Raw genomic sequence first — 72,089 nt, 5'->3', positions numbered from 1 at the left:
TTTAACCCTATCGATGAAGTGAGTATTAAGGTGATTTGGAAGTTATAAATGGTACAAGAAAATTGAGGTTGGTAGTTGACTCGGTGCATAAAAAAAAAAAAGAAAAGAAAAGAGAGAAGAGGGGAAACCAGTATAGGTGGGACTTTGAGGATGATTCGGTGACACAAGACGGCCAGTGAGATATTGGAAAATGATGATATGGAATGTCTCATGATGTTGAGTAATATCATGAGACTCGCGTGCATGTCTTGAGGAGATGGATTATGCGTGAATTTCGAGGACGAAATTCTATTAAAGAGGAAAGAATTGTAATATCTCGAAATTTGAAAATAAATAATAATTATCAATTTCGGTATTTGAGAAATTAGGGAAAAATAATAATTTATGTAGTTTTGAGGAAATAGGAAATTAAGGGTAATTAATTAAATTACTTGGTTAATCATTATTAATTATCGTATTTGTGGTGATAATTAAATAATTGTGGGTTAAAAGGAAATATTAATTCATTTGGGTATTTGGAGATTTAAGAAAATGTTTATTGATGTTATTTTGAGAAAATAATTAAGTTAATTGGGAGTATTTATGAAAATAGCAAAATAAATTAATTTAGTGGATTTTTTGAAAATTTGGGGTGAAAGTGAAATAGGTGGAAAATGGAGTTTGGGGTGTATGTGGCATTTTCGGAAGAACTGGGGTTTATATGCAAATTCTGGAACCTGTTTTGGGTTCCCTATAAAATTAATGGGCCGCGTATAATAGGCGAAGGAAACGGCCAGCCCAGTGGTCGCATGCGCGCAAGTGCAAGCGTGAGGCGTGGGATCGAGCCAAGGGGCAGGCGTGCGTTGGGGGAAGAAATAATTTATTTTGGCAGTAGGAGGCGCCCAAAACGATGCCGTTTTGGGGTGCCAGTGCTGGCCCATTTGCGCGGCCACGTGGCGCGCGTTGGGGCGCCTATACGGCTGCTCTCCCACACCTCTGATTTCACGAATTTTAAGGCCAATTTAGCCATGTATTTTGGCCGATTTTTCTCATGGGATTAGCTTGTTGTTTAAGGCTTTAATTGAAGCTAAAAGGAAGCCAAAACAGAGAGTAAATCAGGAGAAGAATAGGTGCGAAGCAGCGTGAAGAAAGGAGAAAATAGAGAGAAAATTCAAGAAATTGATTTTTATCCTGTGCAATCGAATATCTGAAGGGTAAGGTAGGTTAATCAGCTTATATTAAATATTTTTTACGGATTAAATCGTATTTTTAGGCTGTATTCTAATTTATTTTAGTGTTAATATTACCTACAGTGCATGGTTATTTAAGGCCAAAACTCTGCGAAATAAGACAAAACTCTCTTCACTTTCTAATTTTTAATGACCTCTTATACCCGTAATAGTCTCGATTTTATACGGTTGGATTGTTTATATTTCATGGTTAAATCTAATTAATATGAGCCACAGTTTTTGTTTCGCAGCAGGAGTGCAAGAACATCAAGAAACGGTCGTGTAAAGGCAAGCTCTTAACCCTATCCTCCTATTCTTTATTTCCCGTGAAAGTCTTCATAGTTTCTCGTATTTTATACCCTCTCTCACCGTGATTCGGTTCCACGCATTAATAAAAATAATTCGCGTGGCAACCACCCTATGACTTATATTTTATTAATGAGGTTATTGTTAATGGAATGAGTTAAGCAGTGATGTCTTAGTGTCTTTCATTTCGATTGTCACGGGATTTTGTATTGTCCTGCTTTTCTTAGGAATGATTCCGAACCTGATGGGCTAGGTTCTTAGAAGAGTCGGTATGGATTATGGGTTATGTTAAAGGGTTTAATGAGAAAAGCAAATGGTTCGTTAACACGATAAGAGATGAGAATGAGAACGATATTATTATGTTTATGTGATTGTGTACGTGAAGAGTTACACAGAAATGTTATGTAAGGTTAAGTCTAAAAGATATAAATTAAATGTTGATCGTGTGTGTCCTAAGGGTATGGAGTACAAAGCCACTGACTGTCGATCGTGGGTCGTGGCAGTTGATGGCTGGATGTATGGGCGCCAGTCATCGGCTGTTATGATAAGCGCTAGACGGGCCAGAAGAGCTAGTACTACCAGATTCCCGCATTTGCTTGTGCATATCATGATGTGTGCTATAGGAGGCTGAGTTGCATTCATTTGGGGAAACATGTTTTGTGTGTGATGGGATGTGTGAGCATTTGCATGATCCGGTTGGTCTGAGAGCTAATTTGGGTACCCTAGGTGAAGATATGCATTGAGAGCATGGCGCATGTGTGTATTCCTATGTGGGCGTAGCATGGCCTGATGCTTGGTTTATGGGGGCCTTGCCATCACGTTTATGCTGCAGAAGCCATTGCATTTTTTATGTGTTGTATTGCATGGTTCTATTATTACTGTTATTCTGAGCAGGAGATTAGCTCGGGGAAGGCCGAGGGTAGACCTTTAGAGCTTCGGCTCAGCTTAAAAATTAGCTCGGGGTAAGCCCGAGGGAAGGCCCGGTAGATTAGCCGGGAAGTGCAAGGCTATGTTGTGGGTGGAATACGAGGCACGAACCCGGTAGATTAGCTGGGGAGTGCGAGTTTTGAACTTAAGATTGATTGGTTTGACGTTAACACATGTTATGAATGTCAGGAAAAGCCGACCAAGGTCAGGAAAATGCGGGTCTTTATGGATAATGATATGGTAGCCTATGTTAGGCTGCAATAGGTTTGTACGTGGGGCTTGGGCGCCAATTTGTGTCTTATATGGGTCCCGAGAACTGCTTATGTGCAAAGTTACTTTATGTTATGCATTCACGGTGTAAGCGTATGGTTTATGGCATGGTGTGTTGTTGCATTGACATGATTTGCATGTGGTGTCATGGGAAGAGTCCTATTTTTAATTGACAACCTTCCTTTCATAAGTTTGTTGAGTCTTGCGACTGACATTTGCTTTCTATCATTCCAGATAAGAGAAACATCTGTGACAGCAGGTACGTTCATCGGGATTTGGGTCTAGACCATCGTGTCATAATAGCAAATGCAGAGCTCTCCCGAAATTAGATTTTGGGTGTCATTGTACTTGTAATAAGGTTAATGTTTTATGTTTGAGATATATGTGTATTATGTAAGTCAAATGAGCTCACGGTGATCAGCTATGTAATGACGATTATGAGAAGTTATAAAAAAAAAAAAGATTATGATTTAAATAAGGGTTGTGTGTGAGTTGTAGTTGTGTTATTGTTTGGTATTTTTTTAGTAATGACTCTCACGGATCCTCTATTCGCGGTAGGGGCTCTGAGAGACGGGACGTAATAAAATTCAAAATAACAAAAAATTATTTTGGATGTTTTTGGTCAAAACAATCTCTAATTCCAAAATATGGAAAATACAATCAATTTTTCATGTTGTGACGCTAGAAATAAAATTATATATTTATTTTAAATTTAAAAAATATAATATATCTATATTATAATTAATAATATATGATGACATACAGAATATTATTAAGTATATTACACATTATGTATAATAATATATAATCTAAATTATTACTTCTATGTTAATAATTTATTAATTAAATTTTTTATTTTATTTTAATAGTAAAATTGTATTAAAAATAGTTAGTTTTATCATTTAATAATCAAATTTATTAAATAAAATATCACAAAATATTTTTTCTCAAAATTCTAAAGTAAATGTGTTTTTTAATTTTTTGTTTTAAAAAATAATTTTTAAAATGATAAAAAAACACGTTTTTAATTTTTTGAAAACAGATTATAAAAACTGAAAATTGAAAATTTAAAATTAAAAATTGAAAACAGTAAGAGAACGTAGCGTTAAGTTTTCTAGATTTCTTTTCCTCCTTCCTCGTTTTCTTCTTCTAACGTTCTTCTTCCAGTTCTGCATCATCATCATTCATCGTACAAACATAAAGCGATCAAAAAGATTCTATTTTGGAAGACGGATTAGATTTGTAAGCATCTTCTCTCTCTCTCTCTCTCTTTGATTTATTTATACACAATTCTCTTCGAAAATAATACATTAAAGGGATTCTGATTTCTGAGTTTCACTATTCTATTCTTAGTGAGTTTATATTTCCATTACAACAATTGATTCGGATTCTATTTTGTTAGTAGAAGTGGTGGTTGTTTTTAGAAGTTTAATTATTCTGTAATTCTATATTAATAAATCTGTGTTAATGTAATAATAAACATGTAGATAGAATTAGAAATTAAGTTTATTTTTTATTTTATTTGTTTTTAAATATTTGACAACTCAACTTTAGTAAGATTAGGTTTTTTTTTTTACTTAATTCCTAAAAGGTTTATGTTTTTGTTTATTTTGTATAAATAAATAGAACAACTTAAGTTTTCTCTTTAGATTTCTTTTCGTCCTTCCTCGTTTTCTTCTTCTAACGTTTGTCCTCTAGTTCTGTATCATCATCATCATCATCATATCATCATTCATCACACAAGTATAAAGTGATCAAGAAAATTCTATCCTGGAAGACGGATTAGCTTTGTAAGCGACTTTCTCTCTCTCTCTCTCTCTCTCTCTCTCTTTCTGATTTATTTATGCCCAATCCTCTCTGGAAAGAATTCATTAAAGGGATTCTGATTTCTGAGTTTCACTATTCTATTCTTAGTGAGTTTATATTTTCATCACAACAATTGATTCAAATTCTATTTTGTTAGTAGAAGTGGGTTTTTTTTATAAGTCTAATTATTCTGTAGTTCTATATTAATTAATAAATCTATGGTAATGTTGTAGTAATAAACATGTAGATAGAATTAGAAATTAAGTTTATTTTTTATTTTATTTGTTTTTAAATATTTGATAGCTCAACTTTAGTAAGGTTAGTTTTTTTTTTTTTTACTTAATTCCTAAAAGGTTTATGTTTATTTTGTATAAATAAATAGAACAACTTAAGTTTTCGCTTCTTCCTTTCTCATATTCTTCTTCTAATGTTCGTCCTCCTCCCCTTATGCATCATCATCATTCATCACACAAACATAAAGTGATCAAGAAAATTCTATCTTGGAGGACGGATTAGATTTGTAAGCAACTCTCTCTCTCTCTCTCTCTCTCGGATTTTTCCCTTGAAGGTATAGTGTAAAATATTTATTTTTGTAAGTTATTTATGTTTTTATATACGAGCTCGATACTGTATATAAAAACTTACTGAATTGACTTATAAGCATAGAGGATATTATGTTAAAACTTGAAGATCAACACAAACTAAGATTAAGATTAGCATTAGGGGAAGGGGAGAGGGCTGGAAATTGATGCGGATATTACCTATAGAATAAAAGTAGGAGGATGGTTAAAATAAAGGTGTACAAGTTTAATGTGATTATAAAATTCATTAAAGTTAAAAGACAAATTTTACAAGACAATTGTATCGTCATTTTTGTTATATAATAGCGAATGTTGTGCAGTAAAACATTACCATATGAAACACATGAACACAATTAAGATGATGATTTTAAGATTAAAATGTAGTCATATAAAGAAAGATAACATTAGAATTAAAATTATTTTTTGATAAGTTTTTGGTAACTTTTATTGTAGATACAATTAATGAGACGTAATTAATATTGTTTGATTATAGAAGAAAAAGATAGAAATTTTTGTGAGACATGAGTAAAATTGTTTTATTATACAAGAAGAAAGGCACAAACATCTTGACTTATTAGAAATAATAGGGATCTTCTTTAATTTTATATACTTTGCATCACTCTTTCCCTATCTTGAGAAAACGACCATTAAATTTTAAAAAATACACGAAATGCCCATTGCCCTTTAGTTTTCTATAATTTAACCAAAAAAAAAAAAAAAAATACTGAGAATGAGTTGTCGCCATTGTTAAGCTCCACCATGCTTCATTTTAAATTTTAATAGGTTTATCATGCTTCATTATTTATTTATTTTTACTTACTAAATATTAAGATCAAAGGTTCAAACACCTAGATTAGACTAACTCGACCCAACTTGTGACCCCACTAATAGCCAAGTATGATGCAATTAGCAATCATATTTTAAGATTTATATGGTTAGTCACACCTAATGTGCCATCTATGTAAGCCTATAAATTTGAGATTCGCACTAATAAGTAGTGGGTTTGATTCCTTGTCCCACGCAGTTAGGCAAAGCCTGTACCTGCGATTTATTTTCTCTGCTAAAATCGAGGGCATGAGCAGCGGGAGATCGCGAAAGGACAATAATCCTAAAGAAACCTCTAAATCGACTGAGTTTACCTTGAAATCAATCCAATCCTAATCTATTTATTTAAGGTCCAATACTATATGTTGTTTTACTCTTAACTTGATTTTATATTTAATTATTCTCTTCTTTTTTGAATAAAAAAATCTTAAAAATAAATTTTTTTTGTCACATTAAATGTTTTTTTTAGTACAAGCAACAATATTTAAACCGTATTTAACAATTGGATTTGGATGAATATTTACAAAATCAAAAAGGTATTTTAATTTCTAAATTAAAAATAATGTGTAAGCAAATTATAAAATTATGGCAAAAAGGTTTAGTAGATCCAATTTGAGAGAGGCCCACTAACCTGATTATCCATAGTATCCCAAAGAGTAGAACTCGACCCACCAGCGAGGCTTCTCAACTTCTCATTCCCAAATCAATTATTAATAAATCATCCGTGCATGTGGCTAGGGCTCAAAAGTTGAAAATATAGGCACCAAGTTCTTGATCACCATCATCTAGTTCTTGAAATTGAAGCTGATTACAAATTAGGCCTTCTTGTTTATTCGAATTGCTGCGTGTGCTGCTATGGTTGTACTGTGTCAGTTCCCTTATTCTCCGTCTCTCTTTCTAGGGCTTCTTTGAATCGTTATTTCCATTCTCTGATTGTATTTTGTTCGTCCCCTGCTCTCGTGCCGGCTATATTTCTTTCTCTATTCGTGTGCTTGCAATAGAGTTTAGACACTTCTTAGGATCGAATTTGTCACGGTCGAAGGTCCAAGAAGGTTTTCGTTAGCTCATCTTCTTGTTATTTGCTTACATGCAGATTTTTCAATTATTGTTGTAAAGATTTTGTTTATGATTATTGTAACCTAAAAGCAAGTTTTATTTATTATTGTTGCAAGAAGTTGCATTATGAATTGTTTTGTTATTATTGGGTTGGGAGTCAGGGGTCGAGGCAAGTTCGGGATTCCCATTCCTTCCCCGTCGGGAGCTGGGATGGGATTTTAGATTTGTGATTTGTACTCTTACCTGGGGGCTTAGGGCGGGTGGTGGGGTATTGGGGTCAAGGATGAGGAGCAAAACCCGGCCTCGCCCTATTCTTGGTCCTATTTCTCGGTGCCTTATGAAAGATCCTAAACCTTCTCAAGTCTCATCCCTCTACGATTAGAACATAATTTCCAATATCTACTACCCAGTTCTATCTATTCCAAAGAACTTCACATGTCTTTGATATGGCATTGTTCCTTTACTCTTCTTCTCAATTTCCACAGGGTTTCCATTCATCGCAGTGACACTAGTGAACTCAAGATCATGGGGCGGAAGAGAGTGGAAATCAAGAAAATAGGTGACAAGGCCAGAAGACAGACAACCTTCACAAAGCGCAGGGACGGGTTGTTCAAGAAGATGGCAGACCTGTGCAAGATGTGCGAAGTCGAGGGAGCTATTATTACTTTCACGGAGGTGGGCAACATCTTTGCCTTTGGCAATCCTTCAGTAGACCATGTCATTCAGCAATATGTGGATAAAACATCGGACTCTAATGGTGCACAAATTGATGATAACAATGAAAAAAGAGAGGAGGAAGAAGAAGAAGAAAAAGAAAAAGAAAAAGAAGCCAGAGGAGAGTTGGGGGATAAGCATGTGGAGATTCTGGCGCGCCTGGAAGCAGTGAAAAATACTGGAGAGATGGTGGATGAGGCATTACCAATGGTTGAATCATTTCTATTACAAGAAAGAGTGAATGGTTTTACAGAAAGCTCTTGATCTCTCGTCACAGTCATAACAATCAAGATCTATTTGTTCTGTTGTTCTTTATGATATTTTACTCTTGTGTTTAGTTTTGATGAAAAACAAAATTAATTTATACCCTAAGTCATAAGTCAAGTATATGATTTTCAAACAAAAATCAATTTCAAATGCGTTGTTGAATTAAATCAAATGAACTATACATACATATATATATATATATAAATGGTGGTTTATAACAGCTTATATTTTGATTTAAACAAATCTTCTAAATTATTTTTAAATCGTTGGTTAAATTGGAACAAAATTTTTCAAAGGCAAGAAATTAGTTGTCGATTGGTTCTAGAGACTTTGTTGATTGTCTTGGCTATTTTGCTTTTGGCTACTGACCATTCATCTTATGGCTATCGACCAACAGAGTGTATGTTGATAATAGATTGATATTTTGCATTTGTTATGATTTTGATAATAAAAATTAATTACATTTTAATGATGAAATTATTTTATTAATGATTATTAACTTGATGCTATTGGTCTCTTGACACACAATGACCACTCAAGAGGGCGGTGAATTGAGAGATAAAAACTTATTAAAACAAATTCTTTCATTTTTAAACTGTTGAGCTTTTCTTATACAAATAAAATACTTGTTATAAATATATATGTTGCTTGGGAGTGACAATAATATAAATACTCAAACAACCACAATAATAACATAAGATATATAGTGGTTCGGTGTCTCCAACATCTACGATCACTCTCTCAAGGTCAACCCGACACTTGAGGTTCCGCTATAACCACACCTAAGTTTTTCAACAAATTCACTTAGAAAATTTTTACACCACATTGAGGTTTTCCCCTTAGCTCATTTTGAAAACTATTACAACAATACACCTAGATTACTTGGGCTTTAGGAGGTCACTCATAATCCACAATTAATACAAATAAACAATCCTATGTCCAATAAACTTGGACTAATATGGATATGAATATTAGACCAAATATTACAAGGCAAATAAATAAATGATACAAGAATTACCAACAAGAAGAAAACTTCTTTGCCTTGGGCTCCAAATGATGTATCTTTAATACTTGGGCTTTGGATTACTTTTCTTGAGTGCTCTAAAGCTTGGATGTGCTTTAGAATGATAGATCTTGATAGTGCATTAGCCTTCTCTAAAAATTTCTTGAAGATATATATACTTGAGTTTCTAATGGATCTGTAATGATTAGAAAAATTCGACTGTTGGAGTTTGGTAGTCAACTGTTCTAACCGACAGTCGACTCCACGACACCCATAGTTGACTCTTAAAATCGACAACTGACTCTCATTGGCCTACAGTCGACTCCCAGTTGACTTGCTAAAACTTGCACTCAACTACCTCGACTTTGCATAAACCACAATCGACTGTACTTTACTAGGAGTCGACTCTCAATCTAGATTTTCAAAAAAATTAGATTTGTTTTGATGATAGAATCTATAGCAGAATCTATACCATACGACTTATTCCTCAGGATTTGATCTTTTCGATCCAAAATTTTAATTGGCCTTTCGAAGTAGGAAAGATTCTCTCGTACTTCGGTAGCTTTTGTTAGCATTACTTGAGATGGATCTGACTCATGCTTATAGAGTTGCGATACATGAAATACATCGTGGAGGTTGGAGAGAGTCATGGGCAAAGCTAGCCGGTAAGCAACTGGCCTGATTCTTTCTATAACGTCATTTGACCCAATATATCTGGGACTCAACTTGCCTTGTGGCTTCGAGTTGCCATTCTTAGAGGGGATATCTTCAGGTACCCTTTGTCGCCAACTTGAAATTTCAAATTTCTGCACCTAGTGTTAGTGTAAGACTTTTGACGACTCTGAGCTTATTTGATTCTTTCTTGAATAGTCTTTATCTTTTTTGTAGTTACTTGAACTATCTCGAGACCCAACATTTTTCGATCTCCAACTTTGGTCCACAACACCGGAGATTTACATTTCTGTCCATATAACGCTTCATGGGGGCCATATGAATATTGCTATGATGATTGTTATTATAAGCGAATTGTACCAACGGTAGATGTTCCTCCCAGCTTCCCAAAAAATCTATAGCATAGGCTCTTAACATATCTTCTAAAGTCTGAATAGTCTTTTCTGACTGTCCATCAGTTTGGGGATGATAGGTCACGTACTTAGCTTGAGCTGAGTGTCTAAGCACTTTGGCATACTTCCCCAAAATCTTGATGTGAACCTTGGATCACAGCCAGAAAAAATACTTATCGATACCCCATAAAGCCTGACAATTTCGTTGAGGTACTGCTGGGCATGCTTATTGATAGGCTGGCCTACCTTCATAGCTAGAAAGTGAGCAGACTTAGTTAATCTATCAACAATCACCCAAATAACATCGTTTCCCTTAGAGCTTATTGGTTAACCAGTTACGAAATCCATTGTGATGTGTTCCCACTTATTCTCTGGCATGTATTATATTGACTAACATATCTTGCAATACTTTTCTTCATTCCAGGCCACCAATGCACGGATTTCAAATCTCTGTACATCTTGGTGCTTCTTGGGTGAATTGAATACTTAGATTGATGAGCTTCCTTCAAGATTGCTTGCCTTAACTCCTTTACCCGAGGCACATATACTCTTCCCTAGAATTGAAGTTTGCCCTCTCTTAACTCAAATTTTGGTTTTTGCACCTAACCTTGTTCATCAACCCATAATTTCATTCCGTGATCTTCAGGAAGGGCTTGTTGTATTTGCTCCATCAAGTACATAGGCAGAGTTTCCTTTAGGGGTAACTTCTATCGTCATTAGACTAAAAGCCTCAACTAACTTCCACTCGGATATCAACATCCCTGCCATACAATTAGATTCCTTTTTACTCAGGACATCGGCCACAACATTGGCTTTGCCGCGATGGTACTAGATGACATAATCATAATCTTTCAAGAGCTCCATCCTTCGACGCTACCTCATGTTTAGATCCTTCTGGGGAATACATACTGTAAGCTCTTGTGATCGGTGAAGATTTCAAACCTTTCACAATACAAGTAGTGTCTCCAAACTTTTAAGGCGAACACTACTGCAACTAACTCCAAGTCGTAGGTCGGGTAATTTTGTTCGTCTTTTTAAGTTGTCTGGATCCATAGGCAATTACCTTGCCATGCTGCATAAACACACATCCCAACCCATTCTTCGCAGCATCCGTATACACTTTATAGCCTTTGGACCCATTTAGCATAGCTAAAATTGGAGCGGTTGTGAGTCTTTCCTTAAACGTCTGAAAGCTTCTTTCACATTGATCATCCCAACCAAACTTCACTCCTTTTTGAGTTAACTTTGTAAAGGTGAAGCAATCTTAGAGAATCCTTCTATGAAGCCAACCTTAGAAAACTTTTGATTTCCGTGATTGTTCTAGGTTGGTTCCAACTTCTTACGACCGCTACCTTTGCTAGGTCAACCGATATTCCTTCTGCTGATATAACATGCCCTAAGAATGCCTCCAGACTTGGCCAAAATTCACACTTGGAAAATTTAACATACAACTTATGTTCCCTCAACGTTTGTAGTACGGTCTTCAAATGATATTCATGTTCTTCTTCAGAAGGTGTGTATACTAATATGTCGTCTATGAACACAATCACAAATTGGTCTAGGAATGGCTTAAAGATTCAGTTCATTAAATCCACAAATGTTGTTGGGGCATTGGTTAATCCAAATGGCATAAGCAAGAATTCATAATGACCGTATCAAGATTGAAAAGCTGTTTTGGGCACATCATTTGCTTTGATTCTTATTTGATAGTACTACGATCTTAGGTCAATCTTTGAAAAAATCTTGGCCCCTTGCAACTGATCGAATAATTCCTTAATTTGGGAAACGGATATCTATTCTTGATGGTTACTTTATTCAGTTGCCGGTAGTCTATTCACATTCTTAAACTCCCATAATTCTTCTTAACAAAGAGAATCGATGCTCCCCAGGGTGACATACATACTTGGTTTGATGAATCCCTTGTCCAATAGATATTGAAGTTGAATATTTAATTCCCTTAATTTCGCGAGAGTCATTTTATAAGGTGATATGGAAATTGGACTTGCCCCTGGCACAATCTCTATTGAAAACTCAATTTCCTGTTGCAGGGGTAATCCTGGTAATTCTTCGGGAAACACATCCCCAAATTCTTTAACTACTAACACATCTTTCATTTTTACGGGGTCTTGTATCTTTTCTTGAACGTGTGCTAGGTACCCATAAGCTTCTTTTTGCAACATCTTATCTGCTTTTAAAGTAGAGATCCATTTCCTTTTGTTTGCCCTACCTTGCCCTTGAAATTTAATAATCGAGTCTCCATTCCTGAGACTGACTATTTTGGCTTTGCAATCCATCGTGGCATTGTATTTTGTTAGGAAGTCCATTCCTAGGATCACATCGAAATCTTGGTTTCTCCTATTTGAATTTTCTTACTCTAGTACCCTGATGAGGTTTTTAGAGATTTTCCCATAAGGGTTGCTATAATCATACGATAATCGAAATCTTCAAGTTCTTCCCCTAGCACTTTGGCTAATGCATGAGAAATGAATGAATGACTAGCTTTTGAGTCTATCAAGACATGCATAGGAAAACTAGAAGCAAACATGATACCTTGAATGACGGTCTGGTCATCTGCCGTGTCTTATCGTGTCAGGTTGAATACTCTTCCCTGCTGGACTCTCGGATTTCTCGTCGTCCCCAGAGGCTGTCCTACCTGCTTTGGCTTTGAACAATCTCTTAACAAATGTCCTAACTGATTGCAGTTGTAGCAAATGGGTCCTTTCTTGGGACAATTCCAGTTAAGATGTCATTCTTCCCTGCAGTTATAGCAGCTTCTCATTCCTTGCCTGCATGGCTTCCCAGGGTGCTGCTTGTCGCATTTCGAGCAAGGTTTACTGGGCTTCAACTGGGATTTCTTGGGATCCTACTTCTTCCTTGCATTCGGCTTAGAGTTAGAGGCTTGCTATCTTGCTCCTTGGATAGCCTTAATCTGATTTAAATTAGCTTATGTGGTCATCGTCTGCAGCACTAATTCAGCATAGGACTGAGTACTCACATTACTAAGGGCCTTCTGGATCATTAGTTTCAACCCTCCTAAAAATTTCTTTGCCTTTATCCTTTCATTCATCTCGTATATCGGATGTACTTGATTAGTCGGGTGAAGGCATCTTCATATTGCGCCACAGTCATATCCCTAGTTTGTTTCAAGTCCATGAATTCCCTTTCTTTTTCCATCCTTAGCCTAAGAGGAAAATACTTGTCGTTGAATAGCTCAATGAATCGTTCCCAACTGATGTACGGTCTCCCAGCTTGCGCTTGAGTGGCCATTATTCTTTTTGTTCCTTTCCACCATCTATCTGCCTCATCTTGCAACATGAAGGTGGCATAGTTAACTTTCTTGTCTTCACCACAGTGAATGTGGTTGAGCAATTTCTCGGTTTGCTCGACCCAAAACTCACCTTCACTAGGGTTAGCTCCAAGCTTTCCCTAGAAAGTGGGTGAGTTCTGTCGGCGGTATAAGTCCGACATACTAGATGTACGCCCTCCTTGAGATTGAATTCCTTGCATGACTCCAACCATGCTTCCCACAATTCTTCCAATCTAGTTCAATCGGCTACCATTCACTCGTTCTTCTTCTTGACTTGAGCTACTTCCAAGAATGTCACTATCATGTCCTTTAGTATCATCTCTTTGATGGTTTGGAGTCATGGGTTCTAAGGTAGAAGTTCGACGAGTGTTTACAATTTGAAAACATAGTTCCCTAATCACGAAAATTTCGCATCCACCAAACATTCAACTTAATTAGCTCATCATGAATTCAAATAGTGAATCATATTTCTTATAGATTCTCAAAATCTAAGAGTACAACACTATTTGATACAACATTTAACAAAAGCTAATACAAACTACTAAGTGTCCTTTCACTTAGGACTAGTGGACTTCCAAATCCATGCATTAGCTTCATCTTCGGACTCTAAGGTAGGTCCCTCAGGGTCATTTTGTGATTCCTCTGAGTCCATCTCATCATCAAAACTGATATACTTGAACTTAGGGGGATCATTTTCAATCTCAATTTCCATTACATTTTCTTCTTCTTCTTCGTCTTCACTGGGATCTTCCTCTTCTGATTCTTTCATGGGTTCTTCTTCTATTTATTCTTCATATAATTCGTCTAACAGATGGCGAATTCTATTGCAAAAATAGAAAAATAGGTTGAAGTTTTCGTTCTACCAAACCCATTCGATAAAGGTTTTCAGCTCTCCTTTTAGGACGCTAATCAGAAAATCTATTTGAAAATGGGCTAGGTTGGGCCATTGGCGATAGCTAGGTGGTATATCTTTGATGATATCTTCCATTTTTTCCAAGAACTCATAAATATTCTCATTGGGATCTAGCTCCCTCGAGTTAATTCAGTTAGCCCAATGGTTTATTAGCACTTGTTCAAAAAAATTTCCAGCCATCCTGACATTTAATCATAAAATCTCATTAGCAATTCTATCTATGAAAACCTCAATTTCGTGATCCTAATCGCCTAAAGTCATCATCAGGTCACTAGTGTTCAATGAATCATCCCTCACTAGGTTTTCTGCTTAGTTTGCTCTACTACAAACTGTAACACCCCATTTTCAAGCGTGTTATAACTTAAGAAATTCTGAGCTAATTTTTCTTTTTATTTTACAATCTCAATATAACGCGAACTCTCAAAATTTCCATCTTACCTATCTAGCATGAGATTCATAATACGTTATATACGCTAGGCTAGGTATTTCATTAATAGCGGAAGCAAAGAATCAAACATAAACATAACATTGAATCGTAACGGTATTACATGATCGTTTCCCAAACATAGGTTACAATACAAGATTATTCATTAATGGGACATAAGTTCCTCAACATGATTAAAACATATCCAAATCTTCATGAAGAAGTAAAATGTAAGGACAACTTGTCGAACCCACAACATCTTGTGTCGTTACATCTCATTTACTTCCACGCCTTTGCTGCAAGCTCTAACTAGAACGTTTGAATATTCTACGGGCATAACCCAAGTTTGATGCTGAATCATCTAAGTAAGGGTGCAAAATTCACATTTCGTGCATGTATGAAAAATGCAAAATGTCCTTATTCCTTTTGTTTAAGCCGACGAGGTATTAACCACACTTTATTGCTATTCTCTATTTTTATAGCATCCTTACGAGGCCGAGGTGTATGGGGACACTCGTGGTAGAGCAACGATGTCTGTCCGTACTCTCAAACATATGTGATGCATGATCAACAATATCATTGTGAACATATGCATATTTCATCATCATAACATGTGTATGAAATCTACATGATGCATAGTAGAACAAGGCATGTCAACATGATAAAAACATTTACATAAGACCAAGTTTTGGGTCGAGCCACTTACCTTGAACAACGATTGGACTTATCCTTGAAATGCATGTTGGCCTCGAATGATGCAAAATCCTTATGACTTATGATCAATTCTCTTAATTTATTCAAGAATATCAATATTTTATTTTCCTCATAATTTCCTATATTTTCCCATAATTTTTCCTATTTTCCATAAACCATTTTTCTTCAAAATTCCACAATAAATATTACTCAAACATTTTTCTAAATTTTTTTCCATAGAAAATCATAAAATAATTTTCTAAATTTCTTAAATTTTTTTTTAGAAAATACCTATGCTCCACGCGTCTTCACACGCCTTACGTGTGTACTGCGAGTGAAGGCTGGTGCATGCTCCTCATGCGCCGGTCGTCTTTAACCTTTTTTCGATCACCGGTGATGCTCCAATGGTCTGTTTCTTCCCTCAACCTTGGCCTTCTTCTTTTTCCGATCATGGTGGTACCCTTTATCAATCGAAAGACTAATCGAAAGCGCCCCAATTTAACCAATTTCAATTTGGCTTTGGCGACCCTTCACTTTTTCAGCCAGCCTTTGAACACTACTTAAACGAACTCCAAAGCCTCTCAAATTCTCTAGAAATGATCCTCACTTACTCAAGAACAATAGCTCATCCAAGACCTTTGAATCATTCTCAAACATGAACAAATTTGAAGCTTAATTTTTTATGAAACCCTCGGCTATCAACCCCCTATTTATACTCGATTTCCTACCAAAACAAGCCATTCCTTGTCAAATCTGAGCCTTTAATGCTCTGATACGTCCTTAGATCACCCTATCTCTTCATGATTTGGCCTCGAACACCCTTTCCTGATTTTTCGATAACTCACGGCCATACCTCGCCATACCCCATCAAATCAGGCCATTCTCGGCCATGCCTGACCCTTTATTGATCTACCATGCCTTGGGGCCTACTTTGAGCCCTAGGATGACCCTTAGGACAGTGGCAGGAGGCTTGCCAGTAGTGGCAGTGGCAGTGGCGGGTTGGCAATGGCGTGGCTGCTTTTTAAAGAAAATTGCACTTTGATCCCTACTATTTGCCAAATTTCATTTTGGTCCTTATTTGATGTCCTTCAGCTTTGATATTTTACCACTTGAACCCCTAAGTTCCATGTTCTTCGTTTAACCCAACAAATTTGAAAAAATATCAATTTGGACCAATTTTCAAGTAGAATTAAAAATTACACCGAGGCGCCAAAACTTGCAAGAATCACATTTTGATCGTGAATCCCTTTGTTAAAATTAAATCTTCTTAGGGTTCCAGTGCCTTTTTGGAAAGTCACTTATGATGATTTGGTTTTTCAGGCTGCATCACAGTTGTACCAAAAATAGTCTTCGATTTGATTTTTTTAAACATCGTAAATCTTTTCTCTAGACGCTTATCAATGATATACCTTTCTCTTTAGACATTTACGTCTCGGGGTATTCCCTTCCATTGTTTTGGCTATTTCAGATCATTATATTGTCTTCTAGACTTTTCTAACATCATGAAATATAATATTTCACATATTAATGATATATTTATTTATTTTGAATTGGGTATTACAGTAACGTAGTATGTTTTTCTAATGATTAGTCCGAAAGTGATTCAAGATCTCTTGATAAGATATGATTATGGAACTTGGCAGAAAATTGTAGTGATATCGAGTGATATTGATCATTTTGGGATATGTGAGCTACAATGGAAAATTATGTGAATGACACGACATGCCTTGCAAGCATTGATCGTGCAATAATGTGAATTAGAATATTTGCTAAAGATTAGGAATAATATATGGTTGAGGTATTAAGGTCAGTATAACTGCGAGTTGTTTTCCAATATCAATGATTTGATTAGTCAAGTGCAAAATTTTGAGGACGAAATTTGTTTAAGGGGGGAGAATGTAATACCCGAAAATTTTGTGAATAAATATTTTGGTGGAAATATGAAATTTCATGGAAATTGATATCAAAATACCCCGAATAACAATCGAATTAACTACAGGGAGTACTCTGGAGCTTAGATATCTAAGAAAAAGGTTATATGGTCGACGAGCATCTCGAGACAAGATTTATGACATAGAAAAAAATTGGATCAGAGATAGTTTTTGGTACAGCTATGATCCAGGCTGAAAAATCGAATGATCATAAGAGACTTTCGGGAAGTCAATGAAACCCTGAGAAGGTTCATATTTTTCATAAGGAACAACCCTTAAGTGGTTTCAGGATGAAACAAAAGGGTTTGTGATCAAAACATGTATTTGGCCCTACGTGTAATTTTTAATTCTTGTTAAAAAGGGGTTGAAAATGAGATTTTTCTAAATTTGTTGGGCCAATTGAGAAGCATGGTACTTAGGGGTTCACATGGTAAAATATCAAAGTCTAAGGACTTGAAATGAGGCCTAAAATGCAAAACGAATTTTCAGAGGGGCAAAGTGCAATTTTCCAAACTTGCTGCAAATGGCCGTCGACCTGCCACCGCACGTGTAGCCAAATTTGGTGATGGAGTGACCAAATCTTTCCAAGGTATGACCAGTATTGGCCTAGGAAGCTTAGGGGCGAAGCAAAGGCCAATGATTGGTCGAGGAATGACCGAATTTTGCCTATAAAATTGCAAGGGTTTTGGCCAAGATTTAGCACACAAATCGCTTGAGTTTGGGAGGTGTTTGAGGGATTGGATAGAGGGCTTTCATTCCTTGTGTCAAGAGGATCCATTCTGGAAAATTTGGAGTGTTTATTGTTTAAGTGGGTTTTGAAGGTCGTTTGTAAATCGGGGAGGGTCATCGGAGGCCAGCATTCAAGCCTACTTTTGGAGCATCTCTAGCCGTGTTTTAGGCAAAAAAATTGGTCTATTGATGTCGACTTGAGGAGTAGGTTCAAAAGGTAAGGGAAAAACCACCGTTGGAAGTTTTTCGATCGCCAGCCGATTAGAAGCTCGTCGGAGAAGATGACCCACGTGCAGTACACGCACAGATTCCACGTGCATCACACTCGCCCAGCACGTGAGGGCTCGCGAAACTCTGGGTTCGTTTGAATTTTTTTTTAATATTTTGAGAAAAATATTTTGGAAAATTTGATAAAATATTTGAGAAGTTATTTATTTTGGAATTATCGAGGAAAAAATAGGAAGAAAATAGAGAAAAATTATGGGTAAATTATGAAAAAATAGATGTTGTTATTCTTTTGAATAAATATGATGTCCAGGGATTATTAAGGCTCGAAATTGAGCAATAATATGATTATTGAGCTTTGATACGAAAATCGAGGTATTCTGGGTTACATTTAAGGTGAGAGTTTCTACTTCAAATTTGGTTTATTGTGAGTTGTTTCTCGAAACTTGATTTAGTTTCATGCAAATGGTTTTGGTATGTGAGTGTTTCTACCTAAAACTTGATTTATTTGTGGGTGGTTCGACCCTATACTTGATTTTGTTTTATACAAATGGTTTGACCTGTGATAGGTTTGATTTTATGTGGATGGTTCATCCAAAATGTCTAATTGCATTGAAATACGTGCATTGAAATGTCATTTTATTTAATGCATCATTGCATGTTATGTGTTGCGGCATTGACATGTTTATGTGTTGTCCATGTGGGAGGTGGAATGTCAATTTGGGATGTAGCCTTTGAGTGATAGCACTTGGGATGCGTGCCAAAGAGTAATGCTCACTTGTGGCGGGGGCTGAAAGTGGACACCACCCCAATGGGTCCACAAGTGGCGGGGCTGAGAGTGGACACCACCCCTAATTTGGCTCAAGTGGCAGGGTTGAGAGTGGACACCACCCCAGGTTCCTTTGAGCAATGACATTACTTCTGAGGTGGACGTTGATTCCGGGGATAGTGCTGATGTGATCCTCTTGTGGCTAAGGTTGTGTTGAGATTCAGAATGCTTTTGAGTGGGAACGTAATGCCCTACATGACAGTGGGGTGATACCCGGGTTCATGCATTGATGTTGCCCCTCTTAAACATGATTGTGTTATGCTAATGTATCGATGTGATTATGTTGCCTTTAGAGAGATTGCTCTTTCCCAGGGGTATGGGTTAAGTGTTGTATGAGATTCTCTTGAGATGGGACATGACGTGATATGTTAGTTGTTCATGGTTTTGCATATATTCATGAAAATATTTTGAACTCTTAGATGATTCAACATCTAATTTAGACTATGTCCCTAGAATATTCAAACGTTCTAGATGAAAGCAATGACGCCAAGGGAAAAAAGGTCACTGAGATGTAACCGTTGATTTTATAGGTGATCCTTAGCATATCTTTTGACTATGTTTGAGGTGTTTAGATGTTGTTGAGAGATGAGTCTCTATGTATTTTGTTTAGAAGATGTCATGTCAAATAATGGTACACTTTCTATATTATGAATAAAGGAATTACAGTTATGTATCATTTGAGATTTCAATCTTGCTTCCGCATTTATGATAATATTACCTGTCTTACCTTATTGATTATTAAGTTTGATATGCTGAGAAGGTAGAATGGGATGGTTGAGAATGATTATGTTGAGTGTATGTTGAAAAAAAAAATATTATCAAAATCCTGAGTTAATGCCACTCTTGGGAAAAGTGAGGTGTTACAAGTTAGGTCTAGCTCAAGAGTGTACCACCAGACTCAACTAAGGGATCCAGGTGAGCCTGCGGGCGTGGGTGTCGGAACATCTGGTGATCCCAGTCTGCTCCGAGGTCATTGGCATCAGATTATAACTAGGTGATTGAACCCTTCGAGGGTGGAATCATATTCTGAATTGTCGCATTGTTGTTTCATCCACCACTATTCCTTTTGAGGATTAGCCTACCTTAGGGGAATCTAGGTTTAGCTAGAGGCCCAGCGCTAGATTCTTATTGGGCGTCCGAGTTTGCCAGGAGGCCTAGGGGCCAGATCAACCAGGGGGTCGAGTCTAGATCAGGGGTGTAGCACTGGACTTAACCGAGTGGTCCAGGTAAGCTTGTGGGCATATGTGTTGGAGCATTCTATGATCCTGAATTGGTCTGAGGTCATCGACACTAGATTTCAATTAGGAAACTTAATCCTTGATTAGTAGAATCATTCTTTAGGTTGTTGCATTGCTGCTTCATCTTTTACTGCGTCTTCCAAGGGTTAGCCTTGGGGAATCTAGGTTTGGCCAAAGATTAGGGGCAAGATTCCTATTGGGCGTCTGAGTTTTCTGGGAGACCTAGGCACCAGGTTTAACATAGGGGCGTAGCATTGGAATCAACCGAGGGATCCAGGTTAGCTTGTAAGCATAGGGGTCGGAACATCCAGTGATCCCGATCTGATCTGAGGCCATTGACACTGTAACATCCCGTTCGAGCGATAGGAAGATTCGGAACAACTTATCCTAATGGGCCTACACGAACTTCCCAGGGGGGTCACCCATCCCTGGATTACCCCAGGTCAAGCACGCTTAATTTGGGAGTTCTTTGCCAACATTCAGCCCAAAAGGTATCCAGCTGGTGTTGTTTCCTTTCTTACACTATTCTCGATATATACTAACTTCTCTGGGCTCTCGGGGTATTACATTCCCCCCCCTTAAGCACATGACGTCCCCGTCATGCGACCTTACAATTGGTCGCAGATCTCTCCCCCCTTGCATGGCCGATGTGGGATTCGCCTAAGGTGCCTACACGCACCCCCCATAGGGGCCTCACGCCCCCCTCGGGACTCAGCCCCCTCGGGACTCAGCCTCCTCGCTGAGGTTTGCCCCACCACCGCACTCAGAGGCTCGGGGGTCGGCTCTGTAACATCCCGTTCGAGCGATAGGAAGGACCGGAACAACTTACCCTAATGGGCCTACACGAACTTCCCAGGGGGGTCACCCATCCCTGGATTACCCCAGGTCAAGCACGCTTAACTTGGGAGTTCTTTGCCAACATTCAGCCCAAAAGGTATCCAGCTGGTGTTGTTTCCTTTCTTACACTATCCTCGATATATACTAACTTCTCTGGGCTCTCGGGGTATTACATTCTCCCCCCCTTAAGCACATGGCGTCCTCGTCATGCGACCTTACAACCGGTCCCAGACCTTCTCCTCTTGGGGGCTGCCATCCTAGAAGCCTGTCAGAAGCCGCTCCTTGTACAGGCCCTCAAGCCCCGGCGCCACTCCCCGCCCTCATCGAACCGCCTTCGCCAAGGGTCGGCTCTGATACCACCTGTAACATCCCGTTCGAGCGATAGGAAGGACCGGAACAACTTACCCTGATGGGCCTACACGAACTTCCCAGGGGGGTCACCCATCCCTGGATTACCCCAGGTCAAGCACGCTTAACTTGGGAGTTCTTTGCCAACATTCAGCCCAAAAGGTATCCAGCTGGTGTTGTTTCCTTTCTTACACTATCCTCGATATATACTAACTTCTCTGGGCTCTCGAGGTATTACAGACACCATATTACAGCTAGGCGACTTGATCCCCAGAAGTGGGGTCGCTCTCCAAGCTATCATACCTGCTGTCGCATCCTATGTTACATACATACATTTAGTGCGCATGGAAGTTTTACGTGGTTCGGCTTATAATTTTGCCTACGTCCACAAGAATACAAGGGCATGTACTCTCTTATTCATGGGGGGTATCATTACGTGGAAATATTAAATTAGACTTTCTGTTCGCAGCGGAGCTGGGTAGTACCGCATGCCACGAGCACATCTCCATGTCTCGTACTTCATTTCTTCCATCGGCGTTCACGACTGACAGGGTTGGGAAGTATCTTTTAAGATGCATAATATTCCAAGTCTTACTCATAATCTCACATTGCACTATCTGTAACACACAAGTATTTGGCCCTAACATTTTTCGAATCCGATAGGGTTTTTTCCCAATTTGGTTGAAGTTTTCCTTCTTCCTTGAGTGTATTGGTAATGGCCATCTTTTTAAGTACCAAATCCCCTTCTTCAAATGTCTTGGGGTGAATTCTCTTATTGTAATAATTGGATATCCTATTCTAATATGTTGCCAACTGAATAGCCACTTTATCCCATAGCTTGTCTATCATATCTAGGCTCTCCCTGAGTTATTCCAAGTTTCTTTCTTCTTGGAAGGTCATTTCCCAGGGCAATCTAAGATCTACCTCTACGGGAATTAGAGCCTCCGTTCCATACACCAGGCTGAACGACGTCTCTCCTGTCGGTACACGGTTGGTCGTGCGATAGGCCCACAAGATACTGGAAAGCTCGTTTGCCCATTTTCCCTTCGCTTAGTTTAGCTGGGTCTTCAACCCATGTAGGATGGTTTTGTTGCTTGCTTTTACTAGGCCATTTGCTTGTGGATATGCGACCAACGCCATTCTTAGGCTAATCCCCCACCTTTTGCAGAAAGCTCTGAACGCCTTCGAGTCGAATTTGGTTCCATGATCAGTATTAAGGATACGGGGGATTTTGAAATGATAGATGATGTATTTGCATACCATCCCTTTTACTTTCCTTTCGGTTATCGTAGCCATGGGTTCGGTTTCCACCTTCTTTGTAAAATAATCCATGGCGACTAATAGGAACTTTCTGTTAGTATAGGTGCTCTATACCCAATCAGATTGGACATGTTATACACTGACAATTGCAATCATATTTATTATTGAATAATGAGTTATTCAATTTCACAAAAAGTCATTATATTAGTTTCTTGTTATCATTGTAATGACCAGATGAAACTAGATAGAAATCTATATGATATATACTGTGATTAATCTATAAAGATGTGAAATGATGCATCACAATTTGTAGACATCATTAAATGTTCCAAATTATAGCAATGTCAAGAATGAACATTGACAATTGCGGTAAGACTTGTATGTGCTATCTGATAGCATTGGGGGTCTCACACCCATAGGCATGAGGATGCTTAGATAAGTATATAGGTGACCAATATGGGAGAATGTGTCATTTGACATGATTGACCATTAGTATCTATTTTTGTTATATGTTGATGGAATTCTCATACGAGATGGGTGTAACTAATCCTTGGACCTAAGGTTGTCACGACCATCTCATAAGAAGACCAGTATGCTTTTGACATTGTTTCGATAGGCCTAGACAAAGGTTACACGTGGGCTATCGTTGGGCATACCGTGAGGCTTATGGAGATGGGTGCATAACCAAGATGGGACTCGTCTATCCCTTGATAGAGGATGATATATCTAAGGCGCCTTTGGTGGATATTCATTTTAAATCCATGGCCATGGTGAAAGAGATCAATAAGAAGTTAATGATTCACTTTCTATTAAGTGAAGATATCTAGAGAACCGAAGAAAATTTATGCGATCGTAATCAAACAACACATCGCCAGATTTGAGATCCTAGAAGATACATTGACAAGAGGATCAAATTACAAGATAACTATGCTCGTGAAAAGTTGTTTGCGGATTATGAATTCTTCTGAATAATTGGGTAGGTATGACGCCTTGCTAAAGGCCAATCTTGTCTTATGTATTCATATCTACACATTACCAACATATTTGGAAGCCTAATAAGTCATACGCTGTAACGCCCCACTTTTCCTAAGCGTGCATTGACTCAAGATTTCGGGAATATATATTTTTTTTTCAACATCATACACACAACATAAGTCTCTCGATATACATACCCATATCATAATCATTTCCCGACAATCCCGATTATACCTTCTCAGTATATCAAATTTAATAATTAATAGACTAAGACAGGTAATATCAATCACATCAGCGAAAGCAAGATTGAAACCTCAATGATATATAATCGACAAATTCCTTTTACAATCAAATAACCAAATCGATGTTTCACATGAAAATACTAAAATATAACATAACCTCTGAACATCGTAATGATAGACAAAGACCTATGAAGACTAAACATAGCAGCTACATCTCGATCACGTCTTTTCCTTTATCGCCCTTGCTTTCACCTGGAACGTTTGAATATTTTAGGGACATAGTCTAAATTAGATGCTGGATCATCTAAGTGAGAGTTTAAAAATATTTTCATGATATATGTAAGACTATGAACAAAACCGACATATCTCGACACACCCCAGCCCAAGAGAATCCCAAACAGCGCTTAACCCATACCACGGGGAAAGAACAAATCTCTCGAGAGGCAACCAGACCACACCGACATATAACCCTAGCTTAAGAGGGGCAACATCAATGCATGAACTCGGGAATCACCCCGTCATCATTATGTTTCCATTGAAAGGCATTCCGGGTCTCATCAACACAAACCATGGTCACTAAATGATCAACATTATCCCTGAGAATCCACGTTCACCTTGGAAACAATGTTGTCGCTCAAAGGAACTTGAGGTGGTGTCCACTCTCAGTCCTGCCACTTGAGCCGACCCAGGGTGGTGTACACTTTCAGCCTCGCCACTTTTGACTTGCAAGGATGGTGTTCACTCTCAGGCCCCGTTATAGGTGGGCATTGATCCTTGGCATGTTTCCCTAGTGCTATCACTTAAGTGCCGTAACACAGGTTGACATCCCGACATCCCACATGAATATCACAAAAGATATGCTAATACCATAACCACAACATATATCAATGAATTATGGACAACAACATTTCAATGCACATACAAAAACATTTTGGATGAACCTTCCACAGGAAATCAACCTATCACGGGTAAACCATTTGTATGCAACAAAATCGAGTATAGGGTCGTACCACCCACAATAAATCAAGACTGATCAAAAGTAACAAGAATATGCATAAGAATTGGATTGAACAACTCACATTGGGTTAAATTCAAGATTCCTCAAAATGCGTGCCCGACCTCGATTCTCGCACCAGGCAGGCGCACTATAGTTCAACCTCAAGCCTCAACGATAACCTAGACATCATATGCATTCAAAGGAAAATCAATATCTATTTTCTCAATTTTCTCATAATTTTTCTCTAATTTCTTCCTATTTTTCTCTCGATGATTCCAAATAAATACAACTTCAAGAATTTTTTCAAATTTTTCTCCACAAAAATTCATAAAACAATATTTATAAGTGTTGAAATTTTTTGGAAAATTTTCAGATTTTTCTCCTATTTTCTCCAATTTCCATAATTATTTCTCCTTGATTTCCTTCGAATTTCCTCCATAAAAATCACCAAAACTCATAAAATAAATTCCTTATCCTTCTGGAAATTTCTCAGAATTTTCTAAAAATCCCTCATATTTATTTTCCATTTAATTTTCCTTTCAAAAATCCAAAATAATTATCTCCTCTAGAAATTTCCAAGATAAAAATTCATCAAAATAAACTATTCATTTTTCCTAAATTTCTAACATTTTTCTAGAATTTTATTACCTTTAATTCTATTTTTCTAGAATTTCCTTTATTTTTAGCATTTAAAAAAAATACAAAAATTACCTTCGGTCATCTTGTTGGAAAATACCACCGGAAGCCCTCCGATTTGGCTGAAAACAGTTCGCCCAAGCCGCCCGCCACCGAACTTCGGCGAATCAAATTGGCCTCTGATTCGAACTCTGATTGACACGAAACTTTGCAGACTAGTTGCCCATAGCCTCGCGACCAAAAACTCCTTATTAGATCCTTCGATCGTTCACTCTACAAACCGATTTAAACCCTCACTCAATATGTATATATATATATAGGCAACTGACTATATAACTGCAAAAACACCCCCTATACCACTCCTAAAACTCTCAAAATCTCCAGAATTGCTTATCACAACTTAGGGAACAAAAGCCCCTTATCAAAACGCTGCAATTCCTTCCCAAACTCTTGATCTAAGGCTATGAATTTGGATGGAAACCCTCGACCAAAACTGGCTATTTTTAGCCAAATCCGAGCCTCTCTCAACCAATCACAAGGGGTAACGTGAGCTAGAGATCACCCCCACGTCCATGCCAGGCTCGGCCATGCCCTGGTCGTTGATTTGACGGCGACGGTGGCAGGTGTGGCAGCCATGCCTCACGTTGCAAATTCTGATTTTTTTTTTTTAACATGATAAAACATAATATCTTTTATTAAAAACAACTACAACCTATACCAGACATTCTTGGGACGCTCGTCAATAATATATCCTTTCTTTTAAACATCTAAGTTCCGAGGCGCTCCTTGTCGACAATTCAGTTTTTCAGCCTAAATCGAAGCTGTATCGAAAACTAACTCTGATCTGATTTCTTTCGATACTAAAAATCCTATCTCGGGATGTTTAATGACGACATATTATTTTCCTTTGAAATCTCAGCCTCGGGACATTCCCTGTAGTTGATTTGGTAACTTATTGCATTTTCTAGCCACTTTTTCGGTATCCCAATCTCCTCGAAATTACGTGGCAACCTTATGCCAATACAGGGTATTACATATGCAATAAGTATGGTCCCTGGCTTAAACTAGGAGAGCAGATGTATGGTTAAGTGGGATATTTTGACAAGAAGTTGTGTCATCGTAGGTTCTCATGGAAAAAGAAGAAATAGACATGTTGACATCGATATGACGAGGGTCGTCATAAAGGAAAGAGTTTCCTAAAATGACAATTGATTAAATTAGAAAGGAGTTTATAATTTAATAATTTTCTATTTTTTGGAGTGACAAATAAGAAATAAAATATATTTGGGCTAAAACAAGTATTTTGACAAAATATTAAATTAAATATTATATTTGGGTAAATTGAATTTGGACCAAATATTATAGTTAGATTTCCTCAAACAACTTAGAAATCTAAAGGTTAGATTTATTTTATTATGTATGTGATTGTTTTGATTTAGACATTGATCCAATCGTCAGGATCGGGGTAAGGTTCAAAATTTTTGAACTACATTGCTTGGCTCGTAGCGATCTTGATTTACTTTCACTTCTTTTTTTTTTGCGTCGAAGCCATCGAGAACAACCTCAATATGTCTAGTTCCCATTGAGCAAATGGTAGAGGTTGGAATATAGACTGGATGGAAGAAAGGGGTCGTGCTGTCATGGGCACATGCTTCTGATATTTGTCGCATGTTCTCACATTTCTAGTTGTGTCTAGTCGTAATGTGGGCCAAAAGAATCCAATCTGAAGGATTTTTCCCACTAGTGCTCTTCCACTAAGGTGTTCTCCATAGTCTCCTTCATGCACTTCCTCCAGTGCTTGTTCCGCTTCCCTGGTCCCCAGACACTTAAGCAACAACATAGAATACCTTATCTTGTATAATTCTCGGCCAATTACCGTGAAGCGAGCCGCACTAGTCCTCAACTTCTTAGCTTCTAAGGGTGCCTCTGGGAGCTCTCTGTTGAGCAAATATTTGAATATCGATGTTTTCCAATCCTTATTCATTGTGATACAATGTATAGTGACTTCTTCATCTTTCTCATCTACACTTGGCCGTTGGAGGACTTCCATGTGAATCAGTTGTCCTGGGGTGTCTCGGGCAGAGGCTAATTTTGAAAATGCATTGGCATGTTGGTTAAGGGATCTGTTGATTTGGATCAGCTCAAAATGCTCAAACTTGTGAGCAAGCTCCTTCACTTTTTGCAAGTAGCAGGCCATAGTTGGTTCTCTCACCTCACAAGTTCCTTAAAATTATTGTATAACTAATTACGAATCACTGTGAGCTATCAGTCTCACTACTTCCGAAATTTCCTTTCTGGGGAGATTAGTACCACACTTGCCTCGCTCTCTTTGGCATTTGACGCTCAATTGACAAATATCCTCTATCCGTTACAAGGCACATTTTCCACTACGGATGACTGAGTACATTCTACTATAAAATCTACTAATGCTTGTCCTTTATTGCTTGTCTAGGTTCGAAGCTGATGTCATACTCACTGAGTTCAACAGCCCATTTAGTCAATCTCCCTAAGCTTTTTGATCTTTGAAGGATTTGCCTCAATGGTTGGTCTGTTAAGAGGGTTATTAAGTGGCTAAAATAGGGCCTCAATTTTCTCGCGACCATAACAAGCGCCAGGCTACCTTGATAGTGAAGGGTAACCTAATTTAGCAATGAATTCCTATGATAGTGGAGGGTCATGATAAATCTTATTTGTCTTATCTAATATTTGTTTACACATTTGTGAAGATTTTGGACTTTATTTTATAGGTCTCACTTTACATATGCATTTAAGTTTTCCATTATGTATCTCATGCACAACCAATTCATGCATTTAAAATAAATCCATAATTTATTTTGGAGATTTCACTTTGCACATGTATTAAGTTTTTCATCATGTATCTCATACATAAATAAACTCGCGCATATAAATGGGGTGATCATGGACTTTTAAGCTTATTGATTAAATTCGAACTTTTGGATTTAATCAATAGCATTTATCGAGACAAACACAAAACAACACCCATCTCATGGGTGAAATTCTCTCTCTTAACCTTCTTGTAATACTCGAAATTATTGTAAACTATTGATCTTTAAGCAATACCACGTTATTTTTATAACCTATTTATCTTTTTAGGCAATACAACGTTTCATGGAATTAAGGGTCTCGAGTATAAGTGTAATTTATGAAAATTAGGGGGAGGCAAGTGTAATTTCCCCAAACTTTGGGATTTGATGCAAGGAATAACTTCTTTAAGGATATTTGGGAGGTTCAAGCAAGCCCAAGGACTTGAATGGTAAGAGGCAAAGTGTAAAATACATAGAAACTTTAGGCCAAAGTGCAGCTTTTTTGAAAACTTGTAACTAGATTGTTAGAATAACCAAACGGGATGAATGGGCAGTTGAGGGGGTAATGATGATACACCAATCCTAAGGAACAAGTGGCAAGAAATGGTGAAACTCACGATGGTGCACATATCTCGACATGCGGCGAAATCCCATTTGCCAAAAAAGTCTATAAATTCAAGGCTTTGGGGAAATATTTTTAGGCATTCCACAAGAAAGGGAAGTGAGGATCTTAAGAGAGATATTCTGCACAAAAGAAGAGGGGAAGTTCTTCCAAAAATGAGGGAGAAACAACCTTGCTGGAATTTTTGGGCCACCATCGAGGTTTGTGTTGAATAGTCAAGAAAACAGCCATGTAAGTCCCATCCAAGCTCATAATCGAGTGGAGGGGGAAAAGAATAATCCGTAGGAACAAACGGGGGTCGAATTAGAGTTAAAACGAGGGAAAAATCGCGAAAAAACAAAAGTTGGGACATTCTTGTGTTCGTTGTCACCAAAGAAGGTGACCAGGGCGTGCAATGCATGCCCTAGTCTGGCCTGCATGTACAGGCGCATGGTCACTCTCCCAGCGGCACATGAAGGAGTGTGTGGAACCCCATTCCTCTGTAATTTTCTAGAAATAATTATTTAAATATGTTCTACAATCCTATGCAAAAATATTTTGTATTTGTGTGATGGAAATTTGAGTTTTGCAAAAGATTCAATCCCGATACCCTGTGAACAGTAACCACCGAAGGTAAATAGTAAAGGTGAGGTATTAATGCATCCTTCTTGTCTCATATTGACCATTTTTTGAATCATTTGTGTTTGGTTATGGCTTTCACCTTCATGTTTTCTTTTGTAAGGCATATCTTTTCATTTTTCATGCATCATGTGGTTGTGGCAAGTTGGTGTCCATCATGTGTGATCTTGTGGGGTCACGTGCTTGTGCAGTGGGGTTAAGGTGTTGGACATGATGCACGCAGGGATGATTGCAACATCTTGGCACGACTTCCACAAAGGGGGACACTTTAATTTTGCATTTATTGCATTTGCACTCGTATACCTCTTGTTGGATTACCTCACTTAGATGTATCATATCTTATATTATTAGCATATTCAAACGTGCCAGGTTCTGAGGAGATAGGCAAGTGAGCGGGCAAGAAGGTGGTGAACGCTTAGTCAATTTCTTCTATTTGTATTCCAAAACTTGTAACTAAGTTTAAGTGATGTAACTATGTTAAGAACTCTTAATACTTATGTATTCAAGTATGCGTATCGTATGAATATACTTTTCTTTCTTTCCCTATTCGTGTTAGGGGAAGTGTTTCAGTTCTTTGTACTTGTTCTAAAGAAACATAGAAGGAAACCCATATAATTTTTAAATTTCAAGTTCTATCCATAACTTCTGTTGGCATGGGTTTCCATAACATCCATGGGACGAAACTTGTATGTATGTGGCTCCTTGATATGATCGAAATTGCTGGGTGTTACACTTCTTGCTCCTTGGAGTCACCAACTCTTGTTGCCTTCATCCTCATTTTACATAGAATATGTACTATACAATATTTCTATTAAAATGAAAATAACAAGGAGACTTATGTCTCATTATAGTCCCAAAACAGAATGAAATAATTATTATTATGGACCAATGAATACCTGTGGCATACATTCATTCATCCATACAATCACATTGCATCAAGTCCATGATCATCCATCCATTCAATCTCATTGAATATAATAATGTTTTAGATAAATATTCATGTTAATGTAATATGCATCATCTTTCGGGTCATTAATATCTCATATCATGAGTATTAATCGATTTTGAATCATATCAATCATATTGCATTAAAATAGAAGTTGGAAAACCCCAAAAACATTTTGTCAGTGCCTAAAACGGTCGACAACTTTAAGGCCATCGGTTGACTAATTCTGGGTTTTGCTTGGAAAGGTTGACAGCTTCTTCAAGATTGTTGACTGATTCCCTGTTGGAAGTCAACAGTTCTACCTCCGGGTGACAGTTCTCCAAGGCAAAACCCAAGACCTATCAATCGATGGCCACAATCTGTCGACTAATAGTGCATATACCAGCAAAAATAGAGAGCGAAAACTAACTCGAAACATATACATACTACAAAAATAGCTGCATAGGACATGAAAACCAAGTTGAGGCTCTAATGCCACTCAAGATGTAACAACCTACCAACTCTAAAGGCGTGTCATTATGCTGGGATTTTCTTTTTCCTTTATATATATTTTCTCTTCCCACAATGCCGTCTTTCAAACCCACGAGTACCGTATTCAAAAATCCTTAACATACATATATTTTAACATTTCCAATTATAAGCTAAGGAATGGTAAACTAAACACTTGTGGAAGTAGAATCGAAACATAACGAAATATTGTAATTGTAAAGGAAGTAAATTCATAAAAATCGTTCAATAACCACAATATTACAATATCCAGCAGATAAATTTAACATAAAATAGCTAAAACAAACATCTATCATGATTCTCACAATTTGTCCTAGCACGGAGTAAGACTTATTACACGACTACCAACACAATCACATTTCAACGATCTCTTTTCTTTTTCTCTTGCTCGTCTCGCCTAGAACGTTAAATATTCTAGGGACAAAAATCCAAATTAGAAGATGAAACTTCTAAGTAAGGGTTTAAAAACAATTTTCATGAATGAATGATGCATGGGCATAAGAAATCAACCAACACCCTAGAGTAGCCTTGATAGCATCCCAGACCCGACACAGAAACTAAGGCAGTTATCCCGACAAACACACGTGGCATGAGATACCCTTATGGTCATTCTGATAATCACCCTTGGAGAAATGTAGGCCAAACTACTAGGGCAACATCCCACCCCATCATGTCCAACATGAATGAAACAAATACGATACTCCAATAATATCATGGCCAATGAAAAATTTCATTAACTGAGGCATTATAAAATGATTATGCATATGTATGACAAAATGCACATATGTCAACATAAACTTGACTAAACCCTCGCAATTTCATGCTCACTTAAGCAAATAATATCAAATATAAATTTTCAAGCAAACCACTCACCTTACTTTAGCTCCTTAGGCTTCTTCGATATGTGTACCCTAGCCTCAAAACTCGTGCGTTTACAAATTTTCTTGCCAAAATTTTTGGAATATTAATAAAACATAATTTCCTAATTTACCAAAAAAAAATTCCCAATTTTCTCTATTTTTTTGTCCTTTTTTTCCTATTTTTTTCTTACCTTCATACGCCTTCACCCGTTCGCGCCCACTCGCCTTGTGTGCGCTCCCTCGGCCCTTTTTGGGCTACTTATAGCCTTTTCGACCAACCACGACCTTGCCTTGCACCGTAAGGTCTAAGCCTAGGCCATAATGGCCCTAGGCGCCCTCAAACGGCCGTGATTTGGTCTATTCACCAACGGCCAGTGCAGCTAACGGCTATGGTAGGTTTCACACCTACCTTTGCAAATTGGTCCTTCTTCTTTCAACTTCTTTCACTTTGGCCCTCTTTCCTCAAGTCCTCAAATTTCCAAAATTTACACTAAATCCCCACAACTTTGAAAATTTACACTTTAGCCCCCAAAAGTTTTGAAAATTTTCATTTATGCCCCAAAATAATTGCACTTGAGTTCTCAAGCAATTCTCGGGTATTACATAAGAGGGACACCAACATTTGGTGTATCATGTAAGGATTTTTCCAAATTTCAAAACATTTTTTGAAAACACATATAAAGGCAACAGAAGAAACATATAATCACCTTGCAAAACTCATTTCCAATGTCCGTATGCAATACAATAACAAACCATTCCATAGGGGGATTCAAGGTATACCTCCTGGATGGTTTGAAAGCTGATGTAGAGTATGATAATCTCATGGGCAGTAACTCTTGCACCTCCAATCTCATCTCAAATAGAACTTCGATTAGACCAAATCGAACCTCGAAAGCATGGGAGGCTTAGTCAGTCCACGTTCTGGTGAGTGGGTTAATCCGTTAACTCACTAAATGTGCTAGCTAGAGAGAATGAGGGAGATTAGATTGGAAATTTGTGTTCAAATGGTTGGTCTCTCAAAACTTAATAGTTTCACCGTTAAAAGAGTATTGCTACTCTAGCAATGGAGTGACCAATGGAGAAAATTGAAGAGAGAAATGGAGTATGGGAAAGGTCTTTGGAAAGAAGAAGAAAAAAATGAGTAAAGGCCAAGAGAATCCCACACAAACAAGGCAACCAAAATCTCTACCTATTTTCTTTCTATTTCCTTTATATATCCAACCCAAAAACCCTAATCGTCTAAAACGGACAAAACTAGCAAGGAGATAAAGAAGGGAACATGACTAAAGAGGGAGATATACGCCCCAAGCATGCTGTCCTCTCATCGTCATTCCCTTTCCACGCATCCCATAGAAAGCCATTGTAGAAATGATAAATCGATCGTGCAATTCGCGAGCCTTTACAACACAAATAGTCGATAGTTTCTACAGAATTATTGACCGATCGACACAATCGAGGTGAATGGTTGACAACCTTTAAGGAATTAACGACTGTTTCTGGCTAACTTTCCAAAAATTGCATCTAGGTTCACTATTAACTCTTAATGACCCTTTCACCATCTCATGATGAACCGAGGCCCCCGTTAGCTCTTAACAGCATGCCTGTTAACTCTTGACAATTGCTTCTTATTAATTTGATCATTGAACCAATCTGTTAATTCTTAATGGTGACATCATTAACTCTTAATGATGATTTCAGCTTTAATCACTTAGTTAACCACACCTGAATATGCGCATGGACTTCTAAGTTCATTACTAAGTAATAATCAGGACATGTCATCTCTTTGACATCGACCAAACATTTTAGTTTACAACAAGGATCTTTCCATCTCCTCGATATACCTCGAAAGACCATGAATGACAACTAGTATTATGTTAGGACAATCCTACTAGTAATGAAGTCTTACTTCATTGAGAAGCTATTTGAACTTTCGATTCCCATGTACTATAATTCTTTTAATCGAATAGCATCCCAATCGAGTAAGAGTCATGGGCTGATCAAACTCACTAACTCGATGTCTATGCCAAAATCAGTGTGGTAAGATCGGGATGACACATGGAACCTTTTCCAACATTGGAACTGATGAATCACATGATCGATCTCTGTTCAAACATGAGGTATTTAGTTTTGATGATGAAAAACGTCTTTTGGTTTTTCTCAAATCTATTATCGAAAACCATTTGTCATTAAGATAAACAAAATGTTTTATCAAAGCACATTATTCATATAGTTATGAAAAATTATATTCAAAAGATCGTATGAGCTGTTAGTCAAAATTGATTCAAAATGAAGCAAAATTTTCAAAAGCAGTGAGGGCATCTATCGACTGGTCAAAGTGATATGTTGACTAATTTTCAAATTTTGGCCTAGCTGTCGATTGATGCTTATGCATTTGTCAACCGACAGAATGGTTGTCTTTGAAATAACATCCATGTCGACATATCGCTTGTCATTTGTTGATCAACCTTTTGTATTGACCTTCATCTGTTGATCGATGCTTACGCATCTATGGACTAAGCAGTATGCATGTTCAGAAGAATGACCTCATCTGTCGACTGTCCTTATAATTTTTATGCATCTGTCGACCGGCATAATGCCAATTCTTGGTGCTTTAATAGTGGGCAAGTCATCTGTCGACTGATGCTTATGCATCTGTCGATCGACAGAATGTTTGCACAAGGAATTGTCGATTGTCTCAAATGAATTGTCGACCAACTTTTGAATTTTTACTAATCTGTCGACCGATGCCTTGCATCTGTCGACCGTTTGTTTCGCAAAAACACATAACGACTAATTCATCCACTGCTCTCTCCAGTTACAATGGCTTGATTCGAGCATGGGCTTTCAAGAGACTATAAATACAAGTCAAAGGGAGATTTCAAATTACTCAAGTGATCTATCTATAAGTTCCCAAGTGCTAAAATCATTATTGTGCTTCTTTGGTAAATTTGTTCTCTTTTCAAGGCTTTGTATTCATTTTGTGTAATTCATTTTCAAACCTTGTCTTTATTTGTTGAGAAAACTTGTAACTGAGAATATTGTTTCTCAAACCCTCTCTTATCTTGTAACAACTTGTAATTACCTAGCTTGTTTTGCTAGAGGACCTACATTGCTTATAGGATGATTTATAATACCTAGCTTTGCTAGAGGGCTTGCTTGTTGAAGCAAGATGATTGTATTTTCCTAGCTTGGTGCTAGAGGGCCTATCCGGTGTGATAGGAGGGTTATAGTGATTTGTTTGAAAATCCTTAGTGAGCAGCTAAGGTAGTGAATTAGGCTTGTTTAAATCAAACCACTATATATCGCTTGTGTCTCTCTATTGCTCTTACTTTTCATATCCTAAATTGTGTTTTGCAATTGTCTCAATCATCTTTTAACGTGGATCAAAATTTTCATACTTATCAAGTAAGAAAATTTTCAGTTTTATATTAAAATTTTAAATAACCCAATTCACCCCCCTCTTGTGTATTGTTGCCATAACTATTCGATTCTATCAGGAACCATATCTGGATTTTTTTATCAATGACAAATCTATGAAACCAACATATAAGACAACTATGTTGGCTCTGGTCTAAGAACCAGTAACACAATCAAAGCTTGTGATAGATCATAGATCCTCTTAGCCATGTGATCTATCACGTGTGTCAACATTCAGTAGATATTCCACTAACATCTACTCACATTTATACTATATCCATATCATGGATTATGGCATGCGACTCACCATCCTTTATTGTTAGCATCTCATACTAATCAAACGTAATATCCTATGTGCTAGTCTGTACTCGACTAATCATAGCTCCATTCCGAGAAGTCTAAGGATTGGGAATAACCTTAAGAGATCTTTAATCCAAAAGTCAATTGTCAGATATTCTTAACACTTAAGAATAAGACCTTTATTAGTAAATCTAGGGACCCATTCATATATATTGATTGGAGAGGTATGAATGAAAATATGACCTTATAATATGAAAACATATTTTATTATACTTGCAAGAATTACATCATTAATCTCATTATTACAATTGCTATATGGCATCTAAATCTAGCATTAGGGCACCAATACTAACAAAATATTGAAGATAACAGTTAAAGTTTTGTCATCATAAAAAAGGGAGGAGATTGTTGAGTTAATGTATTTATGATGTTTTACTTTTAATGCAAAAATTTAATTAATATTATTTCAATCAATCGACCGAGCCCTTGATTTACTCGAGTAGAATCTTCTCTCAATCGAGTGAATGTAATGCGAATAATGTGAAAGTTTGTTTTTGACAATTTTCTAACCATCATTCAAGTGCTAATGTGTTAGTAATCGAGTTGACAAATATTTTGACTTACTGTAATCAAGTATATCTATAAGCATTAAGAGAACCAATCATGTATTTCCTTGATAATCTTCAATATCTCTCTAGTAATCTTCAATCGAATGGCTAAATATGTGTGATTATCCAAGTCAGCAATCGAGTGAATCTTTTAACCAATCGAGTGGAGATATGAGCTAAAAATCAAGCCTTTGTGCTTGCCTTATCTATCTTCCAAAAGAAATCATCAAATCAAATATATTACTTCTTTAGTCAAGTAAAAGAAATCTCCAATTGAGTATTAGAATTCTATGGTAAAAAAGATTGTGCTAAATGAAGAATGATTCTCTATATTTTTAGTAATCAACTGACAAGTATATGTCACTCAAATATTAGCATGGTTTGAGCTAAATTCCAAAAATGCTCGATACATGGCTTGAATTAAGCATCAAATATGTCTAGATCGAGTATCTATGTTAAAATTAACACTACTTTGTACTTGAGTATTAAATGTCCCACTCGAGTGAAAATCTTTAAATAGAGTGACATTCTCCGTATTTAGAAAAGTAATCGAGTGGGATGATTATCTAATCGAGTGATGATATTTTCCACTCAATTAGGAAAAGCTTGCAATCAAGTGTCATTCTAAAGTAGTATAAATGGCATCATGATATACTTGAGCATCAAAATATGAAATTGAGTGAAGATTGGCAAACGGGTGAAAAAGAGCTTAGTCGAGTAGATTTTAAATTGACAGTATCTGGGTCTCTGTTTCTGCCAAAGTAATTGACTATTAGGAAACCTCCACTTGAGTAGTAGTTGTGCTAGTCTTAATTCTAATTGAGTGAGATAAATTAGCAATCGAATAACACATACTTTAGTCAACTATCACCTATAAAATACTTGACTATCACTATGCTGGAATTGCAAAATAATCATTACACAAAGCATTAATTACACACAGTCTTTGCCTTTTGGAGAATATAGCCGCTGTAAATCTTTGTTTGAATATTCTTTTGTGTATTTTATCAATGTTGAGCTTCAAGATTAATTTGTAACCGTTGGATTTAGAGAAAAGGGAATATTCTCTAAGTATTTTCAGGTTTTATTGCTTTCCATAATTTTAAACAGTGTCAAGTGCATTGGAGACCAAGGATCTATATAAACCCAAGTCAAGCACGAGATAAAGCTTATAGAGTTGAAACAAAAATGTTCTCTTGATGATAATGAGAAAGAAGAGAAAAAGAAGAGCTAAGGGTCAAATGATCTTTTAATCTATCCTCAAGATCTCAAAGCGATAATTGCTCTTTGTTTGTTTAACATAAATATAGTGTTCACACTAAAATAGAGAAGGTTCTTTATTACCAAGCAATTTTGGATGCAAGACATTTATGCCAAAGCATTATTTCTAAAAGTAAAGAAACTAATGAGGAAATATTTTCAGGTAATTGAATATTAGAGGAAGAAACAACAACATTGAGAATATAGAGACAATTTTTCTCTTTAGCACGACCAATCGTTTGTCTAGAAGACAGGTCCATAAACACACAAAGAGAAGGGAAAAAGGTTATTGCACATTTTTGGCCTCAGAAGCTTGCTAATGGAAACAAGGATGTAGTTTAATTCAAACATGAAGTACTGAGTTTAATCTTAGGCCCGATATTTCAATAAAACCATGACCTACTACTTTTGATATTGAGCAATCTGCCATTGTGATTTTAATATCATCATCACATTCTTCATAAGTTGAAAAGTTAGTTCAGTCATACGATTTGATGCACTATTATTAATAATCCACACTTCATCTATACAACTATTTGTAAAACGTGAAATACTGGTATTACCTTTATGAGCAACAGTGGACATGGATGAAGAAGAAGTAGCTTTTGTTTCCTTAAGTAGATTTTGATTACTCAATAAAGTTTGTAAGAATTTTATCTATTCATCGGATAAACTTAAGTTACCAAACTTTTCTTTATCGTTGGATGTTTTAGTGGTAAGGGCTTGGTTAGGCTTACGATTTGTCTCCCTCCAGTTGTGTGGTTTCCAGTTAGCTGGTTTTTCACGTAGTTTCCAGCATGTCTCCTTTGTATAGTTAGGCTTGTTACAATGACTGCACCATAGTTGCTCCTTTTTAGTCTTCTAATTTCGTTGGTGTGGAGCTTGTGTTTTGGTCTGATGCGTATTCAAGGCAGATAAAGAAGTGTTTGAGTCGGTGGTGGATAAATTGGTAAGCATTACCCTTCATCTACTTTCTTCTCTTCTAACTTCTACAAAAACCTTCCACAAATACTAAGAAAAGGCATAGTACTTAGTAACTTGCCACATACCTTGTTCAATTCTTTATTTAACCCTAGTAGGAAATCAAAGATCTGCTCATTCTCGAACATCTGGGTGAATTTTACACCATTTTCTGAATAGTGGAAATCCATATTATAAAATAAATCCATCTCTTGCCATAATCCAGTCAATAAAATTGTAATATTCAGTTATCGATTTGTGGCCTTGTTGAGTATCTTGAATTTTTTATCGCACTTCAAAACACTGTGATGTGTTTTCAAATCTAAGTATATTTCTTATACAACCTCCCATATTTCTTTGATTGTCTTGCAAAATAAGTAGGTTTTCTTGATCTTAGGCTCCATGGAATTGATCAACCATGATATCATAATGGAATTTTCTGCATCCCAAGCACCATAAGTCGAGGCTGTTGAGGCTAGCATTGGAATTGCACTGGTGACATACCTTGCTTTTCCTTTGCCTTTAAGAACAAGAAAGATAGACTGAAACCATTCTCTGAAATTGGTTCCATTTAATTTGTGTTGAGTGATTTGGAGAGAATGGTTTTCGAGAGATGATGGTTGGATAGGGTTTTGAATGGAATAAGTTAGGGAATAGGACGATGAGGAATTGGTAGAAGGATTAGTACAAGCCATTGATGGCTCTGATACCATGAACAAATTTAAAACAAATTGAATAATGGAAAGCTTCAGTTGAGTACCATATAGATGAATTACTCAAGTACGAAGAAGAATTTACTTGAGTAGGAAGAAGGAATACTCGATTAAATATGAATGTTTTCTCAAACTTTTATTTAACTCCAGTATGGTATATATATACACGAAGACATCTAAAATATCTTCTAAAATATAGAAATACATTTGAATTTTGATATGATAAAGATAATCGTAAAAACTTTAACTTTAATCTCTACTGGAATTATCTTCTACAAACTATTTAATCTCTTTCTTTTTCAGAACCTTATCCTCTTATGTTGAATTTTCTCTTATCTTTTATCTCCTATCACTTTATCTTGAAAATATCCCAACAACCTTATCACCTAGTTTTCGACTATGATAGAGATAATAAAGATTCAACTTTTAATTTTTCCAACAGTAATAGTAAAAAATTCATTAAATATTGAGTTTTGAAGTCAATACAGGGTGATACTTCTCCATAGATAATATAATTGTTAATTTCAAAAGACATGCTACATAAGTAGCAACAATGCTAGGAAGAATGGAGAAAAAACAGGGACAAGGTTCAGCAACCATAACATCTAATGGCAGTGGTTACACACATATGACCAAATAATGTACCCTCTCCACATTTTGGATAGCAAGTTCAATTCCTGCAGAAGCTTGCCTACAAATTTTTACCAATATCTATAATATCTATTTATCCATTAAAAAATTCCCATATTGGATTGTCATTTCCCAGATTAAAGTGTCATTTGATTGCCCTAGCTAAAAAAGGGAAAAGAAAATAGAAGAACCACTTGCATAAAAGCAATAAGGATTACTAAGATAAACAAAAAGTATTTTAATTCCCAATCGTAGGTCAAAAAGTATATGATATAAGGTAAATTGAAAGGATATAGGGACAACTTCTCTGTTAAGTGTTGGGACAAAGCTTTGTTGAGTTGATTTAAGTTCAAGATGTAAGAGAATAACACAATTTTTTTCTCCTAGTCAAGCTTTCTTTTCTCACTCGCATCTAAAACTTTACGTTCTTCCAGTTCTTTTTCAAGCAACTCAAGCTTTTTCCTTTTTGCTCCCAAATGTGACATTCTCCTTTCGTGGTCATTGAAAATCTTTTTTACTTGGGTAGAAAAGATTTTCAATGACAACGAAAGGAGAACGTGACATTTGGGAGCAAAAAGGAAAAAGCTTAATTTGCTGGAAAAAGAATTGGAGGAACGTAAAGTTGTAGATGAGAGTGAGAAAAGAAAGCTTGACCAAGAGAAGAAAATTGTATTATTCTGTTACTTCCTGAACTTAAATAAACTTAGCAAAGCTTTGTCCCAACACTTAACAGAGAAGTTGTACCTATGTCCCTTCAATTTACCCTCTATCATATACTTCTTTGTTTATCTTAGTAATCCTTATTGCTTTTATGCAAGTGTTTCTTTTATTTTTTTTTCCTGTTTTTTCGGCTAGGGCAATCAAACTACACCTTCAATTTGAGAAATGACAATCTAATATGGGAATTTTTATATGGATAAAACAGATATGACAGATATTTGTAAAAATCATGGTATATGCACAACAGAGAGAAAATAAGAGGTACTTCCTGCATTATCAGAAACCACGCTAGTAAAACTTTAAGATAAACAAATATAAATAAAAAAAGGAAGCACAAAATAAATAGAATGTGAACTCACATGGGTTGAAGGCAACATAGTAATTACAATATCGCTTGCATAAGCAACTTCAGATGGTGAATCTTTTGTGAGAATTCCCTTGTTTGAGAAGAACTTCATAGCACTGTGGTTTCTAAGAACAAAGAAAAGATGAAATTCATGCTTGTACTAAAAATATACAGGAATTATCTTTTAGAGAATGGGATATAGAAAAATAGTACTATAAAGGAAAGAAAGAAGGTACACTAGCATGTTATAATTACATCTGCATTCCCTTCTTATATACCATTATTTGCATCCATGACTGATACAATCAAGATGATAGACATAACAAAACAGCAGAGAGGATGAGTTGAATACATTACAAGTCATAAACAGTGACTTCGTATCTTGCATTAATCAAATTACTAGCCATTCGAGAACCCATATTGCCAAGACATATGAAGCCAACCTTTTGTAGTCCATTAATGGATGAAACTTCTAAGAAAATTAGAAGGGAAATGAAAATAGAAAAAATCAAATATCTACAATTCTTGTTGAGCTGATGTGTTCCCCTACTCTATTTATCAGAAGATCTTTTATGTTTACTAATATTTTGTTGCTATTCATGCAAAATGTGTCTATGATTGTTGGAAGAAATCTCACTAGTATTTTTATTATTCAAACAGGGAAGCTACTGTCAAATCATTGGAACTACTTGTCTTGCTAGGTTCTCTAACAGAGTATAAATTGTCAAATCCAGTTGGTCATCAAATGGCTAGGCTACCCTTAGAGCCTATTCACTCAAAGACACTTATTTTGGCTGATCATTTCAATTGCTTGGAAGAAATGTTAATTACTATTGCAATACTCTTGGTGGAATCTATTTTCTTTAACCCTGTGAGAAGTTGGAGCAAGTACGCATTATAACCTATCTTTACTTCATTGTAGTTGCACAACTGTGAAGTTTATGAAAAAATGATTGCCACTATGTACAAATAGTTACAATCATTGACTTAATGGAGATGTGAATTGTTGTACACTAAGTTTAGATAGGTAATTTCAGCTCAGCTTCATTTAGAAAACAGACACGCTGCTTAAATAATTTAACCAAACTTGGGTAGGGGAAAATACTTTTGTGGTTTCATTTAAACTCACTACTCTATTGCTAGTTGGACATTTTTGGATATCCACAATTCTAGTGTAGTTTTTATTCATTTTATTTTGGTAACTGCACAAGTCAATAAAAGAGCACAATTGTACAGCTAATTAAACAAAGGAAATTGATGGAAAAACAAAAATAAGAAAAACGAACTGGCAAAATCAAAATCCAAAATTTCCTTGTCCTATATTATCTACACTATAGATAAGAGTCATCCCAGTTACAATTAGAATGACAACATCATTAATTTTTTCACTCTCAAAACTGGCTCAGACATGATATACAATAACCCGTCTTTCATATATTAGATGACATTCAAACTCAAGACTCTTCACCCTTAAAGCCTCAAGTCTTGATAAAAACCAACCAACCAACTTTCTTATGACAGTAATGGGCAAACAGGGATGGCAACATAAGAAGAAAGGGAACAAGCAAATGACCACGTGTTATTACATAATATATGCTTAAATTATTATGAGTTACACCGCCTTCCACATAGTTGGTGTATTATGAGTTTCACCGCCCCGTATCTCTCATTCTCTAAGGATATTGAAGAAGCAAGTACATGGTACAAAATAGTAAACTTAAAGCAATTCTGAAGAGGCTTTCGAGGTAGATACTATTTGTTTACATATAACAGGATTCCGAACCAGCCAGCATTTGTGTAACAAACAACAAGCATTGCTTAGGGCTCACAAATGATAGTAAAGATGTTATGAATTAAATTATACAATACCAAAGAAAGAAGTAAACATTATAACTCTAGATGAACATACATTCAGAACTATTTGCTAAATTAAATTATGGTAATAAAAGGATATATTCGAGTTGATATATACCTTATTGTTTATAATCAAAACTAGGACAATATTTACAAAACACTGGATGTGACTAGGAATGGCAACAAGGTAGGGGCGGGGCTAATTTTGATGGGTTCGATGTGGAACACACCAATCGCAGGAGAGGAAGAATAGACTAAAATATAGAGTGAAGGATACAAAAATATTGAAGGAAAAATTTATAGAAATTGAGAGGAAATAAAGTTGTAGGAGATGTTTTCATATGTATGTGCGTACAAACATATACAAATAATATGTCATAATTAATGTTTTTAGTTGGTGTTGGACAACTCAATGTATTCGTATTTATTTTGTGTCGGAAGTTCTATGGAGGAAAATGCCCTTAATGGAGAAGATAGATTGTTTGTAGGAGCACCAAGAAAGGTGTTTTAGTGAAGAAGATGAAGAATATTGTTCAAATAGAAAGAGAGGAAGATGAGAGTGACAGTGTATCAAAGCTGACCTCTCATTACCAGTGGGTGGGGCCAGCACGTGCGGGGACACACATGTCCAAAGGGGGGTGGACTCGATGCGTTGCAGTCAGTGAGTGACTTTAGCAAATCCCACGTCAACTGGTCAAGAGAGGGGCTGAGTTATTTAAGTCCGGGCTAGGCATCAACTTTTAAGAAGGTGGTGCCTAGGTCGTGACAAGGGGGTGTAATACCCCATGTTCATATAAGGTTGCCACGTAATTTTAATAAGTTTAGAATACCAAAAAATTGGCTTGATAACAGTTATAAGTACCGAATCGACTGTAGGGAATGCCTCGGAGTGAAATTGTCTAAAGAAAATTATATGGTCTCGACGAGCGTTCCGATATAAGATTTATGGTAGTGAAAGAAATTGGATCGGAAACAGTTTTCAATACAGCTAAAATACAACTGTTATTTAGGCTGCAAAACCGAATCGCTGTAGAAGACTCCCGAAAAATTAACGGAACCCTAGGGGGGCTCCGATTTTGCGTAATGAGCAACCCTTAAGTGGTTTCGGGATGAAACAACCGTCCGGTGAGGACATCAGGGCGAATTGTCCTTTTTGACTAAGCTTAAAGTTATTAATTTTGTGTTTTTAGTATCGTAATGTCAATTAATTCAGTGTTTGAGGATATTATTACAATTAGAGAATTATTCTAATGAATTTAGAATAAAATTTGAGGTTTAAATATATAAATTTACTATTAATATAATATAATATATAATTATACGCGTGTATGTACGTAACAGTGTGGCGCCTTGCAAATCCATCCCATGCCCTGTAAATCAGACATCCCTCTGAAATTTTCAAGCCATGCCCTGCAAACCGAACGTGGGTTGGAGTGTCTTAGACGCATTGAGGGACAGCCAGCCAATGAGGAGAGGGGAGGATCGCTTATAAATAGAAGGAGAGAAGAAGGAAGAAAGTAAGAAATAGGAGTGGAAGCCGCAACCGAGAGAGAGAGCGAGAGCCGGGAGGAAGCCAGAGAAGGAGATCGAGAGAGAGAGGGAGAGATCAGATGAGAGCTCGCTGGAGCCGAGAGGGCCGTCTGGAATGGCCGAAGTCGGCCATGGCAGTAGCAGCGAAGCTGCTGTTCGGCAGCCATGTCCAACGACCAGCAAGCATGGCGGTGGATCGAGGCGAGGTGCGGCTCGCTGATGGTGGCGCGACGGTCGACGGAGGCTGCGAAAGCTCGGGAAGCGGCCGGAAGCAGTTGAGCCGCGGCCATGGCAGTGAGCTCCAGCAGGCCGACACGAGTAGGGGAAGCTATTACAGGCAACTGCAGTGAGCGGCTGGTTCGCGATAATGGCGAGCTGGTGCGGCAATCCGGGAGGCCGAGGCGGCTGGTGGAGGAGGCGCTGGCAGCAGCGGCGGCCGCAGGCGGTGCTGGTTCGGCCATGGAGGAAATATAAGAAAGGAAGAAGAAGAAGAAGAAGAAGAAGAAGAAGAGAAGGAAGAAGAAAGAAAGAAAAAGAAAAAAAAAAAAAGAAGAGGGAGTTGCAAGTCGCGCAGGAGGGAGCGGGAGGGGGAAGAAGAAGAAAGGGAGAGAAAAAAAAGAAAAAAAAAAAGAAAAAGAAAGAAAGGAAAAGAAAATAGGAAAATGATGGAAAAAATTCTAGAAAATTCTAGAAAATAGGAAATTATATTTCGGTAATATCCCAGAGATTTTGGCCAGAAAAATGGCCTGGGCACGCGTTTCAAGGATAGGGCACGCATACCGAAAAAGTCAGAGATGCTAAGTCAAGGTAAGTAAAATTTTCTAGAAAATTTCATAAATTCAAGAATATTATTTTATGAATTTTCGTAGTGAAATATTTGAGAAAATATTTTAGAAATATTTAGTTTGGATTTATTGAGGAAAAATAGGAAGAAATAGAGAGAAAATTATAAAAAATGTCAGAAATTATGAAAAAAATAGGTTTTAATGTTTATTTAAATAATTATGGTGGTTAGGATGCTTTGAGGCTTAAGTTGAAGTGACTTGTCAAATTTTGAGGTTGGCACGCAAATCGAGGCGATGCACGAGGCAAGGCACGGATATCGAGGTAGCCCGATAAGCTTGAGAAGGTAAGTGGTACTCCCCAATTAAAGTTAGTTTTATGGAAAATGCTTGGTTTGTAAGTGGTTTATGTCCTCGAAAATGTTTTCATCATATTGACATGCCCTGATATGTATCCATCATGTAGACTGCATACATGACATGACTATGAAATGCATGAATACACGTTGATATCATTGATCACTCTCATTTGAGGCTGTAGGGAGTACGAACTGGCACCGCTACTTTACCAAGGGTGCACCCATACACCTCGTCTTCGAAAGAGGGGGCCACAAAAATGGTAGATAGCATGAGGGGTGCAGTTGACACCTACGAGGAAAGACATTGTATTCATGCACGAAATATGTTTTCTTTACCCTTACTTAGATGATTCATCATCTAACTTGGGTTTTGTCCCTGGAATATTCAAACGTTCCAGATGGAGATTGTAGCAGATACAAGGATAAATGAGGCATGAAATGACATTTAGCAAAGTGCATGAAGAGTGAAATGTATGTTATGTAGCCCATGTATTTAAGTTCTGCTACTTTGAATTCTGAATGTTTTGAGGAATGTTGATGTATATCCTTGTGGTTAATGAAGATATAAGAATTGATTTATGATCAATGTTAAGATATTAGGTTTCGATCTTACTTTCGCATTTGATGTGTATAGTGATTCTCTTTCGAGATTAATGTATGGGAATTCTGGGACAAATTCGAGGAATGATATGGTTTAGCTTTAGTGTTTAAAAGAAAAAAAAATTATTGTACCGGAATTGTCCCAAAATATAACACGCCCGGGAAAGCGGGGCGTTACAGGGGGACCCAGTGCGTTGCAGCCAATGAGTGACCTTGGCGAATCCCACATCGGTTGGCTAGGAGGGGGTGATGGGTTATTTAAGTTCGAGCTAGGCATCAACCTTTGAAGGTGGTGCCTAGATCATGACAAATGGTATTAGAGCTGACCTCCTGTTACAGGATGGTAAAGCCAGCATGTGAGGGAATGCATGTGTTCGAAGGAGAGGCGGACCCGATGCATTACAACTGGTGAGTGACCTTGGCAAATCCCACATCGGCTGGCCAAAAGGGGGTGCTAGGCTATTTAAGTCCAGGCTAGACATCAACCTTTTGAAGGTGGTGTTTATGTCTTGACAAGTGGTATCAGAGCTTGTATAAAAAAATTGAAGAAATTTTCGGGCGTTACATTGTGAGAGCAAGTTGCAAAAATGCAAGAATCTATGCTGCAAAATGCAACCATCTAATCAAGTCCTCATTAGATTAGGAAATGGGCAAACACAAGTTAGCACCAAATCAAAATTGCAAAATTAAACACATAAACCAACATGGAAGTGAGCGAGAGCTGATGCAGAGAACGAGAACCAATGTAGAGAGTGAGAGCCAAGGCCAAAAGTAAGGTTGCAATCGAATCAAGCTGAGTCTTTAGGCTCAAGCTTGGACCCTTAAAAGGGTTATGGCTTGGCCAATTTCTAGGGTATTGTGCTCGAGTTGGACACAAGCTCGATCATCGAGATGAAGTGTAAAAACCCTATAAAACCAAAGAGATCGATAGGAACATTAGTTAAAGAAAAGAAAAGGAAAACCTACAAATTTTACGAACTAACTCCAAAGAATCACACCAAATTTCATTAGAAAAAAAAAACCTAGAAACATTACAGAACAGTTCCAAAGAATCACAAATTTCATCAGAGCAAGACCAAGGCACGGTACAAGACAATAAATCTTCAACAGCGATTACAGAGACTTTGAGAACTTCTAAAAGTGGCTAGGAGTGTCACACTGATTTGTTTGTGCCTTGTGAGTTTTATCTTTTTCTATTTATATGGTTTTTCCTAAATTGCTCCTGATGTTGGCTCCTGAGGAAATGAGGTGGGAAGGAATTTACTAGACCATTAGTTTCCTTACCTTCCTTAGTCGTATGTCGTGTTTTTTTTCTTTCTTCCCCAATTTTAGTTGGTGTCAAAACTCGCAACTCTCTTTCTAGTTGGACAGTTTTGGATATCTACAATCCTAGTGTAGTTCTTCATTCTATTTATTTTTGGCAACTGCACAAATCAATAAGAGAGCCCAAGTTTACAACCAGTTAAAGAATGGAAATTGATAGAAAAACAAAAATAAAGCGAACAGGCAAAATCAAAATCCAAAATTTTCTAGTCCGACAGTATCTACAATACAGATTAGAGTCATCGAAGTTACAGTGGGAATGACAATATCATTAATTTTTTTCCCTCTCAAAACGGGCTCAGACATGATATACAATCTCCTAAATTTCATATATAACACGACATTCAAACTCAAGACTCTTCACCCTTAAAGCCTCAAGTCTTGATAAAAACCAACCAACCAGCTAACTTTCTGATGACAGTAATGGGAGAACAGGGATGGCAACAGAAAAAGGAAGGGGACAAGCAAATGAACACACGTTATTACATAATATACGAAACATATATGATTAAATTATTATGAGCTTCACTGCCTTCCAGATAGTTGGTGTATTATGAGTTTCACCGCCTCATATCTCTCCTTCCTCTTAGGATATTGAAGAGGCAAGTACACAATACAAAATAGCATACTTAAACGAAAGAGGATTCCGAGGAAAATACTTTTTGTTTCCATCTAACAAGATTCCAAACCAGCAAGCATTTTTTTTGTAACAAACCAGCAGCATTGGTTAGGGCTCATAAATGATGGTAAATATGTTTTGAATTAAATTATACAATACCAAGGAAAGAAGCTACGACACAACATTATAGCTCTAGATGAACAAACATTCAGAAATAGTTTATAAATTAAATTATGGTAATATAAGGATATAATCGGGTTGATAGATCCCTTATTGTTTATAATCAAAACTAGGACAATATTTACATAGATAGAGACCGATTCTCATTCCTTTTTACACATGTCGGGACCAGCCACAACATGCTAAGGAAATTCATTGCGTGAGATTAATCTAGGTACCAAATATCAGGCCAATATTTGGCTTATATTTATTAAATTTAAACAAAACTAGGATAATATTTACAAAACATTGGATGTGACTTGGAATGGCAACAGGGTCGGGATGAGGCTGAGTTTGATGGGTTCAATTTGAATCCCACCAATTGCAGGAGAGGGAGAATATATATATATATATATATATATATATAGAGAGAGAGAGAGAGAGAGAGAGAGAAGGATACAGAAAGATTAAAGGAAAAATTTACAGAAATTGAGAGGAACTTAGGTTGCAAGAGATGTTCTACATACTTAGATAGGTACAAACGTACATAAATAATATATGTCATAATGTTTTAAGTTGGTGTTGGACAACTCAATGTATTTGTCTTTATTTTGTGTTGGAAGTTCTACAGAGAAAATGCACTTAATTAGGGGCGGATCCAGAAATCTATGTAGGGAGAGGCTAATTTTTTTTTTTTGAAGTATAAAATTACATATCACAAATTTTGAGGTGGACTGAAATTTTTTTTGACTGAATTATTATTAAAATTTATTATTTTTTACATTAAAAAATTATTTTTAATTGTGAGCTGCCGTGAACTTGCACTTAATGGAGAAGATAAATTATTTGTAAGAGCAGTAAGAGAGGTGTCTTAGAAGAAGAATACTATTCAAACAGGAAGGAAGGAAGATGAGAGTTAAGAGTGAGAGCTAATTGCGAAATGCAAGAATCTATGCGACAAAATGCAACCATTTAATCAAGTCTTCATCACATTAGGAAAGGGCCAAACACAAGCTAGCATCAAATCAAAATCACAAAATCGCAAAATTAAACAGTTAAACTGACTTTGGAGTGAGCGAGAATAGATCTAGAGAATGAGAGCCAAGAGTAATGTTGTAATGGAATCGAGCCGAGCAGAGCTTCCTTAAGCTCGGGCTTGACTTGGTGGGCTAGTTTCTAGGCTTGAGCTCCATTGTTGCCAAACTACAATAATTAAATTTATTTATCTTGGTATCAGCTAAAGTAGAATCCTTCACCGAGATAGAGGGTCTGAGAGATATCGTGGGCGAGGACAATTAGGTCAAGACTGGGTTCATAGCCTAGGAGGCCGAAGCTTCAAGAGCCCAAATGGGGTCCTCGAGGCCTTCGAGATGGCTAGCCTAGATGGGTTTTCAGGGGGACCAACAAGGGGTCCCAAAGAGTCTTCGAGGAAAAAGCTCTTAGCGTCCTCAGGGAGCAAGGTCCTACCTTAGTCTGTAAGCATAAAGGACGTCAGAAAGGCACGAGGGAGACTTCCCCACACGGGCCCTCCAATGCCTAAGTCAAACAATAGTTCGAGAAGAATGAGAAGTGTGTAGATAAATATCTAATGTATGTATGTAGTGTATTCTGATGGCCCAAAGAGGGTGTTCTAGATGGGATTTAGAGAGAGAAATAGTAGGGCTCAAATGATTTCGAAAAGATCTGCTTTCCTTAGAGGAGACAAATATATATATAAATGATAGATGGGGCCCACGGTCGAGTCTTCGAACTCTTTTAGGAAATGCGTTAAGGAGGCCGGAGGGTCTGGAGACGTCTTCAGGGTTGAAGTGCCCCGATGGCTATGTTCGGGAAGTCCTAAAGAGGGCTCTGGGGCCACCGGGTGGCTCTGGTCCAAGAGACCCCAAAGTTGTCTTCGGACTTTTGCGAAAATATAAGTCAGACCATCCCGAGGGGACCCATCAGGGGCTCGGGTGGCGACTTCCCCGGAGACTCTCCAAGGAGCATGCATACATAGGGAAAAATTTTAAGACTTAGGAATTTTAAGGCACCCCACAACAAGCTTGGATCCTCAAAAGGGTTAGGGCTTGTCCAGTTTCTAGGGTTTTGTCCTTGAGCTAGACACAGGCTCGATCATGGAGAGAAAAAAACATAAAACCTTATAAAAACAAAAGAGACCAACAAGAACATTAGTCAAAGAAAAGAGAAAGAAACCCTAGAAATTTTACAGACCAATTCCAAATAACACACCAAATTTCATCAGAAATAAAATCACAAGAAATTTAATCAAAAAAGAAAAAGAAACCCTTGAAATTCTACAGACCAGTTCCAAAGAATCACAAATATCATCAGAGCAAGACCAAGGCTTGGTAAAAGATAATTATCCTCGATAGTGATTACACAAACATTGAGAACTTCTCAAAGTGGCTTGGATTGTCCTAGTGATTTGTTTGTGCCTTGTCAGTTTTATCTTCATCTATTTATATTGTTTTGCATAAATTTCCCTACATGTTGGTTCCCAAGGAGATGATGTGGGAAGCAAATTTTCGGAGCCATAGTTTCTTTACCTTCCTTAGTCATATGTCGTGGTTTTTTTTTTTTCTCTTCTGCACTTTTGGTTGGTGTCAAAACTAACAACTCTCTTACTAGTTGGACATTTTTGGATATTTACAATTCTAGTGTAGTTTTTCATTCCTTTTATTTTGGTAACCCACAATCAATGAAAAAGCCCAAGTTTACAACCAATTAAAGAAAGGAAATTGATGGAAAAATAAAAATAAGAAAAGTGAATTGGAAAAATCAAGATCCAAAATTTTCTTGTCATATGTTATCTACACTCAAGATAATAATCATCCAAGTTACAATTGCAATGACAACATCATTAATTTTTTCACTCTCAAAACTAGCTTAGACATGATATACAACCACCTATATTTCATATAAGACGACACTCAAACTTAAGACACTTCGCCCTTAAAGGCTTAACCAACCAACTTTCTTTCTGTTGAGAGTAATGGGAAAACAGGGTTAGCAATAGAAAAAGGAAGGGGACAAGCAAATGCACAGATGTTATTACATAATATACGAAAGATATGTGCTTAAATTATTATGAGCTTCACCATCTTCCACATAGTTAGTGTATTACGAGTTTCAAAGCCTTGTATCTCTCCTTCCTTTAAGGATATTGAAGAAACAAGTACATGCTACAAAATAGTAAGCTTAAAGCAATTATGAAGAGGATTCCAAGGTAGATACTTTTTGTTTCTATATAACAAGATTCCAAACCAGCCAGCATTTGTGTAACAAACAATAAGCATTGCTTAGGTCTTACAAATGATAGTAAAGATATTTTGAATTAAATTTTACAATACCAAAGAAAGAAGTAAAAACACAACATTATAACTCTAGATGAACATACATTCAGAAATATTTTCAAAATTAAATTATGATAAAAAGAGGATATATTCGAGTTGATAGATGCCTTATTGTTCTTATTGTTTATAATCAAAACTAGGACAATATTTACAAAACACTGGATGTGACTAGGAATGGAAATAGGGTAGGGGTGGCGTTAATTTTGCTAGGTTCGATATGGAACCCACCAATTGCAGGAGAGGGAGAATAGACCAAAATATAGAGTGAAGGATACAAATTGAAGGAAAAGTTTACAGAAACTACGAGGAAATCAAGTTGCAGGAGATGTTTTACATATGTACATATCTATAAACATTTACAAATAATATGTAATAATGTTCTTAGTTGGTGTTGGATAACTCAGTGTATTCATCTTTACTTTGTGTTGGAAGTTCTACAGAGGAAAATGCACTTAATGAAGAAGATAGATGGTTTGTAAGAGCAGCAAGAGAGGTGTCTTAGTAAAGAAGATGGAGAATAGTGTTCAAACAGGGAGGGAGGAAGATGAGAGTTAGAGTGAGAGCCAATTGTAAAATGCAAGAATCTATGGGGCAAAATGCAACCATCTAATCAAGTCTTCATCACATTAGGAAAGGGTTAAACATGACTAGCACCAAATCAAAATCACAAAATCGGAAAATTAAGCAGTAAAACTAACCTGGGAGTGAGCAAGAATTGATCCAAAGAATGACAGCCAAGAGTAATGTTGCAATCGAACCGAGTTGATCAGAGCTTTGTTGTGCATAGGCTCGACTTGGCGAGTAAGTTTCTAGGCTTGAGCTTGGATCGTCAAAAGGGTTAAGGCTTGGCTAATTTCTAGGGTTTTTTCCTCAAGCTGAACACAAGTTCAATCATTGAGAGAAAGAAGCGTAAACCCTATAAAACAAAAGAGACCGATAAAAACATTAGTCAGAGAAAAGAAAAAGAAACCCTAGACATTTTATGGACCAATTCCAAAGAATCACACCAAATTTTATTAGAAAGAAAATCACAAGAAATTTAATAAAAAAAGAAAAAGAAACCCTTGAAATTTTACGTACCAGTTCCAAAGAATCACAAATTTCATCAGAGCAAGACCAAGGCTTGATAAAAGATGATGATCCTCGATAGTGATTACATAAACTTTGAGAACTTCTCAAAGTGGCTAAGATTGATCTAGTGATTTGTTTGTGCCTTGTCAATTTTATCTTCATCTATTTATATTGTTCTGCATAAATTTCCCTACATGTTGGTTCGATGTGGGAAGCAAATTTCCAGAGCGATAGTTTCTTTGCCTTCCTTAGTCATATGTCGTGTTTTTTTTTTTGTTTCCTCTTCCACACTTTTGGTTCGCGTCAAAACTAACAACTCTCTTACTAGTTGGACATTTTTGGATATATACAATTCTAGTGTAGTTTTTCATTCCTTTTATTTTGGTAACCCACAATCAATGAAAAAGCCCAAGTTTACAACCAATTAAAGAAAGGAAATTGATGGAAAAACAAAAATAAGAAAAGTGAATTGGAAAAATCAAGATCCAAAATTTGGTTGTCTTATATTATCTACACTATAGATAATAGTCATCCAAGTTACAATTGGAATGACAACATCATTAATTTTTTCACTCTCAAAACTAGCTTAAACATGATATACATGAAGGGGGACGCTAACTATTGGTGCATAAATGCAAGGGTTTAACCTGTTTTCAAAAACATTTTTCGAAAACATAAATAATGAAGTGGAAACAAATATCAAAATCACCTTGCAAGACTCGTTTCCAATGACCATTTGCAATACCTCATAGATATACCTCACAAATGGTTTGTAGGTCAATGTAGAGTCTGAAAAACTCTTAGGCAGTAACCGTTGCACCTCCAACCTCCTCCCAAACAGCAATCGATTAGACTAAATCGTCCCCCTAAAACATGAGAGGCCTAGTTAGTCCACGCTTCGGTGAGTGGATGATTCCCTCAATCTACTCCATGTGCTAGCCAGAGAGAGTGAGGGAGATTAGGCTAAAAATGGGGTTCAAAGCAATGGGAATCCAACACTATAACAGTCTCACTATTATGATGGATTTGCTACAATAGCAGCAATATCAAGGAGCAATGGATTAGAGGCAAAGGTTCTGAAGGAAGGCAAAAAAAAAAAAAAAAAAACGAGCAAGGCCGAGAGGCTTGATGCAACAATTGCAAAGGTTAAGCTCTACCTCATTCTTCTTCCTTTTGGCTTATATATGGAACCCCCAACAAATTCTAGACATCCAAGAAAGGGTAACACGACAAGGGACTAAGAGGGGGCAAGGAGACAGAGGGAGATGCGCCAAGGATGCACGTCGTCCTTCCCTCGTCCTCTCGTCATCTGCCTTTGCCACGCATCCAAGGAAAAAATTATAGAAATGACAAATCAGACATGCGATTTGCTACCCTCTGCAACACAAACAGTCGACTATTCCAAAGGAACTGTTGACCATTTGGCTCGACTGGTCGACAGAATTGGTCGACAATCTTCAAGGGTTATCAACCATTTTTCATCCCATATGACCAAGTATCTATAAATTGCATCTAGGCTCGCCATTAACTCTTAATGACCCTTTCACCATCTCATGATGAAATAAAGGCCCTCGTTAACTCTTAACGACATGCTTGTCAACTCTTGACAGTTGCTTATTATTTATTCAATCTTTTAGAACCCAATCCATTAACTCTTAACAGTGACATCATTAACTAAAAATAACGATTTCAGCTTTAACTGCTCAGTCAACCACCATACCTAGATATGCGTGTGACTTTCAAGGTTCACTACTAAGTAGCAATCAACATACATCAACCACTTTGACGTTAACCAAACATTTTGGTCTACAACGAAGATATCTCCATCTCCTTGATATACCCCAAAAGACCCTAAGTGATAACTAGCATTATGTCAGGGCGATCCTACTAGTAAAAAAGTCTTACTTCAAATAGAACCTATTTGGGTTTCCAATTCTCGTGTACTATAATCCTTCCATCAAATAACATCTTGATCGAGTGAGAGTCATTGACTGATCAAACTCACTAACTCGATAGCTATGCCAAAATTAGTGTTATGTGATCAAGATGACACATTGAAACTCCTTCTAACATTAGAACACTTTCCAATTAAGTGTACCCTGGCTAAGGGTTTCTTCAATCAGAACCACCATTGATTGCATAGGATGTTCACCTCACGTCGGAGGTCGATGGATGCCATTAGCAATGTAATGGCCCACCTCCCAGAGCTCCCGCTAGCAAAGGAGATCTATGAGAGAGTCGTTAAAGATAAGGTATAGAAACAATCCAACAAAAGCCAACCACATGGACAACACAGAAATCACAAAATCTCATATATATGCATATGCATTACTGAGTCATTACAGTGCTCACTTCGGGCTTAACTACTCATACGTTACAAAATATGAAAAGGGCTATTAAAAATACAACTCAGCTCCCAGCCTTCAAAACAACCCTCAAGGTTCTTCAAGTAAGTGACGACTACACTACCTGGCACATTTATTTATCAAAACTACAACCGAATTCATCAGACGTCAATCATCTTATTAAAGCAGGTGTAAGGTGATTATACTCGCCAGTGTGCGAGTGCGCGTGTAATACAATTTTAAATTTATATTTCGGTGAGTCCGAATCGGTTCACAGGCAGATTATTTATGGTTTAAAATAAAAATCATAGAATATTTGATTTTATGAGGTGATTAAGATAATCTAAAGGCAATAATTAAAACTAAACTAGCACTGAATTTAAGCAGCTTAGGTCAAGATAATTTTAGTGTCAAAACCAATTAATTCCTGATTTAATAGAAAATATCAATAATATTTATCTAAATTAGGTTTTGCAGATCTGTCAATAATTTTAGTTCAAAATAATGATAATTCTTGTTTAAGCAATCTCCATACATGGCATGAAAATTCTAAGTTAAGCAATTACCATAAATTGAATTATATTCCACAGACAGAATTTATAAATACAGATTAATCATTTGGGCTTGGGTATGAAAACATTTCCAGGTCTAGCAATCTCCATACGTGGCATGGAAATTCTAAGTTAGGCTTATGCTCCAATCCAAACTCAAAGATACAATATACGCACACTACTCAAATTAAATCAGGTTAATATTACACATTTGAAGCGCAACTTTCTTTGAAAATCATTGACGTTGGACAATGTCCTTACCTTAACTCAAGATTGGATTTAGCTACTCATCTTCATTTGAAAATAAATTTGCAGGAATTTAAATGACCATAATTAAAAGACAATATTTAACCGACCATATAGGCAGTGTATAATTAAAAGACAATATTTAATCGACCATATATGCGGTGTATAATTAAGAAAAAATAATTGAAAGATAATATTTAACCGACCATATAGGCAGTGTATAATTAAAAGACAATAAGAATAACATAACACAACTATATGGAAACTAAAGTTTGAAGATTTGAGAGAGAAATTCTAAGAACACAACTATACAAAAACTAAAGTTGAAAATTTGAGAGATAAATTCTAAGAATACAACTATGCTTTCATTATATAAAAAATTGGATGGTTCCAAATGCACCCCAAGTGATCTATTTATAGCCCACAAGATGCAATTGAGACCACACAATATATATAATTTAATAATACAAAATATCTAATTTAATAATAAAAAGAAAAACAAAATACTTAATTTAAAAATACAAAGATAAATAAAATATCTAATTACTCAAAAAGTTCGGGCCAAAGTATAGTTCTTGAAACTTCATGACTTAATTTAAGCGATGATGTAAGCAACTTGTAGGACTTGGGCTTTTCCTTGTTTTGGGCTTGGGCCTTCTGTGTTTTGGGAGACAATATTTAATCGACCATATAGGCGGTGTATAATTAAGAGACAACAATTGATAGACAATATTTAATCGACCATATAGGCAGTGTATAATTAAAAGACAATAAGAATAACATAACACAACTATATGGAAACTAAAGTTTGAAGATTTGAGAGAGAAATTCTAAGAACACAACTATACAAAAACTAAAGTTGAAAATTTGAGAGAGAAATTCTAATAACACAACTATGCTTTCATTATATGAAAAATTGGATGGTTCCAAATGCACCCCAAGTGATCTATTTATAGCCCACAAGATGCAATGGAGACCACACAATATATATAATTTAATAATACAAAATATCTAATTTAATAATAAAACGAAAAACAAAATACCTAATTTAAAAATACAAAGATAAATAAAATATCTAATTACTCAAAAAGTTCGGCCCAAAGTGTAGTTCTTGAAACTTCATGACTTAATGTAAGCGATGGCATCATTCCAAGCGATGATGCAAGCAATGATGTAAGCAACTTGTGGGACTTGGGTTTTTTCTTATTTTAGGTTGGGCCTTCTTTGTTTTGGGCTTGAGCCTTTCTTGTGTTGGGTTTCTAATCCATATATTATATTTATTTTTTTATTTTATGTATATTTTTATATTAATATTTTTAAAACTGCACGTAATCACAAAATGCATAATAATATTCAATTTAAACTATTTTAAGATCAAAATAAGGGTGAAATTATAACAAAATTTTTATAAAATTAACCACTAATCACACCCCCCAACTTAAACATTGTTAGTCCCATAGTAATTAAACTTTACACTAGCCAGTATTTATTCACAATAAACGCATGAATATAGAAATTTCAAATTCGAAATCGAAATACATAGAATAGAACAAGCTATCTGTCATACAGTCGAATATTCTAAATTAGATTTCGGTCAAAGGTCATACAATCTTAGGAATGACAATTAGGATGACCATCATTCTACCTTACTCCCTCGAAGTTTTAACTTCAAACCTTACTATGGATTTTTCCTCCAAGAAAATGATTCCTCAGGTGTACACACAAGAGGGTGCACCGTTACAAGAGTAAATGCAAAACAAATTCAAACTCGGTGTCATTGCAAATACAAAGAACGTATTTTCATGAAAGAATGGGGAGATTGACATAGCTTCATGACTGGAATAATGACCTAGATGAATATCTTCTAAATTTAAACAGAATTCCCTACTCCGAACTCGAATCCTGAGATCACATGATTTATAGCATCAAGAGGGATCAGATCGGGTTGTAATTGGGCTATGAGGTTAGTACGGATTGTCAAAAAAAAGGGTAAAGTGTGCAAAGGGTGTGTCGTTTTTTTTTTCTTTTTGTTTTTTTGTTTTCGACATTAATCTCAAACTGGACATATTGTTTTCTTCAGCATTTATTTTGAAACACTTGTGCTGAATAGCTAAGAGAACTTTTTTTTTTCTTTTTTTCTTTTTTTTATGTTTTTTTGTTTCTTTTGTTTATATGAAAATACTGAGATAAACTGATTAAAAAAAAACACACCAAGTTGGACAAACTTCATATGGTTATAGGTTAGACGACGGTAAGGAAATGAATTATGCTAAGAATAGCTCAAATGGGCTAGCAATGGGGGTTAATGTAAAGAAAGAAAAAGGTTAATAGGCCCAAATTGAAAGAAATTAATCCCCCTATCATGCTTCTACAAAATGACGTTACTCAATCAACTAATTTAGAGTTTAAAACCAGCTAAATTCATCCGCTATCATACTAGACATTCAAAGCAAATTGATGTTTTGAAGCTATTAAATAGATGAGATAAACAATAAAGCGCATTTAGAGTAAGTGTTATTTCACTCAGAATTAACGATTATTAGGCTCAAACACTCACTTGGGTAATAGTCTCGACTTTTATTGAGGGATCATGCAGTGCGCTAATCAGCTAATTACCATTGCCTTTGACTTTATGACCGATAAACCAATTTCTAATTATTGAACATCCGATGCATGCAAGTCACTTATTCTAATCCCATACATCTACGTTTTCAAATAAGAAATTAATGCATTCATGATTCATATTGCAATCTTAACTGGCTATCAGTGTATAACTCCAAAGCTTTAGGGATAGCATTATTTAAAGCACACAATTTTTTTTGAATAGAAGTAGATAAAAGTAAACAATTCACACAAAACTACAAGCATGCAATTGCAAATTCATAGTTAAATATAGACCAGATAATTCATAAATATACCTTACTCCCCCCAACTTGAATTACAGTAATAAAATAGGATTGTTAAGAATACCTGTAACTCCACAAGTTTGTAAGTTTACTGTGAACTGTTAATTCTTCAACAAACAAGTGAGAATACCCTACATATATTTTTTATATTTTTTTCACATCGAAATAAGAAAAATTCATGCAAGTCATATAATAAAGAGATGCGTCTCAAGAGTACAAAAAGTACTCCTTACTCAACCATCTTATCATAGACTTGCCTTACAGGGATAAATCTAAATTAATCGGACCCCTTTGATGCTTGCTTCCAATTGCCTTAGACCAGTCTATCCGAGGCTCGTAAAGATCGTGCTGTGGAACATAAGCGTGTAATTTCTCTAGCAGCTCCTCAATGGTGGATGCAAAAATGAGAATCTTTCTTACCAAAAGAGAAATGAACTTTTGTTCCATAGCCTGATCAAGAAAAAAGAGCAACCCATCAAAAAGATGGTTAACATTTAAAAGTCCAATGGGTTTGGTATGGAGATTGCTCTTGGCCCAGGAGATTATACAAAAAGATTTCTTCAAGTGTACCAAAACCTCCTGATAAAACAATGAAGACGTTTGACTGATAAATCTTACAAGTCATGCGCTTAGACATATAAGTCGTTCTTATAAGTTGACTGCGTGTAAACTCGAAAATCTGTGGATCAGCCAAAAGGATTGGCATTACACCTACCACATATGATTTTCCAAGATGTGCAGCTTGTGAAACACATCCATTCAAACCACAACTTCCCCCTCCATAGACCAAATTTATTTTTTTTTCTCTCACAATTTTAGGCCAAGTTCGCTTGTTGCAAGTGTGTAACAAATATCACTCCCAAGTTGAGAGCCACATAGCACACATATGGTATTGATTTGACGAACTAGCTGGCCTTCCATTTATGTTAGTTCTTTATGTATACCCTGAAAGTAGAACTAGTTAAAGAGGTTTATCGATCAAAAGTAGCTACATAGAAATTCAACAAGAAATAAACATAAACAAAAATCATGCGCATATACAAGTAGTTGTGATTGTGTCTCACATCTTCCTCTGGTTTTACATCTAGAAACAGCTTAAACACCTTCTATGAAGTGGGGATAGGCTTCACATCCAATTTTCTTAGAAATTGGCAAACAAGGTCAATTATAATCAAATTCCCAAGACTATAGCGTTGGTCGTCACTTCCAAACTGGGTCCATAAAAAAAGAAGTTCTCGTTGCACTATTCCACACAGATGCGTCTCAAGAGTCAATCGGATATCATCCAAAGACTCCTTACTCAGTCCATTCTTTATGAAACTAATTTTATCTTCTCGATTTATGGAAGTACACCCCACAGATTTGTATCGTGTGTTACAAGTCCATCGAGCACATTTGTGACAACCATTTAATCTTTCCGCTCTTCATTTTTTCGAAAAACTACTATTTCCCAATCCTGAAAAGTGCTTAAAACTAGATGAGGATTCGTTAGCTAATCGAATTTTTGCTTCAATCAACAAACGAATATCTTCAGGGATATTTTTACATATCAACATCCTAAGTCTTTCACACCTAGTGGCATAAATCTTTTTCAAATCATTTTGTGGGAAAGATGGATAATACTTGCAAATTTTCGAGAGCTGAAGATCCATTTTTTTAAAAAAAAAAACACAACTATAGTAAGAGAAAAGTAAAACAAAACTATGAATCTTACAAAAGGGACGAGAGTACCTGATCGGAGAACAACACAAAGGAGAGAAGACTAAACTCAAAGAAGTGTGGCTTGCCTCATTCAGATACGGGGTCTCTTATAGGGCAGTGGAAGTCACCATTCCAACAACCACACTTGGCTCAAGGCATGCCACAAGTGCAGGGTCACGTCTGACGTCTCCTTTTTTAATGTTCAGCACTTCTTTTTTCAACGTTCGACGTTTCTTTTTCAACACTTGTCGTTTCATTTTCTTTATAGGGCAATGTGTCATTTCCTTTATAGGGCAGTGTGATTACATTGCTCGAGAAAAGTGGTTGCCATCAGCGATAAGTTTGTCTCCATCTTTTCTCTATCTTTTTTTTTTTTTGTATATATATATATTTATTTTAAAAAAATAAAAATTTTATTTTATTATATATTTTTATTTATTTTTTTAGAATTTTTTTCTTTTCTTCCAGTTAAGGATTAAATAAGTGGTTGCCCACCTAATCGTATAATAACTCTCATTCATTACACCACTTTTGAAGTTATTTTCAAAATTATGTAAATTGATTTTTCTCATGAATGCAAATACATATTTTGAAAATATGTCATCCGAAGGTGTTGGTTTTATTACATCAGAGTACGGCACATCAATTTGCACAAACACCTCACACATGTTTGGTTTAATTTGATCCCCAATAAGATAGACTAGCCTAAAATACATAAATTTAGGCTCAAATGTAGATAGACCTATGGTATCTTCACATTTTGGCTCTCGAATTTTATCCTCTTCTTCCTCCTAGGCTTCTTCTTTTCTCACATCATTTTGGTGCAATTTTTCTTCTAAGATTGCTCGTACCATCCCAAGGTCATCAAGTCTCTTAATTAGTTCATCATTCCTAGGGATGAGTGTAAATTGGACCGACTATTGACCTATGGGTGCATTGAATGACGATTCCTCCCTAAGACATTGACCTAAGAAATTTTGATTGGGTTGGTTTGGAAACATGTTAGGTTCACTCACGCTCAAGGTCTGTGTAAACTCGGTCAATTGTTCTAAAATGTCACCTATGGCCCTAGTGGTTTGTTCTTGAAGTTCGACCACTTGTGTATTAAAACTCATTTGACCTTGCATAAACTCTTAAAGGGTGTCCTCTAAAAAATTTTCATCCTAAGGTTGATAAGCATAAGATCTAACCCCTTGTTCTAACTCGAATTGGTGAGGTGGTGGAGGAAAAGGTTCATGAGATTGAAACACAGAGTCATTGCTCCAAGGATAATTCCAATGGTCATAGGAACTGGGGTAATCAGTGTAAAAATTCGGGTCATAGCCCGACAGATAAGAATTCTCCCTCTGACTCTAGTTAAAAGAAAACCTCCCCTCACTGGGATCAAGATGACCAAATGCATTAGAAGTTACAAACATGCTAAAATATTGAGACATAGAGAATATGGAAATAATAATTCAACGGCAGATAATGATGTTAATGAATCAATTAATATTTCAATAATCATACCTGACCATAGTCTCTTGCACTGTTTAGTAACTAAAAGTTATATAAATATTTTTATTATTATTTTTTTAATTATTTTTTAATTTATGATTTTTATTTTTTATTTTTTTTCAAATATATATTATATATATATTAGAAAATAATTTTTTTAATTATTATTTTTTTATTTTTTTTAAACAGTAAAACAACAACAAAATTCAACCAAATTTAATCTCTCCGGCAACGGTACCAAAAATTGACTGCTACGCTACCCTGCATATTTATTTATCAAAACTATAATAAAATTCATCAAATGTCAATCTTCTTATTAAAGTAGGTGTAGGGCGATTATACTCGTTAGTGTGCGAGTGTGTGTGTAGTACAATTTTAAATTTATATTTCGGTGAGTCCTAGTCAGTTCACAGGGAGATTATTTATGGTTTAAAATAAAAATCATAGAATATTTGATTTTAGGAGGTGATTAAGATTATCTAAAGGTAAGGATTAAAACTAAACTAGCACTGAATTTAAGCAGCTTGGATTAAGACAATTTCAGTGTCAAAACCAATTAATTCTCGATTGAATAGAAAATATCAGTAATATTTATCTAAATTAGGTTTTGTAGATCTGTCAATAATTTTAGTTCAAGATAATGATAATTCTTGTTTAAGCAATCTCCATACATGGCATGAAAATTCTAAGTTAAACAATTACCATAAATTGAATTATATTCCACAGACAGAATTTATAGATATAGATTAATCATTTGGGCTTGGGTATGAAAACATTTCCAAGTCTAGCAATCTTCATACGTGGTATGGAAATTCTAAGTTAGGCTTATGCTCCAATCCAAACTCAAAGATACACTGTATGCACACTGCTCAAATTAAATTTTAGGTTAATATTACACATTTGAAGCGTAGCTTTCTTTAGGAATCATTGACGTTGGACAATGTCCTTACCTTAACCCAAGATTGGATTTAGCTACTCATCTTCATTTGAAAATAAATTGGCAGAAATTTAAATAGTGGGAATTAAAAAATAGTATTTAAAAGACTATTTAATCGACCATATAGGTGGTGTATAATTAAAAGACAATATTTAACCGACCATATAGGCGGTGTATAATTAAAAAACAATATTTAACCGACCCTATAGGCGGTGTATAATTAAGAGACAATAATTGAAAGATAATATTTAACCGACCATATAGGCGGTGTATAATTAAAAGACAATAAGAATAACTTAACACAACTATATGGAAACTAAAGTTTGAAGATTTGAGAGAGAAATTCTAAGAACACAACTATACAAAAACTAAAGTTGAAAATTTGAGAGAGAAATTCTAACATAACTATGCTTTTATTATATGAAAAATTGGATGGTTCCAAATGCACCCTAAGTAATCTATTTACAGCCCACAAGATGCAATCGAAACCACACAATATATATAATTTAATAATACAAAATATCTAATTTAATAATAAAAAGAAAAACAAAATACCTACTTTAAAAATACAAAAATAAATAAAATATCTAATTACTCAAAAAGTTCGGGCCAAAGTGTAGTTCTTGAAACTTAATGACTTGATGTAAGCTATGACATCATTTCGACCCATGATGTAAGCAACTTGTGGGACTTGGGCTTTCCTTGTTTTGGGCTTAAGCCTTCCTTATGTTGGGCTTCTAATCTATATATTATATATATTATATTTATTTTTTATTTTATATATATTTTTATATTAATATTTTTAAACCTGCATGCAATCACAAAATGCATAATAATATTCAATTTAAACCATTTTAAGATCAAAATAAGGGTGAAATTATAACAAAGTTTTTACAAAATTGACCAATAATCAGTAAGGAAGACGTATGTACACACATCTACCACAAAACTCACCAGCGGCTATACCTGTAATGGTCTGCCTCCCGGAGCCCCCACTAGCATAGAGAAACTGTAAGAGGGTCATTATTTAGATTATATAAAACAATTCCCACCAAGCACCTAGCAAAGGAAACCACAACACACGACCTTTCATAGCCATCCTCACATAGCCAACCTCACGATTACACAAATTAAGTTCTTACGTAACCACATATATCATAAGATAACCCAAAACTGTATAGCACCTATTGTTCTAAAAAAACAAAAGTTTATCAACCTTACAAAGCAAAAACTACAACCAGGACCCTATCTGTTAGAGAGCTCTGCACATGATACTATGACCCGAAAGACTGTTCTCAGCACCACCAAGCGAACCTGCCAACTCAGGCGTCCCCCTTACCTGGAATGATGGAAAGCAAGGGTGAGTTGCGAGACTCAACAAGTATATTCAAGAACGAAGGTTGGTAAAGCTTAAGGAGAATATCCCGATACAACTCGCACATCATGTGCCCAAGGCATACCAATGCACAGCATGAACCATAAGACAAAGAATAACCGCATAAATAGACATGCACATAATGGTCCTTTAGGCCCACATAAAAGACACCAGCACCCAAGTCCCTGACAAACCTCCCGTTGCTATGAATTGGCAAATGTAAATACTCAGTGCTCCATCGTTGAATCCAAAGCTTTCCCGCGTCAGTCCCTCTGCCCGTGAATCACGTACGCAGATCTTCATATCCAATCAGGTCTTTCCTCGGGACCTTCCCGAGCTAATCTAAAGTCTTCCCTTGGGTTTCCCCCGAGTTAGTCTAAAAGCCGAGCTGAAGCTCCCCCAGGTCGGTACTCCCGTTACTCGACTCGGCATGATACTTCTGCCCGGTATAATAGTAATAACAATAATAATAATAACCGCGTGTAATAAAACCATGCAATGCACAAGTAAGAATGCAATGGCATAGTAAGTATAAACGTGATACAAAGGTCCCATAAGCCAGGCATCAGGTCATGCTTCGCCCACTTAGTAATACACATTCAATGCAGTGCTCGTGCAAGACGCACCCTAAACACCCCTAAGATGCTCGTGCTCAAGCACTCACAGGATATGACCCCCCATTAATGCAATTCCCAAATGCCGACACGCACTGTCAGCATAAGACTTTAATTAGATAATAAATAAATTCACAAACAAGAGACCTATTTGGAACCTAACCCACCCAAGTGTGGCATCATTCCCAAGAAAATGGGGCGAAACAAAGCCCCATGTTGGTTAGCGAGAAATATCACGGAAGGTCATTTACTTAGCTTAAAACTATCGTCAATAGACTCATCAATAATACACAAGTCATAAAATGGTTGACATGCGTATTTACACAATTAATGCGAGGAACTGGATCATGGTAAGGGAGCGAATAAAAAACGTAAAATGGCAAGGACTTGTGTAGAGATCAAAGGACACAAAGAGAGGATTAGGAACTTGCCTTTAAACTATCGATTCTCGTCTTCCCTACACTCTCACTGCCAAGTAATACATTTATAGCAAATAATGAAACCACGACCCTAAAATAATTAAATTTAACCGTGAAAAATCCATAATTTAACCATGTAGAACTTTTAATAAATTTTCCTACTTACCTGGCCACTTTAAACACTAAATAAATCTAGCTTTTCCTTGCAATCTTAGATTTTCCCCCAAATTTCCTCCTTCTTTTGCTGTTGATCAGCCCCCTTGCTTCACTGGTTTTTCTGCTCATGAACTACCAGAAATGGTCTTTAAAGGAAAAAATGAGTGGCCAAAACGTGGCCACGTGGCGGTCGCTAAGGTCGCTGCTAGGCAACCATTGCCTTCCCGAAACGACGTCATTTTAGGGACGGTTTGTTGGAAAATCCAGCAATTTTTCCCCCAGCCTTGCATGCGCCTCCATGGATCGAACCCACATCCCTCGCTTGGCCTTCCTCGAGCTCGACCGTCTGTGCTATATGCGTCCTTCACCCTATATACACCTCCATTAATTTTAAAGTGACCTCACGGCCACTCCGAGAAATTACACTTAAGCCCCCCAAAATTCTGGAAACCCCATTTACACCCCTATTAATAATTACACTTATACCCCGATTTTACCAAATATTTGCCCATTTCCTCAGCACAATATAAATTAATATTTTTCCTTAAATCCTCAAGCATTTAATAATCACCTTAAATACCATAATTAATAATTATTATTTATCTTCCAAAATTCTGGAATGTTATAGTCTTGCCTCCTTAATAGAATTTTATCCTCGAAATTTGTGAATAGTCTCTTTCTTTTTCTTTTTTTTCAAACCCAATCTTCTAATATCACCCATGACCACCGACATACAACCTGAGACCATTAAAGAGCATAACCCAACAACCCACGATCACCTATTGTGCACATAGTCTTTCCCACTCATGTTACATCTTCCATCAGAATCGCAAACTAGTAATAGTAATGCAATGAACTCTGAGGGTCAAATCAAGTCATACATCAATTCAGGATATAACTAGTAGGTAAGTCAAGATGACACTAGTAAGGACTCAAACATCTGGATTAAATTAGGCGACGAACATGTACGTTAAGTAAGGTCTGCCCTTGCTACTTGCTTATGACTAATCCTAACACCCACGAAACTCTGAGCCTACGACAGTGTCAACTGGGAGTCTACTCCTAGCACCACTGGCACCTCCGACTCCTGAACAGATCCCTACTCCTGATCCCTAATCGTCGATCTCCACTCAGGGGAATCTGCAGACAACTCTTAACTCGGTAACCCCTTTTTCTAGACTCATAACATTTCACTCCCATACCCACATCTTGTCTTTGTGAATGTGTCCTCTTGACATAGCTCGATTGACCACAACGGTAGTACATATTATGCTTGTTACTAACCCGATAGGGTTCGCTATGCCACTTGCTGTAGAAGGTACATCTACGGGTGCCCACATCATCCCGACCAGTTCTCCTCCTCTTCTTGCCATTTCTACCTTAGTCATCACTTACCCCAATCTGAATCACTAGCCCACCATCACTGTAACACCCCACTTTTCTCTTACCGAGCGTGTCACTATGCTGGGGTCCAAAATATACATAAATTATTTTTTTCTTTCTTTCTCGGTACATAACTTAAACCTCAAGTACCGAATTCCAAACAAAATCCCCAACAAATCATTAAAAATGCGGAAGCGATAATCGAAACCTGATATGGTACATAATCAATTCACTTTATTTATAACATGAGAATCCGTACCTCGTTTAACATCATATCCTCATTATTGAAATACATAAATACATGGAGATTTCATAATATTCAAACAAGGCTAATCATCAATAAAGTATCAGCTAAATCATATCCGAGTCAGCTCGCTGAATCCATTGGCCACGCCATCATGTGCCGTCATATCTCAACCTGCTCCTTACCTAAGCTATAAGTCTGAACTGGAACGTTGAATGTTCTAGGGGCATAACCCATTAGAAGATGAAACTTCTAGTGAGGGTCCAAAACACATATATGAATGCATGATGTGATAACATGAACAACATTTGCCCTTAATGTAACTTCCCAGGCTCACTAGCCCGGCATGGAATCCTAGACAAATCCCGAACCTCTGCAGGATAAGCCTAACGTTATTCCATCATTGCCCTAGGGGAATTACGGCTACACTCTGGGGGCAACATCCCATTCCCATGCACAAATATCAATGTGACAATAATATCGTGCCATGCAATTATCACGACTTTCCATGCAATATGACAAAATGAATATTGCATTTATAACAACTGCATATATGACAACAATATCATGAATATAAGTTCTTGTGAGAAAACCACTCACAAAACTATAGTTAGAATAGGAAAACTCGCCTTTGCCCTAAAGATCAAGACACCTTGAAAAGCGTGCGTCACCTCGATATGCGTGTCCTACCTTGATTCTCATGTCAACTCTCAAAAATTACACCAATCACATCATCTCGATCACCACAATCATAAAATGATATTTAATCACTAAATATCCTCAATATTCCATTTATTTCATTTTCCCTTCATTTTCTCTCATTTTTCCTACCTAAAAATCCCAATAAATGCCTCGGGACTATTTTCTCAAATCTAATTTCACAACAATTCATCATAAGCTATGAAATTCAAAAGAAAAATACTGGACTTACCTGGGTGTTGCGTTTTCATGCAAAACGAGGCTCTTTGGTGTGGAAACCAAGACATCGGGAATCCCAACTTCAAAACTTTTTGCACGGACTCCTGTAAAATAATTTTCCCGAATTTTTACGATTTTTTGTAGAATTTTTGAGAAATCCACGTGCCTACACGCGCCCCAACAAGCTAGGGTGAGTGGCCGCGCGTGTTAGCCACTCGCCGGTCGTCTTCTCCGGCTACGCCGGCGTTTCTAGATTCCTCCAACCCTCAAAAGCCCTTTTTGGATCGATCCTAATGGCACCCATTGCAGCATGAAATAACAACTGGAGACCCCTCAACCGGGCGACCAAAGCCTCGGCTTGGCCATCCGCCTCGTTTTCTGCAACCTCTCAAACAGCCACCAAAATGCTCCAAAGTTTCTAGATATGCTCCACACCTCATGGGCTTCAAAAGCCCCTTATTCTTGAGCCTCAATTCGTTCAAAATTGGGAGAAATTTGAAGCTCCAATTCTCTCACTTTCGACCATCTAAGAACGTCTATTTATAGGCATTTTTGAGAGACCAAAAGCCCTTGGCCGCCTTACCCAAGCCTCTAGGTGTCTCAACCTCCCCTAGATCGACCCGTAAACAACCCTAGCCGACCACAAAACCAAGTTGCAGTCGTGCAAATATTCGGCCACTTTCGACCATTTTTCTTTCTACTTTTCTGGCTAACCCATTGGCCGTTGTCGGCCAGGCCTTTACAAAAGTTGGTCCCACGACCACCCTCATGCCATCTCGTGCCTCAGATAGCCGGTCGGCGACCATCCGTGCCATGGTCGGATCCTCATTGGCAAATCTTTGAAAAATTTCACTTTGGCTCCTCAACTTTTGGGCTATCTCACTTTGGCCCTTTTCACTTAACCCCTCAACTTTTTATAATTGCATTTAGGTTCCTCAAGTCCTAAAAATTTCATTTGACCCTCGAAGATTCCAAGAATTTATTGTTTTGACCCCCTCAGGCAATTTCTGAAAACTACACTTAGGCCCGAATCTCCGTTTTTCCCTTAAACTGATTCGTTTCTTCCTAAAATCACTGAAGGGTTGTTCTTTATGAAAAACCAAAGCCCCCTCAAGTTTTCGTTGACTTTTGGGAAGTCGTCTATAACAATTCGGTATTGCAGCTTAATTGGCAACTGCATTTTAGGTGTACCGAAAACTGTTCCCGATCCGATTTCTTTCGATACCAGAAATCCTATCTCGGGGTGCTTGTTAATGCAACATCATTTTCCTTTGGTATCTCGGCTCCAGGACACTCCCGGTAGTTGATTCGATCATCTATACAGTAATAAATTATCGTTATACCCTTCATTTATCCTTAAATTCCATTTTTACCCTCAAGATAATTTACCCTTGAGTCCTTTAGAAATTTCTCGGGTATTACATTCACCCCTCCTTAAAGAAATTTCGTCCTCAAAATTTTCATCAGACCGTTAAGGTAACTAAGACATAACATAGCTCATTACCTGAATACCTCAAATCAAACATCTATTTGATCCTTGACAAACACCTCGGTTTGCGTTCCTTACACGTCTAATGCTTACAAGCATACCGTGTCATTCACATAATTTCCTGTTGTGGCTCCTTTCAGACGACCACACATCTTTCAATCATTTTAGGCACGCACATTCTACCCCGAAACTTTTGAGAATGCCTTCTCGCATTTCAAAAATCATAAACCTTGGGCTGGCCATATCATCATTCCATAGACAAGTACACTTGTCAACCACACATGTCTTCCATATCTCGTTCACCAAATCCAGCTAAACGACCAGGTTAGCCATAAAAATAGACGATCCCTTCGGCACTACCATCATAGTCAGCAAGCTAACAAGCCTCCAACTTCATCTGACACTTACAGCTATCCACCAGGTCCTGAGTTGGGCACCTATCTGCCATGTGCCCGGTGATACGAAGTAGTGCAGTCGTAGTCCTTAAGGAATTCCATCAATCGTCGCTACCTCTCGTTCAGCTCCTTTTGTGAGAACTCATACCTCAAGTTCCTCGTGGTTCGTGAGCACATCAAAATGTCCCACCATTCCGTTTCGGTAGTGTCTCTATAACTTTGAGAGCACATACCACATTTGCCAACTCCAAGTCATATATTGGGTAGTTTTCTTTGTGTTTTGGTGTAATCCACACGTAATTATTTGGTCATGTTGCACTAACATGCAACTTGATCCTTTTGAGCTATCACAACTCTTACTACTTCTGGCAGTTCATTTTCATTAGGCTCTTCTTAAGAGTTATATTATGGACATAACTATTCCAGAGTGTCCAACCACTATCTTCTGACAATAGCTTGTCGAAACATCTTATTTCGAAGCATCTTAGTATTCTATTTCGAAACCTGATTCCCAAAAATTTCATTTTGAACCCTACACTGCTTCATGTTTCAGAACATAGGGTCGGGACTATAAATACCCGAAAAGCCCCGAACTCAACTTTCGATTGTCCGGATAATTTTTTTCTTCTTGCCAAAATCTCCAGAATAATAAAACACGTTTTTCCCATAAAAAAGAGAAAATTATCCTTTCCTTTATTATTTATTTTTATATTTTTTTTCTTTTTTTCCCTTTTCCTTTTTCTTTCTTATTTCTTCTTTCTTCTTCTTCTTCCTTCCTCTGCCGACCCTGTGCGCAAATAGCCACTGGCCGCCGCCGCCTTCCAGTGTCGCCACCACCTCCGACGGTCATTGTCGCCTCCTCCGCAACTGCCTCCAGCGCCTGCTCCACCATCGGCCGTGAGCCACCGTGCGACTTCTCCGCACCCCAACCACCAGTCACAGCTCCTCCCCGCCATCATCGCCTGCCTAATCGGCCCTCGTGTCGGCCAGATCCATCACGCTGCCACCACTGCCAGCCCTTGTGCAGCCACCGGACCTCGCTTGACATCCCTCGGCCTCCACTGCGCTATCGTCGTCCTTGCCGGTGCTGCCAGATCTGGGTCGATCCGACCCGACTAGGTCCAATCTGACCCGACTCGACCCAACTCGATTCGCTTCAGGTTTGACCCTTCCCTGATTCGACTCATTAGATCTGACCCATATCTATTTGACCCATCCATTTAGATCCGACCCATATCTAATTTATTTAGATTTAGCGAGATCTAGATCTATCATGTCAAGGCACAACCTGCCATGGGGTAACATACCAAGGCCCCGGTCCTAATGCGGTGCCTGCATAGTCTTAAATAGAGGATGTAATTCACAGTGCATCTTTGCTCCTTACTTCTGTTGTGAGGATGGTATTGCTCGTTTTGTCGCCATCTGCGATGTTTTTATTATCAAGAATGTTGTCAACTTCCTAGCTCCGCTTCCAGTCAGCGACCAATTTTGGGCTTCCAATACACTCCTCTTTGAAACTCAAGCCCAGCTTCAAGATCCTGTCTATGGCTGTGTATCTCACATTCTTGCCCTTCAGCAGCAGGTTAGTGAGTTGCAAGCTTATCGAGCTTATTTGCAAGATTCACTATTCGCATATTATTCTTCGTATCCCCAACCTATTCCTCAACCGAATCAAAACCCAAACTGGAATTCCGATCTTCCTATCATCTCAGAGGATGTCCCTCATCCTAGTTTCTCAGAGGCTACTCTTCCATCTTACCCTGGTGATACCAGCAGTAGCCAAATGCCACCCCTAGATGACATCGATGAGTTAGGACCTGTCATGTTTAGCAACCGTCGTCCTCACTGAGCATTGGCATCATCATCAGTTTTTATGGTTTCCTTTTTCTTTTTCTTTGAGTAATTGTAGGGCTTGATTTCCTGTAACTGTTTGAACATATGGAATGAATATTATGCTTTTGAATACTTTAACGTTTCATCCCCTTGTCTTACCCTCGATTGTATATTAATCATCAAATATCTCAGCCTTTTGCAGCTGTTTTAATAGTTCATCAAATCGAGGTAAAAATTATCGATTCTAAATTATCGCCTGATAATTCGCATCTTAAATCAACCCACACATAGCTAAGCATCCAATAACCTTAAGCTATAATTGGCAATTTCATCATTAAATAATCCCGTTAAATCTTCCGAGAATATATCTTGGTATTTTCCATTTTTCTTACGGCCTTTCATTGACTGCAAGTGCCTACACCACATAACAATAGGTCCTTTATTTTCATAACTTGTTGACTTCATTTTAATGGTTGTCTAGCTATCT

At 36.9% G+C, this 72,089-nt stretch overlaps 2 protein-coding genes across 8 annotated transcripts in view; both read left to right on the top strand.

The window, feature by feature from the left end:
* The window catches only part of LOC127812136 (agamous-like MADS-box protein AGL23), a 14,527-nt gene extending 6,514 nt beyond the window's left edge, over positions 1-8,013 (top strand). For 2 of the 7 annotated variants that reach the window (XR_008025828.1, XR_008025826.1), the window contains one exon: positions 1,460-1,501. Coding sequence is in view for 3 of the 7 variants with exons in the window: in XM_052352466.1 (XP_052208426.1) it covers positions 6,779-6,789; positions 7,465-7,957 (504 nt within the window). In the remaining 4 variants the exon portion in view is untranslated. The other 5 variants (XM_052352466.1, XM_052352468.1, XR_008025825.1 and 2 more) reach the window with 5 other exon arrangements.
* Positions 8,014-44,694: 36,681 nt separating this feature from the next.
* On the top strand, positions 44,695-71,618 carry LOC127811151 (LOB domain-containing protein 18-like). The gene is made up of 2 exons (XM_052350859.1): positions 44,695-44,778; positions 71,136-71,618. Exons 1-2 carry the CDS (start codon positions 44,695-44,697, stop codon positions 71,616-71,618), a joined length of 567 nt encoding a protein of 188 aa, XP_052206819.1.
* Positions 71,619-72,089: the final 471 nt, after the last annotated feature.

Source organism: Diospyros lotus, chromosome 10 (genome assembly GCF_014633365.1).
Source record: "Diospyros lotus cultivar Yz01 chromosome 10, ASM1463336v1, whole genome shotgun sequence".
NCBI lineage: Eukaryota > Viridiplantae > Streptophyta > Magnoliopsida > Ericales > Ebenaceae > Diospyros > Diospyros lotus.
The sequence above is the reverse complement of the archived record's forward strand: the minus strand, read 5'-3'. Positions and strand labels throughout refer to the sequence as shown.

Excerpts from the sequence above, each read along its gene's own strand:
- LOC127811151 (XM_052350859.1), top strand. The coding sequence starts at position 44,695 with ATGGCGAGCTGGTGCGGCAATCCGGGAGGCCGAGGCGGCTGGTGGAGG. Across the intron at positions 44,779-71,135 it reads GGCGGCCGCAGGCGGTGCTG|TGCATCTTTGCTCCTTACTT; the intron begins GTTCGGCCATGG and ends TGTAATTCACAG.